Source organism: Eubalaena glacialis, chromosome 5, assembly GCF_028564815.1.
Source record: "Eubalaena glacialis isolate mEubGla1 chromosome 5, mEubGla1.1.hap2.+ XY, whole genome shotgun sequence".
NCBI lineage: Eukaryota > Metazoa > Chordata > Mammalia > Artiodactyla > Balaenidae > Eubalaena > Eubalaena glacialis.
The window spans coordinates 55,455,193-55,527,281 of record NC_083720.1 but is presented as its reverse complement, the minus strand read 5'-3'; positions in this window follow the sequence as shown (position 1 = coordinate 55,527,281).

The following is a 72,089-nucleotide window of genomic DNA, read 5'->3' as shown; positions in this document are numbered from 1 at the left end:
TTTGACAACGTGGGTTATGATGCTTCATTTTGTTAAGTAGTGAAAGAACAATAGGAATCTTTCCTTTTATATCTTGCGCTATCCCTACTTATAAAATCCAAAGACAAAAGTTCAAAACAGTCCAATTGTTTTTTTCTTTCTGTTGTATAATGAGGGAAGAACAAAGAAACTTGTTTTACTCTGTCTCTGAGAAATGAATAATGGTAAAAATAAGGAGAGAAAGCAGAAATAACCCAAACCAACAGAACATTAAAATCTCACACAGAACTGTTTGTGGAGCTCCAATTTCATCCTTCAGCAACAACTAAAGACTGTCTTGGATTTCACTCTGATCCACAGTTTCATTTCCTGTAAGTCAGTAATGCTTATGGAGTGAAATTCTGGACTGACTAGCATGATACTTTTAAGCATATCTTCCTGGCTGGAAGATAAATCAATTTTGCCTTTCAAGACTCAACACTACTTCCTTGTAATATACTTAAGGAAAATCTTGGGTAGAAAACTGAATTTCAGAGAATCATGTATCCAACGTCTAACTCATTCTTTTAAATATTCCCGAAAAGAAGCAACAAAGGGATTGTCTACAGCATGAAGCATGATATAGTGAAAAAATTGTGTTTTATTTTGTTTGTTTTTTTTTCAAATTCTGATTGTGACCCTTGGTTGTGTAGCCTTGCTCAGATTATTTAGCCTTACTGAACTGTAATTTCTTCAGATATAAAGTTTTTTAAAATCAGTACTTCAGATGTAGAAAACAAACTTACGATTACAGGTGGTGGAGGGGAGGGGAAGGGGGAGGGATAAACTGGGAGATTGGGATTGGTGTATACACACTACTATATATAAGATAGATAACTAATAAGGACCTACTGTGTAGCACAGGGAACTCTATTCAATACTCTGTAATGACCTATATGGGAAAAGAATCTAAAATAGGGTGGATATATGTATATGGATAACTAATTCACTTTGCTGTACAGCAGAAACTAACGCAACATTGTAAACGTACTCCAATAAGAGTTTAAAAAAAGAATGCTTTGCAGATTAAAAACCTTCCAAAAAATAAAATAAAATCTGTACTTCAGAAGGATGCTGTAAAGTTTAAATATCCAGGTAAATATAGAACACAACACATTTTAGGGCTTTTCCTTACTACATATTAAAACATCAAATATTTGTGACATATAAAAAGCTCTGAAATGAACCAGAGACAATGGCACACTTACTGCCTTCTTAATTAACAGATTCCAGCAATATAGAGATTGGTCATCTCCAGCCTATAGACCAAATTCAGTCCTCACATGATTTTGTACACAAAATTAATTGGAAGGCAGGCATGCCCATTTATTTCTATACTTTCTGTTGCTGCTTTCATGCTTCAGTGGCAGAGTTGTGTAGTTGCGTGGAAACCATATGGACCCAAGCCTAGAATCTTTACTATTTCCACCTTTACAGAAAAAGCTGAGGACACAACTTGAAAAAGAGGAAGGAGAGGTTAGCAAAAATTCTAGACAATTTCCAAGGTTGTAAAAAAACAAAAAGAAAACTCCCAAATGTATACATATTCCTAGCACTGGTATATTCAACTTGCTCTGAGACTAATTTTATTTAATATATTCACCTTCAAAGATTTTTCCCACTCAGTAATATAGATGGAAATGGAATATATATGTTTTGGTTCACATTGCTGGACTTTTTTCACAATATGAGTAATACCTGTACCCTTAGAAAATATAAAAGCTCAGTAAATTGTAAAAGCATCTTGACTAAGGCCAACCATTTTTATACTCTCTTAACAATCCTCCCTCGATTTCCATTTATAATCACCCCCTTTCTTCATAACTGCTCTCCCAAACGGCAACTAATATCTCGATGAAAAAGTGTCACTTCTACTGCTGAAAGCAACATTAATTATTCATTATCTAGTTCAAAACATTCATTTTAGAAGGAAAAAGCAGAGGGTCAGAGAGATGACATGAACTAGCCCTCAGTGCTGAGCAGCATCAAAGCTGAGAGGAGAATCCAGTGTCTGGGATCCGGCTTCACTGATCCCTTAGAGACAACACGCTCCACTCCAATCTGGCCTACCTCTGTTCTAATCCCAATATTTCTATTAATATATTATCTTTCTTTTTTTGCATTTTCAACTTCTATCTCTATCTCCTCAACCCCAGCTTAAATAAGCCATTTTTCACAGAAAAAAATCATCCACTGTATTTCCCCACCAAGTTTAGAATGTCACCATTATAATTTAGGAAACAGTCGTGCACACAAATGGCTCCTTCTTTATTTTTTCCTTCTACTGCTCATGTGCTTATGCATTTTCCATGGCCACACACCTTCTGACACGATTCTCTGTTTTATCACCAACGCCTAGCAATCAACCTACCCCGTTATCTCCTCGTGGCCCTCTTCTAGCTCTTTTTCCCGATGGCAGCTGGCTCCCTGTTGTCTCCCTTCTTTTTCATGTTTTTACCATACCTTATCCCTCTGAAGACGTTTTCTTGTGACTCTCTTCCTGTTTTTCCAACCTCTCTTCTTCCACTTTCTGATGTTGTCTTCTCTGCCATCTCTTCTTTTTTATTATTATTTCATGTGTCTCAAATTTTACCTGTTTTCAGGATTTAGACTACCCTTTATTTATATTACATCCAAGAGTATGGCTTTTTTTTAAATTATTGAATTTTATTTTATTTTTTTTTATACAGCAGGTTCTTATTAGTCATCAATTTTATACGCATCAGTGTATACATGTCAATCCCAATCTCCCAATTCATCACACCACCACCCCACCCCCCGCTGCTTTACCCCCTTGGTGTCCAAACGTTTGTTCTCTACATCTGTGTCTCAATTTCTGCCCTGCAAACCGGTTCATCTGTACCATTTTTCTAGGCTCCACATATGTGCGCTAATATACGATATTTGTTTTTCTCTTTCTGACTTACTTCACTCTGTATGACAGTCTCTAGATCCATCCATGTCTCAACAAATGACCCAATTTCGTTCCTTTTTATGGCTGAGTAATATTCCATTGTATATATGTACCACAACTTCTTTATCCATTCATTTGTCGATGGGCATTTAGGTTGCTTCCATGACCTGGCTATTGTAAATAGTGCTGCAATGAACATTGTGGTGCATGTGTCTTTTTGAATTATGGTTTTCTCTGGGTATATGCCCAGTAGTGGGATTGCTGGATCATATGGTAATTCTATTTTTAGTTTTTTAAGGAACCTCCATACTGTTCTCTATAGTGACTGTATCAATTTACATTCCCACCAACAGTGCAAGAGGGTTCCTTTTTCTCCACACCCTCTCCAGCATTTGTTGTTTGTAGATGTTCTGATGATGCCCATTCTAACTGGTGCGAGGTGATACCACATTGTAGTTTTGATTGGCATTTCTCTAATAGTTAGTGATGTAGAGCAGCTTTTCATGTGCTTCTTGGCCATCTGTATGTCTTCTACGGAGAAATGTCTATTTAGGTCTTCTGCCCATTTTTGGATTGGGTTGTTTGTTTTTTTAATATTGAACTGCATGAGCTGTTTATATATTTTGGAGATTAATCCTTTGTCCGTTGATTCGTTTGCAAATATTTTCTCCCGTTCTTAGGGTTTTCTTTTCATCTTGTTTATGGTTTCCTTTGCTGTGCAAAAGCTTTGAAGTTACATTAGGTCCCATTTGTTTATTTTTGTTTTTATTTCCATTACTTTAGGAGGTGGATCAAAAAAGATCTTGCTGTGATTTATGTCAAAGAGTGTTCTTCCTACATTTTCCTCTAAGAGTTTTATAGTGTCTGGTCTTACATTTAGGTCTCTAATCCATTTTGAGTTTATTTTTGTGTATGGTGTTAGGGAGTGTTCTAATTTCATTCTTTTACATGTAGCTGTCCAGTTTTCCCAGCACCACTTATTGAAGACACTGTCTTTTCTCCATTGTATATCCTTGCCTCCTTTGTCATAGATTAGTTGACCATAGGTGCATGGGTTTATCTCTGGGCTTTCTATCTTGTTCCATTGATCTATGTTTCCGTTTTTGTGCCAGTACCATATTGTCTTGATGACTGTAGCTTTGTAGTATAGTCTGAAGTCAGGGAGTCTGATTCCTCCAGCTCCGTTTTTTTCCCCTCAAGACTGCTTTGGCTATTCAGGGTCTTTTGTGTCTCCATACAAATTTTAAGATTTTTTGTTCTAGTTCCATAAAAAATGCCATTGGTAATTTGATAAGGATTGCATTGAATCTGTAGATTGCTTTGTGTAGTATAGTCATTTTCACAATATTGATTCTTCCAATCCAAGAACATGGTATATCTCTCCATCTGTTGGTATCATCTTTAATTTCTTTCATCAGTGTCTTATAGTTTTTTGCATACACGTCTTTTGTCTCCCTAGGTAGTTTTATTCCTAGGTATTTTATTCTTTTTGTTGCAATGGTAAATGGGAGTGTTTCCTTAATTTCTCTTTCAGATTTTTCATCATTAGTGTATAGGAATGCAAGAGATTTCTGTGCATTAATTTTGTATCCTGCAACTTTACCAAATTCATTGATTAGCTCTAGTAGATTTCTGGTGGCATCTTTAGGATTCTCTATGTATAGTATCATGTCCTCTGCAAACAGTGATGGTTTTACTTCTTCTTTTCCAATTTGTATTCCTTTTATTTCTTTTTCTTCTCTGAGTGCCACGGCTAGGACTTCCAAAACTATGTTGAATAATAGTGGTGAGAGTGGACATCCTTGTCTTTTTCCTGATCTTAGAGGAAATGCTTTCAGTTTTTCACCATTGAGAATGATGTTTGCTGTGGGTTTGTGTATATGGTCTTTATTATGTTGAGGTAGGTTCCCTCTATGTCCACTTTCTGGAGAGTTTTTATCATAAATGGGTGTTGAATTTTGTCAAAAACTTTTTCTGCATCTATTGAGATGATCATATGGTTTTTATTCTTCAATTTGTTAGTATGGTACATCACATTGATTGATTTGCATATATTGAAGAATCCTTGCATCCCTGGGATAAATCCCACTTGATCATTGTGTATGATCCTTTTAATGTGTTGTTGGATTCTGTTTGCTAGTATTTTGTTGAGGATTTTTGCATCTACATTCATCAGTGATATTGGTCTGTAATTTTCTTTTTTTGTAGTATCTTTGTCTGGTTTTAGTATCAGGGTGATGGTGGCCTCATAGAATGAGTTTGGGAGTGTTCCTTCCTCCTCAATTTTTTGGAAGAGTTTGAGAAGGACGGGTGTTAGCTCTTCTCTAAATGTTTGATAGAATTCACCTGTGAAGCCATCTGGTCCTGGACTTTTGTTTATTGGAAGATTTTTAATCACAGTTTCAATTTCATTACTTGTGATTGGTCTGTTCATATTTTCTATTTCTTCCTGGTTCAGTCTTGGAAGGTTATACCTTTCTAAGAATTTGTCCATTTCTTCCAGGTTGTCCATTTTATTGGCATAAAGTTGCTTGTAGTAGTCTCTTAGGATGCTTTGTATTTCTGTGGTGTCTGTTGTAACTTCTCCTTTTTCATTTCTAATTTTATTGATTTGAGTCCTCTCCCTCTTTTTCTTGATGAGTCTGGCTAATGGTTTATCAATTTTGTTTATCTTCTCAAAGAACCAGCTTTTAGTGTTATTGATCTTTGTTATTGTTTTCTTTGCTTCTATTTCATTTATTTCTGCTCTGATCTTTATGATTTCTTTCCTTCTGCTAACTTTGGGTTTTGTTTGTTCTTCTTTCTCTAGTTCCTTTAGGTGTAAGGTTAGAATGATTATTTGAGATTTTTCTTGTTTCTTGACGCAGGCTTGTATAGCTAAAAACTTCCCTCTTAGAACTGTTTTTGCTGCATCCCATAGGTTTTGGTTCGTCGTGTTTTCACTGTCATTTGTCTCTAGGTATTTTTCGATTTCCTCTTTGATTTCTTCGGTGATCTGTTGGTTATTTAGTAAAGTAGTGTTTAGCCTCCATGTGTTTGTGTTTTTTACGTTTTTTGCCCTGTAATTCATTTCTATTCTCATACATTGTAGTCAGAAAAGATGCTTGATATGTCTTCAATTTTCTTAAATTTACTGAGGCTTGATCTGTGACCCAAGATGTGATCTATCCTGTAGACTGTTCCGTGTGCACTTGAGAAGAAAGTGTAATCTGCTGTTTGTGGATGGAATGTCCTATAAATATCAATTAAATCTATTTGGTCTATTGTGTCATTTAAAGCTTCTGTTTCCGTATTTATTTTCATTTTGGATGATCTGTCCATTGGTGTAAGTGACGTGTTAAAATCCCCCACTATTATTGTGTTACTCTCGATTTCCTCTTTTATAGCTGTTAGCAGTTGCTTTATGTATTGAGGTGCTCCTATATTGGGTGCATATATATTTATAATTTTTATATCTTCTTCTTGGATTGATCTCCTGATCATTATGTAGTGTCCTTCCTTGTCTCTTGTAACAGTCTTTATTTTAAAGTCTATTTTATCTGATATGAGTATTGCTACTCCAGTTTTCTTTTGATTTCCATTTGCATGAAATATCTTTTTCCATCCCCTCATTTTCAGTCTGAATGTGTCCCTAGGTCTGAAGTGGGTCTCTTGTAGACAGCATATATATGGGTCTTGTTTTTGTATCCATTCAGCAAGCCTGTGTCTTTTGGTTGGAGCGTTTAATCCATTCACGTTTAAGGTAATTATTGATATGTATGTTCCTATGACCATTTTCTTAATTATTTGGGGTTCGTTTTTGTAGGTCCTTTTCTTCTCTTGTGTTTCCCACTTAGAGAAGTTCCTTTAGCATTTGTTGTAGAGCTGGTTTGGTGGTGCTGAATTCTCTTAGCTTTTGCTTGTCTGTAAATCTTTTGGTTTCTCCATCGAATCCGAATGATAACCTTGCCAGATAGAGTAATCTTGGTTGTATGTTCTTCCCTTTCATCACTTTAAGTATATCATGTCACTCCCTTCTGGCTTGTAGAGTTTCTGCTGAGAAATCAGCTGTTAACCTTATGGGAGTTCCCTTGTATGTTATTTGTCATTTTTCCCTTGCTGCTTTCAATAATTTTTCTTTGTCTTTAATTTTTGCCACTTTGATTACTATGTGTCTCAGCGTGTTTCTCCTTGGGTTTATCCTGTATGGGACTCGCTGCGCTTCCTGCACTTGGGTGGCTATTTCCTTTCCCATGTTAGGGAAGTTTTTGACTATAATCTCTTCAAATATTTTCTCTGGTCCTTTCTCTCTCTCTTCTCCTTCTGGGACCCCTATAATACGAATGTTGTTGCGTTTAATGTTGTCCCAGAGGTCTCTTAGGCTGTCTTCATTTCTTTTCATTCTTTTTTCTTTATTCTGTTCCACAGCAGTGAATTCCACCATTCTGTCTTCCAGGTCACTTATCCGCTCTTCTGCCTCAGTTATTCTGCTATTGATTCCTTCTAGTGTAGTTTTCATTTCAGTTATTGTATTGTTCATCTCTGTTTGTTTGTTCTTTAATTCTTCTAGGTCTTTGTTAAACATTTCTTGCATCTTCTCGATCTTTGCCTCCATTCTTTTTCCGAGGTCCTGGATCATCTTCACTATCATTATTCTGAATTCTTTTTCTGGATGGTTGCCTAACTCCACTTCATTTAGTTGTTTTTCTGGGGTTTTATCTTGTTCTTTCATCTGGTACATACCCTTCTGCCTTTTCATCTTGTCTATCTTTCTGTGAATGTGGTTTTTGTTCCACAGGCTGTAGGATTGTAGTTCTTCTTGCTTCTGCTGTCTGTCCTCTCAAGAGTATGGTTTTCATCCTAACCATAGATATGTCCAGACAGAATTGTGACAAAGTTTCAGGCAAATCTCCAGATCAAATCCCAATGAAGTATCTTTTTTTCATCTTTCCTATATCAATGAATAAGTGAATAGTATAACTATCACTCTTCGAATCCTTGATTTTTTAAATCACTTTCCCTCCCTCCCTCCTTTCTACTCTCCCTAACTCCCTTCTTCCTTTTCATCTTATCCATATGTAATTAGTTGCTATGTGATGTGGATTCTCACCCACACTACATTCCCTATTTCATTCAAGTCTCTTTTTTCTATTTATACTATTATCACCTCCATAATCCAGACATCAGACACTTCTCTCTTTTAAATTTGTGGATGAAAGAATCAGAATAATCCTGCACCTTCAATATCATCAGCAGTCAGACAGAAACCATTCAGTAAATTCACCATTGATCGTGTCGTTTCTTAGAGAAAACCATTTTCAAATAATGTGAAACTCTAATAGAAGAAAGAACTAGAAGAAGGAGCCTATCATATCTATACGAAGATCATGTGTTCACAAAGACTTAGACAAAAATCATGTGAATAAGTACACTCACATTTGCAATGTGAGTATAAGCAGTGTATTTTTAAGCTACATTTAGTTTGCCCTCACTATGTGTCAAAACACCATTTTGAGTACTTTACACATATTAGTCCATTTGATTTTCCAAACTATCCATGAGATATGTGCCAATATTATACCCATTTGCAGTTAAGAATAATAATGCACAAAGAACTTGATCTAGGAAGTTGTAAGTGGTAGAGGATAGATTGGAATTCAGTGGAGACTAGACTCTTAACTATAAAATTATAATTCCAATCTAGAAATGTGAATTATTTTTGGAAGAAAATTATTACTTATTATGACCAATATATTTTTATTCATTCATCATATATTCATACTTTCCCCTCAGAACCTAGTCTGTGACAGGCAGTGTATAGCCTGGGGATCCATCAGTGATAAATAGATATGTCTTTTTCCTCATGAAGCTGGCTGATGAATTAAATGCAAGATGAAGGGAATACGGAAAAAAGGAAATACAGGGTGATTCTTAGAACTTCTGTTTGAGCAAGTGGGTAGATTGTGACACTTTTTACAGGGAATGGGGGACCAGAGGCTTGTCCAGACCCATTTTCAAAGTATAATTAATTGACAAGACCAGAAATTTTCATTGTTGCTGCTGCTTTTTGGTTTGTTGGTTTGTTTTTATCAGGAGGCACATAATGTCTGGAATTTCTCTTTTGTCTTTACTAGCATCTGCTTGTCATTCAATGCTGAGATCCATCAGAGGCAGGAAAGAGCTTATAGTCAAATTCTATATATTTCATTTTCATTTTTTTGCTGAACACTTTTATAAAAAGAAATCATCAACTATTTGCTTACACAGTTTTTAATTGATACAAGAAAGAGAGAATAAACATTTGATTATTTTCCTTAATTTGCCATATTTCAAGATGATTGTATATATGAGCATGCATGCGTGTGTGTGTATATAGACATATTCATGAATTTAAATACATTTGATGAGTTTCAATCCATAGCAAACCTTATACTTTTCAAAGCTCAAATTTCTCACCTTTGGCCATTGTGAGTTTCTTCAAGTTGATACCTGAATCCTTTGGAAATGTTTTATATAATAAAATTTAAAAAAAGAAATGCTCAGCTGTAGTACTTTTAATTCAAATTCAGGACTATGAAGTTGTACTTAAAGCCTTCTGTCTTAGAGCCTTTGTTCTTCTTTTCCTTTCTTCCACACAGAGAATCCTCGTTTTCCAAGACACAGGGGATGATAAATGTATTTATTTTAAATTATTTATTTTTAATCGGAAATCATAAACACAGTGGTCTCAGAATAATATTATACAAACATCCATAGTACCAATATTCTTAAAATAAGCAATATAATTGATAAAATAGTAACTTTTTCTTCATTTGCTCTCCCTAATCTCCACCTCCACATTTATGCAGTGACACATGTATTGTCATGGGATATAGCCATTATTCATTATACTCTCTTTCTTTTGCTATTATATAGTCTTAGTTTTAGCAGTAACCATATATCTAATTCTCATTCTCAGTCCTTATGTCAATGGGTCTATTCATTTTGTGGTCTGATGCCCTTTCTCTAGTACATTCTTCAGGAATGGTACACTAGAAAAATATTTCCCAAGGGCTTGCATGTTGGTAATAACTTGTCTCCACCCTTTATCATTGAGAGTTACTTTTACCTTTTACTCAGTGTAAACTCCCTGGACACTTTCTACCTTTAAACATCTTAAATATTGTTCTCTGTTTTCTTGAAGCAAATGCATTGTTCTTAATAAACATATGAGGATAAGCCATAAAAAAGAACAAAATAATGCCATTTGCAGTGACATGGGTAGACCTAGAAATTATCATACTGAGTGAAGTAAGTCAAACAGAGAAAGACAAATATTATATCACTTATATGTGGAACCTATTTACAAAACAGAAATAGAGTCACAGATGTAGAAAACAAACTTATCTTTACCAGGAGGGGAAGAGGGAGTGAGGTATACCTTGGGAGATTGGGATTGACATATACATACTACTATATATAAAATAGATAGCTAATAAGAACCTAGTGTATAGCACAGGGAACTCTACTCAATACTCTGTAATGACCTATGTGGGAAAAGAACCTAAAAAAGAGTGAATATATGTATATGTATAACTGATTCACTTTGCTGTACAGCAGAAACCAACATAACATTGTAAATCAACTATACTCCAATAAAAATTAATTTAAAAAAATATGAGGATAATCTAATTTTCTTTTTCTTGCAAATTCTTGCTCATTTTGCCTAAATGCAAGTTTTTATTTTTCTAGATATATCAATAATTGTAAAGAATATATCTTGATTTTAGTTTTTTCTGAGTAAATATTTTTAGACACACAATGTGCCCTTTCTTTTGTGTGTGTGCCCTTTCAATATATTGTTTCAAGCAGCTTTTAAAATTTTCTTGATGGTTACATTGCATTTTAGCTTTGCTCTGTATTGTTATATTATTTTGGTTTTCTTCTTTGAGGCCTCCTATTGTCCATATGTAATTTATTCTTTGCCTTTATTAAGTATTTGCTACTTTCTCTCAAGACTTTTATCTCGTTCTTCACTCTTTTTAAATTTTAAAAGTTTATTCTCCATCACTTTCTATTCCTTTCAAGGCATTATCTCTTATGATTTTTCATTACTGGATTTTTTTATATTACTCTTCATAACAAATTATTTTTCTTTTATTTTTTCATTGTTTACTTCATTTTTGAATATTTCTGATCTATGTGGTTTTTCAGATCTTGTACAACTTTCTAAAAATATATATTTAGTTGCTTTGAACATTTTTTTTTAAATTAATTAATTAATTTATTTATTTTTGGCTGTGTTGGGTCTTCGTTTCTGTGCGAGGGCTTTCTCTAGTTGTGGCAAGTGGGGGCCACTCTTCATCGCGGTGCACGGGCCTCTCACTATCACGGCCTCTCTTGTTACGGAGCACAGGCTCCAGACGTGCAGGCTCAGTAGTTGTGGCTCATGGGCCCAGTTGCTCCGCAGCATGTGGGATCTTCCCAGACCAGGGCTCGAACCCGAGTCCCCTGCATTAGCAGGCAGATTCTCAACCACTGCGCCACCAGGGAAGCCCTATTTAGTTGCTTTGAAATGGTAGATTATTATAAAACTAGACCCTATCTTATCCACTCACAAAAGAATTAAAACTAAATAGACTAGACTTTAATGTAAGACCTGAAACCATGAAACTCCTAGAAGAAAGCATAGGAAAAATGCTTCTTGGTATGAGTCCTAGAAGTAATTTTGGATATGACACCTAAAGCACAGCAACAAATCAAAACTACACAAGTGGGACTACATCAACATAAAAAGCTCTGGACAGCAAAGGAAACAATAAACAAAGTGAAAAGACAACCTATGAAATAGAACAAAAATATTCACAAACCATATATCTGATAATGGGTTAATATACAATCTCTCTTTAGAAATATGGCATCTGAGTAAAGACATTAATGGGACAAGGGAGAGAGGCCTGAGTATACACTCACTCATTCACTTACCTATCAAAGATTTTAAACAGTTCTAATTTTTGTCACATCTCTGCTAAGCACTGAAATATGAGTGCTTAAAATATGAGTGAAAGTGTTACTCTCCCAAAGAGATTCAGAATAACTAATATATTTTCATTGTTTTAGTCATCAATTACATAAATGTTCTACCAGTATTAATTGAATGAAGATCATCTTCCAAAAGGGGTATAAAAAAGCACATAATTTCTACAAAAAATTCGAGAAAGAACTGCATTTATTAAAAATCTCAATATCACCAAGAAGGAATTCACTTCTTATAACGTTTTCTATTTTACCTCATAGTATCTGAGTCATTTTCAAATTCTTATTGTGTGTTTTTTAAAGAGTTGTTATAGAGTTTGAGTACAGAGATTCATTCTTATCTAGATGTAGTGAGATTTTTTTCTTATTGATTTTTAAAATTATTTTCTTCCCCTCTAAGATGGAAGTTGCCTTAACAATCCTTCTGAGGCTTACAAAAGAGAACCAGCACAAGCAGAGAGAGGTTGGTTGTTCTCTTCCTAAGAAACAGGAATTTTGTAATGAGAGCACATCACAGAGTCTCCCTGAGTGCAGAAGAAGAGCTTAGCTTTCCAACTCTGCATGGGAAATGATTCACTAATTAGTAGTCCTAAATGTTAGGGGAAGAGAAATGGAGAAATAAAAGCCATTTATATGGTATTTTGTGTGTGATGAAAGTGTTGTATGAAACTTCGCTTCTTCATGGAAAATACCATTCTGTAAAAACCTGGTCCTATAAACTGTTAAGTGGGTTCCTACAGTTGCAGACTGATTAAAACCCAGCAGGTAAAGCTAAAATAAACAAATGCCACCTGCTGCTGGAACAGGTGTTTGTGTCCTCATTTAGAAACCAAACTAAATGAGAGGATGCAGAGGGGTTAGAAGAGACCATTGCCTGGATTACCAGGATCCTGGCATTCTGTAATTCATTGCTGTTTGTACTTGAACTTAATACTGGGGATTTTGATTTGCCAGGTTAGCTGATGATGCCTTGAGGATTAAACTTCAATATAATTAAGAAAGCCTCTATCTTCTCCTGGTAGGATTCCCACACTCAGTGCTGGCATTTTGTCCCCTTGTTTTTACTGTTGACCTCTCTCTTCACCCTGCACTACTTAGAAATCAATTACAGGGCACAAATTAAGGAGAGTTCCTTTCACCTCCTAACAACAAATGAAAAGACACTACATGCAGGATAAACTAAAAAACAGAATATATTGGATAGCATGCTATGAAATTTAATGAGTACCTTTTAAATATCATTGTGTTATGTGATATTGGGTTATTTTCTCCTCTCACTTTTTTTTCCCTCTATTTCATTCCTCACCACTTTTCTAGCACACTTGCCATTTGCTGAAAGCAGAAAAAAAAATGTTACTCTCATTGTTATAAAGACTTTGGGCCTCTTCTTTTCTCCTTAAATAATATAAATGCATGAAAGTCATTTTAGAGTGGTTTTGAGAAAGTGTGATTGGCAGATTCATGAAATCTTGGGGGCAAATAATTTCCCAAACATATTTCCAATAGTTGCTTCTTTAGGATGAATCTAAGTTATTTTATAAATATTGTTGTAAGATCATATAAATAAGTAAATAGGATATTGTTTTAACTATTTCAAAGTGCTTTATGAATACAAAAGGAAGTTGAAATAGAAGTGCTGTTTGAAGCCCATTGGGAATAGACACCACATTAAGTTGCAAGACATCTGCCAAGGACTTGCAAAAGAAGGTAGAAGGGTGGTTTTGTGACCCTTAAAACCTTCTGGAAGGAAGTAGGGATTAAGAAAAAAGAGCTTTTAGGACACTACTTGATAGCTGATTATTTACACCGTTAAGTTTTGGGATCTCAGTGGCAGTATGTGCAACTCCAACCTAGAAAATAGGAAGAACAAAACGTAGCTGTTGACTGCTTCGACAGCAAAGCAAAGGAGAAGTGGCTGCCTTGAGCAACTTGTGTGCCCAAATTTTCTCAGGGAAGACAGTGTGGAGTGTTTACCTTTGACCAGATTTGGACCATGATCAACAAACATAAGCAATAACAATACTCGAAGCTGTAGATTCATGGAGGGATGTTTTAGTTACAGTAATGCTAGATTGTTGTTGTAAAGACACACACCCTACACTTTCAGAGTCTTAACAAAATAAAATTTTATTTCTGCTCATATTAAGTCCAGGCAAGTAGGAAGAAGGCTTTCTTCCTTGTAATCATTTCGGAATTCAAGGCCCCGCTATTTCATGGCCACTTTAGACTTTTAGACTCTTTCTCCCATTTCAGCTTGGTACTGGAAAGGCACATCTTCTTATCCACTTTGATCCAGAACTGATATATATTGGGTCTTTTCAGATCACAAGGCCCACATAGATGCAAAAGGAATGCCCCAAAATGTAGGCCCTGGCTAAGACACCACTGCAGTTCTACAGTATGAAAGAGGAGTATACCTCTTTGGTGGTTAGCTATCAATTTCCTCAATAAAGAAGCCTAAACTAGTATAAGGAATTTTAGGTGCTTCAGTGCTGATGAAGATGTAAACAGTCATGGAAAAGAGAGAGGTCCTCAGGCTTCTTAGTGGTATGGATGTATGAAGTGACCTCCAAGTGGGCATGTGAGTGAATTTCCAAGGAATTCAATACAGCACCATTAAAAGAAAGTGTCAGCATTAAAGGCTTTCAGTAGCCAAAGTAAACATTTAGTTCAGTGTTGGTCCAATTCCTTCCATGTTCCCTAAACTCTCTTCCTTTTCTACTTCCCTCACCCTCAATCCTAGACCCTACACTGTTGGAGTCAAAAGGGAAAAAGAAAAAAAAGCTGATAACAAAATGTATGATAGAAAGAAATAAAAGTAGAGAGAGAAAAGGGGCTACACCCCCCCTCTCTCATTGTAATCCTAAAGCATTCTCAATGGAGATACTGAGAGTAGCATGCAATACAGCTTAAGATTGTATCTTATTTTAATATATACTGGATTAGATATTAATTACTACCCAGAGAAGTTCTGATTACTTGAAAGTAAGAAAAAAATAAAAATAAAAATAAAACACTAACCTTTAATTTCAATCAGTAACATGGGAAAACCCTGCTCCAGAGAATGAATTTAAAGGAACAGTGGAAAAAAAATAGTCGATTTATGATTACATCCCATGAATTGTGCTTTAATCAGAGAATGGGATAAATAAGAGGTGTTGTGTTGACTATATGAGAGAAAGCCTTTCACAGGTATGAAGTTAAATGTTGTAGTTGATCAGTGTTCTTGTTAGATGTGAACTGATTTCCATACCTATAGTATTTATTAATTATATATAATTATATTTAATACACTTTTCTTCCTTGGTATACAAAATGAGCATTATTTACTCTTTGGTGATTTATGATTTGGAAGGTTTCAGAATCATTTTAAAGTAATATAATTAAAAAAGAAATAGGACATATTAGAAAAATTCACTCTCTTCTTAAGCCTTTCCTAACACTTTTCTTCCTCTTTTCCAAGTAGAATTAATCCATCTTTCTTGCCTTTTACTCTGTAACTTGTGCGTATCTGTCCTTCCTGTTGTACTTGAGCATTTAGAAGGCAGTGACCTCTGGGTGTGGAGAAAAGGGAACCCTCTTGCACTGTTGGTGGTAATGTAAATTGGTACAGCCATTATGGAGAACAGTATGGAGGTTCCTTAAAAACTAAAACTAGAACCACCATATGACCCAGCAATCCTACTCCTGGGCATATATTCATAGAAAACCATAATTACAAAATTTACATGCACCCCAATGTTCATTGTAGCACTATTTACAATAGCCGGGACATGGGAGCAATCTAAATGTCCATCAACAGAGGAATGGATAAAGAAGTGGTACATATATACAATGGAATATTATTCAGCCATAGAAAGAAACGAAATTGAGTTATCTGTAGTGAGGGGGATGGACCTAGAGACTGTCAAACAGAGTGAAGTAAGTCAGAAAGAGAAAAATAAATACCGTATAATTACACATATATATGGAATCTAAAAAAAAAAAAAAAATGTTTCTGAAGGACCTAGGGGCAGGACAGGAATAAAAACGCAGACGTAGAGAATGGACTTGAGGACACAGGGAGGGGGAAGGGTAAGCTGGGATGAAGTGAGAGAGTGGCATGGACTTATATATACTACCAAACGTAAAATAGATAGCTAGTGAGAAGCAGCCGCATAGCACAGGGAGATCAGCTCGGTGCTTTGTGACCACCTAGAAGGGTGGGATAGGGAAGGTGGGAGGGAGACTCAAGAGGGAGGAGATATGGGGATATATGTATATGTATAACTGATTCACTTTGTTGTAAAGCAGAAACTAACATACCATTGTAAAGCAATTATACTCCAGTAAAGATGTTAGGGAAAAAAAAATGAACGAAATTGAATTATTGGTAATGAGGTGGATGGACCTAGAGTCTGTCATACAGTGTGAAGTAAGTCAGAAAGAGAAAAACAAATACCGTATGTTAATGTACGTATATGGAATCAAAAAAACGGTACTCATGAACCTAGTGGCAGGGCAGGAATAAAGAAGCAGATGTAGAGAACGGACTTGAGGACACAGAGAAGGAAGGAGAAGCTAGGACGACGTGAGAAAGTAACACTGACATATGTACACTACCAAATGTAAAATGGGTAGCTAGTGAGAAGCTGCTGCATAGTACAGGAGATCAGCTCGATGTTTTGTGACCACCTAGAGGGGTGGGATAGGGAGGGTGGGGGGGGGGTTCATGAAGGAAGGGATGTGGGGATATATGTATACATACAGGTAATTCACTTTGTTGTATAGCATTAACTAACACAACATTGTAAAGCAATTTTACTCCAATAAAGATATTTTAAAAAGGCAGTGACCTCTGAATTTCCTTTATTGTCAAAAATATCTGATATGTAGGTGGCCTGGTAAATAGAAAGACTCACTGATTTGAAAAAGAGGCTGAAAGTTGAGGTTTTATAATAAATCCCTGAAATTATCTTTTTTTTTTTCTTTTAATGAATTACTATTCTCTCTTAAAAGTGGAACACAGAAAAAAAATCAGTTAATTGAGGCTTTTGGATCTTAAGTTCCTATTAATCAAAGTTTTAATGAATATAGACATAGAAGACAGATAAAGACTTTGACAAGATGCCTCTCTCGATACCATAATGAAGGTTAATATGTAAAAAGTCCCTATAGTAGAGACCCTGTGGGAGATATAGCTCTTAAGTGTTCCCTACATAATCAGAATTCTGTGTTTCTTTCTCTTTTACATGACAATTTCAAAGTGATACTGAGCTGAACAACCTAAGGAAAGGATTAGTCCAAGAAGGAATGATATTTCCAGTAGGGTATGTACCCTTGGAAAAAAGTTATCACACTTCAAGCTTGGTAGTGGTTAAGCTCCATGCTCAGAAGAATTTCCTGGGTATACTTAACCTCTTCCAATTTGTAAAATCTGTGTTGTCATTTACCTTCAAAGTCAAATTATAAAGGCTTTCATATCCAACTTGAGAAAACAGCCTCTTTTAATAAATTATTTTGTTATTAAACCACACGTGTGTTTTTGTTAAATTTTAAATTAAATTTACTTAAGATTTCTGATACTTTACAAAGAAGTCAGCATGAAAGAAACTCTAAACTTAATCTGTTGCCATTGTCAACCTAATTGATTATCTTAGGGAAGCAGGTTGTATAGGAATGACAAAGTATGATTTGAAAGAAGTGTATTATCAAGATGTTAAGTTAACTATGAAATAATCGTAGAGCTTCTAAATGTTCAGAGTCCTGCTAAATGTGAAAAGAAAGTAAATGCAATATGCTCAGTATTTTTTCATATTTTCCTTTGTCTTTGGAGGTCACCAAAATTATTCCTATTTGCCAATTTTCTTCCTATTAGGTAGCACATCAGAGTAACTGCCTTGTTGAATTTCTTTGATGTTAGACATTTATGACATGCTGGACTTTTCGTGCTTGAGGCTGTTTCTAACACATTCTCTAATTATGTTTAAATAGGAGCTGGCTCTTGTATAAAACAGCAAATCTGGTTTTTTAGAGCAGAACTGTTAAAACTGCATTGATGCAAATCCAAGAAGAGTGAGGTTAAACTTGAAGCCAGTTTAGCCAAGTACAACAGTGCAAGAGAGAAGCAATTAATTCTTCCATATTTTCCAGGGGGCATATTTCAGTGCTTCCATATTTTGGCCTCTCTTAAATACTTCTTTCCTTTAATATGTGTGCAACTCATCACTGGCCAGTACCCTTTCAAGTAGACAACCTCAGCAGTTTAAACGCAGACACATTGGGCTTTGCTGTTCTTGTTCAGTGATTGTAAGACACACAATTTGCCATTTGCTGTCATTCTCTCTACAACCAATACCAAAAACCAAGTTTGTCTGTGAATCCCTATACTATTTTTTTTTCTGAATCTAAATATATATTACTAAATGACTGACAGAACACTCCTATCATGAAAATAACATCAAAGAGAGAAAAGAGACAGGGACTTTAATTTAAATTTGTTCCCCAACTCATGGCATGCATTTAAGCAAATCTCTTAAACTTTGAATCTTAGTTTTACTATTCATAAAATAAGAACTTAGGTTGAATTATTTCTTTTTCCCCCAAACTGGCCAACTGTTTGATGATGATGATGATGATGTTTATTTAATTACCATAGCTTTCTGTTTATTTTCTTTCATTGAAATATTAACTTTATACAGTAAGCATGTCCAAATCTTGTGTACAATTCAAGGAATTTTTAAATATGCATGGACCACTTAGATCAAAGTATAGATTTCCAGCCCCCAGTGGGCTCCCTGGTTTCGCCACTGAGTCCATATTCCTCACTACTATCTTCACTTCCGACACCATAGCTTAGTTTTTCCTGCTTTTGATCTTTATGTAAATAGAATCCTTCGGTATGTGCTTTTATTGGTGCTTGGCTTCTATTGTTCAACAATATGTCTTTGAAAGTAATCCGCACTCTGATGAGTAGCAATAGCTTGTTCTTTTTCATTGTGGTGTTGTATCCCATTGTGTGCGTATACCATTTGAGTTGTTTTCAGTTTTTGGCTATCAAGAATAAGGTAGCTGGTAACATTTTTGAGTGTGTCTTTCTTAAAATAAACAATTATTTTGAGGGAGGAGATATATAACCAGAAACAGAATTACTGAATCATAGGTTGATCTTATGTTCAACTTAAGTAATACTTCTTTATACCTATTCTGTTATTTACCTTAGATTTTTCTTTAAATTATTTTTTTCAAATTTTAGCAAACTTATGGTTGTGTAATGGTGTACTACTATTTTTTTTAAAGATTTTAACATTTTTACTTAAAAATATATTTAATACCTCTGAAACAGTAGGTTTGATGTGGTAATTTTTTTTAATTTACATTAAGATAGATCTAAAATTATCACACTGCAAAATATCCATCTATATAGAACTTTAAATACTCTCATGTTAACCACATTTGTTCTAGATGATCTGTTTCTAGGTCACTTCTCTGAGAAATTTTAACGATAAAAGAGAAGATTTCTACTATATAATCAACATTTTTAATAAAATCAAAAGTATAAGTAGTCATGATTTCACAACTAAAGAAAGTTTGAAAAAAAAAACATTTCTAAAATATATATACCCAATACTATTAGGAGTTAACATGAGAAAGCTAGTTTTGAGATATCTATGATTACAACATAACTCTTGTGGCAGGTTTTTGGTCTAGTATTAGCTAACGACTCTTGTCAGTCATGTACGATTCCATGGCTACAGCTGATTGCAGGACAGGTGGTCACAGATCTGGGTTTCTTAATATCTATGGAGAGGGAGGACTCAAACTCCAGAAGCCAGGAGGCCACAGTTAACAACCATCAAGATGGGGGGGCAGCTAAGGGGGTTTGACCCACAGGGGATTGAGGAGATGTCATTCCATTCCTAGGGACAAAATAGACCATTAATAAAGGTGTTGTTTAACACCTATAAAGAGAGACAGAGAATAAAAAGGAAAAGGCAGGAATGCAAGATCAGGAAACAGTCATGCTACCTCCCCAAAAAAGTCACAATCTCTTTCTAAGTTTCCAGATCCGAGTCAATGTTGTGATCCAGAATCCTATCACTGAATAGTAGCCAGGCCTGTAATAGGAAGGATCCTGTCATAGGTCCTTCTACAAAGGGAAATATGGCCATTTACTCTGGTAATTATACACTACGGAAAAGGGAATACCCATACATTTTGAAGGCTATTGGGCTCATACCAAGAGACTCAAAGCATCTCTTCAGTCCTCCATTAGAGTGGAAGCTTAAGGGATCTAAGTAATACATGAGGCTCTAGTTAAAGTCTGGTTCATAGTGTACCCACTGGATCCATGGACTCACCCACTGGCCATTTTCCCAATCCCTGAGTGCATAATTGGAATTGATGTGCTAGGATAATTCCCACACTGAGTCTCTGACTTGTGTCTAAGAGTTATCTTCCCAAAGAAGGTCAAGGAGAGGTTTTAGAACTTGTCCCTTCTCCCACACCATAATAGTATATCCAAAACTATATTTCATCTTAGAAGGTGGGGACAGCAGAGATTAGTGCCACCATTAAAGAACTAAAGTATACAGTGGTGATGGCCCCTTTTGTATCTCCATTTACTTTGCCTGTGTGGCCTCTGAAGACACTGGCTGGGTCACAGAGAGTGATGGTAGATGACTAAAGGCTCAACCAAGTAGTGGTTCCAACCACAACTGCTGTGGTAGATGAGATGTCCGTGCTAGAACACATTAATGAGGTTTCAGGAACATGATAGGTGGCCACTGAGTTGTTAAATATGTTTTGAACTTCAGTTACAATAGGGGATCAGAAACAGGTTGCACTCCTGTGAGACAGACAATATTTATTTACAGTTTTACTTCAGGGCTATTAACTCTCCTCCTCTCTTTTATAATAGAGTCTGAAGAGATCTGGACTTCCAATAAACCCCCAGAGACCACTACACTGATCCCTCATGTCAGTGAATTTATTTGGGTTGAGCAGGACAAGAAAAAGATGGCTAGTGTGCAGGTGGCCTTCATAGGACACATGTGTTTCAGAGAATGAGAGATTAACTATACAAAGATTCATGGATGTGTCTGTTCAATAACCAATGACATTTGTGGGGGTCCTTTGGTCAGGTATTCCCTCCAAAGTAAAAGACAAATTGCTGCATAATGCATGCCCGAACACCAACAAGCAAGCATAGCACCTGTTAGGCCTTTATTGATTCTGGAGGAATCACATTCCACTTCTACTCGTACCATTCAGGTCAAATACCTGGTGACATAGAATCTTGCTGGCCTTGAGTGGATCTGTATCAGGAAAGGGCTCTGCAGTAGGTCCAGGCTGTGGTGCAAACAGCTCTGGGTCATACCAGCCTACAGATCCTTTGAATTGGGAAGTATCTAAAGTATGAATAGATGATGCATGACCAAATGGGAAAATCACAGCAGCAGCCTTATAGAATGCTGAAATGGCCTCCTTAAAGGCATGGCTAAAGTAACAGTCAGAGGTAACACTGAGAAAGAGTGGTATCCCATCCCTCAGAATGGAGTGTATGCACTCAGTCATAGATCTCTGTATGATTCTGTGTCCTCAAAAGAAAGAATACATACAAATGAAGGGGTGGAAGCAGGTGTGATCATATCACTGTCACTCCTAAAGGCACATTGGAGAAGTTTTTACTTCCCTTCCCCACAAATCTGGGCTCTGCAAAGTTGTAGGCTCTGGTCCCCAAGAGTGGTGCATGCTGGGCAGGGGACAGGATAAGGTCTCCTTTGATATACTAGCTGTAGCGACTGCCATGACATTTTGGATTCCTGGTGACTAGGAACCAGGAGGTAAGCAGTGCAGTCACCATCCTAGCAGTGGTCATTAGTAATACTGAGCAGCAAGACAATGCAGGGCTGTATTAATACAGTGAGGCAGTGAGGAATATCTGTGTAATATGGGTGAACCTCTTGGTGCCTCCATACTCCCTTACCGTATTGTAAATGTGAACAAACCCATGTGACAAACCTGGCCTAAGAAGGTGCTATGGACTGAATGTTTGTGCCATTCCACTCCCCACAACTTCATATGTTGAAGCCTTAATCCTCAAGGTGATAGTGTTAGGAGGTGGGGCCTTTGAGAGGTAATTAATCATTAGGGTGACACCCTCATGAATGGGATTAGTGCCTTTATAAGAAGACACAGGAGAAGGATGATCTTTCTCTCTCTCTCCATGTGAGCACATAGGAAGAAGGCTGTCATCTGTAAACCAGGAAGAGAATTCTTACCAGAACCTGGCTACACTGGCACTCTGATCTTGGACTTCCAGTCTCCAGAACTGTGAGAAAATAAATGGTTTATTTTAAGCCACTCATCTTATGATATCTTGTTACAGTGGCCCAAACAAACTAAAACAGAAAGTTATGATTATCAAGCGTTAAGAACACTCAGTAAAGAAGTGTTATAACACCAAGTTGACCACTGAGACTGGGGAGGTGATAGACAAAGGGAAGGAATTTTGAGTGGATATTGTAGGAGGGAGTTGATAAGCACCTGTTGTGATACAAACATCAACTACAGCAATGGGTCAGTATTTGGTCCCACTAATGTCTCAAGTTTCCCCTTAAGAAGAAAAGCCCATGGAAACTTTGGAGGAGTTGGCCATGAAAATGCCCCTCTCAGATCTCTTACAGCAGCAGGGAAGGGGAAGGGTTGCTATGAAATTAATTTCAGCTGCTGACTCTGAAATCCATCACCAAGTTTGCACCAAAACTACAATTTCCCTTAGCTGCTTCAAACTGTGCAACAAAGCACAGTAGGGATATGAATGAAGGCTCTTTCTAAGAGCCACCAGATTTTTCTGACCAACATCTTAGGATCAAGAACACTGACAGCCTTGCCAAAACTTTTTTCGAATTGCACGGCATTCGAAGACCTCCCTTTCTTCCTTTTTCCCTTTCTTCATAAGAGGCAGACCATCATCATGGTCAGAAGGTTCTCCCATCCTTCTCTGGAGCCCTCCTCATCTTTCCCTTCATAAACCTCTTATGTATCTAACCTCATCTTGGAGTCAGCTTCTTGGAGGGTACAGACTAATTTATAGGTGTTTTCAAGCACACCCTCACTCATTATACATAATTTTTTGGAAAACTTCATACCCATCATTATGTACCAGTTTATTGGCATTAATTTTTTGGATGTGTTTTTGTGTTTTAGACGTACAGTAATAAAGATCAAGTAGCAGATCCTAAATCAGCCTAAGTATAAAGGAGAGAAGAGGACAGAGTGGGTATAAAACAAGAGATGAACTAATTTTCTTTCCTTTTTAACTATTACAGGCTAAATTATTGGCAGGATATTGCAATTTTAACAAGAAATAATGTTCTTCTTTTAAAATTTTGTTTAGTAATTCCACTTTCTCTAAGTCAATGATTTTTTTTTTAAATGATAGATAAAAATGAATGTAAAATGATTTATTTTGTGAGATACCTACTGGCCTTTATTTAGTTTGTCAAAAAATAACATCATTCACCTGCCTTTGAATATTTACATTTTTGTCCAGTGCTTGAGATAATTTGTATTTTTTCTTTTGTTATCACTTTGACTCGGAGTCAATATTTTCAAGGCAGTTGGTTTGGTTTTGAGGTTTAGCCTTTTGTCACAGAACAAAATCAAGGCTGCTTATCACAAAGCAAGTGTATATGCATACACACTTAGGGTATATACACATATACTTAGGATCTGGTACTTAAGATAGACAGATAGATAGATAGATAGATAGATAGATAGATAGATAGATAGATAGATAGATGATAGATAGATAGATAGATAGATGATAGATAATGAACTCATATGTGGTTCCTGCTTTGAACATACCGACAATTCAGAGACTGTTATAGAGAGACTTGCAATTTGCCCAAGGTCACAAAACATTTTTTATGTCACTTCAGATTCACTGTTATTTTAATGGTAGACTTCTATTTATTGCCTCAGTTCAGCTACTTCTTGAGTCGTTTCCACATTAAATTTATATTTGTTGATAAAGCGGTTAAAGACTGAAGAAGGCCATCTCCCAAATAAAAGTAGGTATCCAGGCTCCACTTGTTTTTCAACACTCCATAGAAAATTATCTTGGTTTATAATCAATGTGGAGACAGCTTCCATCAGCTTCCTGCTTCTTGTACTCCTTTCCCAAAGAGGAAGAAAGATTGAGGAAAGAAACAGCATGTGTTGCCTAGTCCTTGGAGCATTTGTCCTCAGGACAAAGGTTTTTCTCTGGTCATTCAGATGGTAAATGTACCAGTAAAATCTGTCCTTGAAACGGAGGCTTTCAAAAGTCTAGCTGTGCTGGTCATGGCATGTGTTTGTGTGTCCAACTGAACAAGTGTGTTTTAGAGAATTAATTGGACTTCAGTGTTGAGACATGTCGCCAAGTGAGGACTATCAGAAACAAAGATGACATATTTAACTCTGTCTGATTTCTGTACCTCTGTATCCAGTGGTTTTGGAGTTGAGGAAGAGAGAGGAGAATTACTATTGATAATTTTAAGCCCACTCTAAATGCCTGATAAAACAGCAGCCATGCTGTAATAAAGAGGCAATAAGAATGGGAACAAACAAAATAACAGTAAGGCTAGGAAAGGTGAAAGACAGAGGGAGTCTGGGTAACAGATGGAACATTGAGTGGTTGTAACAAGGACAGTAATTGCCTCACTCTAAAGTTCACCTTTTATGATAAAAGTAAACTTTCTTTAACTACTGTTAGGTTTCCTCTTTAAGTTGGAAGCAATTCTACAACATAGCTAAATATAAAGTATATTCGGATTTGCAAGACAAATTTACATTTATTCATTTACTCACTCACTCATTCATTCTTTCAAGAACTAGGAATATTATTCCACTTCACATATTTTAGTTTGGAATACACTTATTAATTCTGCAACTCTTTTTACCAGAATGAAACTTTATTTTCTGCTGTATCCTAGTGTTTAGGACACTTTCTGCTATAAATAGGTGCTTAATAAATAATCACTGGGTAAATAAGTAATATATTATTAAGTTATCTGCCAGCAACGAGGTATATGAAGAAATATGAAGAAGATATATGAAAACTCACAAATACAATTCAGGGTTATAGGAATGATATATTTTAGTTGTAGGTGAAAAGTATGAATATGGTACAATAAAAGGAACAGTTTCCTCTTCACAATCCACTGATCTGAAAATACTCCAATGTCATCCCTGTGGGTATCAGACTATTATCTATTTTAATGACTTTTTGAAATATAATTGAAATACAGAAGATATTTAAATTGTATAATTTGATCAGTTTTGGAATATGTTTTGGCTTGTAAAATCATCACCATAATCAAAATAGCAAATGTTTTCATCATCCCAAAAAAGTTCTTTGTTCCCTTTTCTAATCCCATTCCTTCCTTCAGCTCTGTCTGCAGTTTATGACTAATCTGCTTTTGGTCATTCTAAACTAGTTTGCATTTTCTCTAATTTTATATCAGTGGTTCATGGCGTATGTACTTGTCTTCAGTTCGCTTTTTTCTCTCAACATAATTTTGAGACTCATCATCTATGTTGTTGTGTATCAACGTTTTTTTTAATTGCTGAAAGTATTCCACTGTAAGAATATACTATAATTTGTGGACAATTGGATAGAATATACATGATAATTTGTGGACAGTTGGATCATTTCTAGTTTTGAGCTATTGCAAATAAAGTTGTTATAAATATTTTTGTATAGTCTTTGTTTTGTATGGATAGATGCTTTTGTTTCTCTTGGCTAAATAGCTAGGAGTCGGTTGTCTCAGTCATACGATTGGGTATGTCCACATTTGGAGAGACTGCCAAATGTTTTGCAGTATGGTTGTACCATTTTACCTTCCCTTCAGCATTGTATAAGAGGTCCCATTGACTGAGAAAATATTTGAAGAGATTATAGTTGAAAACTTCCTTAATATGGGAAAGGAAATAGTTAATCAAGTCCAGGAAGCACAGAGAGTCTCATACAGGATAAATACAAGGAGAAACACACCAAGACACACATTAATAAAACTATCAAAAATTAAACACAAAGAAAAAATATTAAAAGCAGCAAGGGAAAAAAAAAAAAAAAGAGGTCCCATTGCCCCACATCCTTGCCAGCGCTTGATGTTTCCTATGTTTTTTAGCTATTTTTTAAAAAATATGTAGTAGTATCTACTGCGGTTTTAGTTGGCATTTCCTTGGTAACTAATGATTTCGATCATTTTTTTTTTTTCACATTCTCATTGTTTTTTGGATTCTTTAATGAAGAGTCTGGCAAAATTTTTAGAATGATAAACACAGATTTAAGGGTGGTGGTCCCCCTGAAGAGTATAAAGGAAAATGTGATGAGAAAAATACACATTGCGGTTTTTAAGTATCATTAGTGTTTTGTTTAGTAAGTTTGATGGTGGGTAAATTTTCTATTATTATTTGTGATTGTTTATTTAAAAGATGAAAGAAACTTGTTGCTAATGAGCATCTGGGAAATAGTCAAAGGTAACTTCTATATCTGATACCTAAAAGATGTTTTGATAGAATTTATACACAATGAGAGCTGATGAATTCATGGACTTCAATCTAAAAATAAAGTTTCTAATTCTTTATATGATTAATTTCTTAATATAATTAATTTCTATGCAGTAAAGCTTTAATAAAATTCTTTTGAGTGTTTGAAAGGCACCTATGTATATGGATATGCAGTCAAGTGTCAAAAATGTTCATGACTGCAATATATTCTGAGAATATATTGTACTATCTACATAGTTATAATGATGTGATGAGCCAAACCAAAATGACTGAAAATACAAAAGAGTTGTCCTTTTTTCTCTCCAAGTTAAAGGATTGGGTTCTTGAGCCTCTTATGATGTATACTCTTGTGCATAAATCTTTGAATTTGACCAATAGAAAAATACGAAATCATGTTAATCCCTATATTTTATGGAAATTAGATGAGGCAACCTGAATCCTTTAACACAGGGCAATTATAGGATTCTGGGGCACAAAGTTTTTCACATCTTAAAAGATTGGATCTTACGTGTGCTACTCTTGACAGCTATGAGGCTTAAGTTAAAAAATGAATGCTGCAAGCAAATTCCTTGAATCTGAGTTTGAAAAAAATCATGGTTATTTCAGAGCCTCTACATTTAATGGAATGAAATTAACAACTGCCTTAATAGGCTAAACAAACAAAAAAAAATGATCCATGCTTTGATTAAAAGGAACGAGAATAGAAGAGATGGGAAACAAAGATTGAGTTAACTCAGCTGATTACATTGCAAAGTTCTGAGTCCCTGGTCAGAACTCTATCCCTACAGGCTCAGCCCTACCAGGGCCCAATATCTGCTAGGATCCAGTAATGAATTTTCCCTGTTCCTGCCTTCACCAGTTCCTGCTCTATGGTCCCTATACTTGCCTTAGGTATCTCACACATCCACAACTCTACTGTAAAAGTGTCTCTTGTGATGCCTCATATCTAAGCCAATAAATATTACATTAGGAATGAGGAGCTACTTAAGACCTACATTTTCAAAGTCTACGTTTTCAAGAATATGCTCTTCAAGATGACTCAGTAAAATAGTGATTGACAACTTTCAAAAAGAAAGATACAGTGTCTTCCCTGGTGGCGCAGTGGTTGAGAATATGCCTGCCAATGCAGGGGACACGGGTTCGAGCCCTGGTCTGGGAAGATCCCACATGCTGCAGAGCAACTAGTCCCATGAGCCACAACTACTGAGCCTGCGCGTCTGGAGCCTGTGCTCCGCAACAAGAGAGGCCGTGATAGTGAGAGGCCCGCGCAACGCGATGAAGAGTGGCCCCCGCTTGCTGCAACTGGAGAAAGCCCTCGCACAGAAACGAAGACCCAACACAGCCAAAAATAAATAAATAAATAAATTTAAAGAAAGATACAGTGTCTAGGTATAGTGACTTGAATACCAGATATTTGTAAATATTTTGTTGTGTAACTGTTTTCTCCTCTGAGAGATTAATTTACAACCTAATGAATTGGGATGAAAAGCATTGTCTCTGTATGTGTACTTATATTGTTAACTCTCCAAAGTACAAAAATATTTTCTAATCTACTCTATATGGCAGAAATATAAATGCCTTCCCTTTTTTATCATTTAAAATAAGGTTTAAAAATAAAATTGCCTAGGACATTAGAAATAATTGTATGGGTACAAATTTTTTCCCTAAGTTATTATACTAAGGCATATTGGATAGGAAAACTGATTTTTATGTGAATAGAAATGAGAGGCAGTAACAATTTTAGAAACAATGTTTAAGAGGAAAAAAAAGGCAAAAGTTATATTTCCTCAGTGTGCACAAAAATGTATAAATTGTATAATATTCATAGAGAACAGAAATATAGAGTCAGCTAGTACAGCACCCATGCTCACCGCACAAAGGAGAAAACTGACACTGTGTGGGGTTTAGTGATGGACCAAGGATCTCAGAACCCTTGAGAGTAGAGCAAGAATTGGACCTCAGGTCCTCTGACCCATAACTGTTGACATAATCCTCCTATAGAACCCTTTTGATTTACAGTACAAAAAGAAGGAAATTGAGAGAGAAGTAGGTAACAGGAATACAGAAATACCTGGTATCACCTTTTGCCTTTTTTTTTCCATTTAAACATTGTTTCTAAAATTGTTACTCCCTCTCATTTCTAGTCACATAAAAATCAGTTTTCCTATCCAATATGCCTTAGTATAATAACTTAGGGAAAAAATTCGTACCCATACAATTATTTCTAATGTCCTAGGCAATTTTATTTTTAAACCTTATTTTAAATGATAAAAAAGGGAAGGCATTTATATTTCTGCCATATAGAGTAGATTAGAAAATATTTTTGTACTTTGGAGAGTTAACAATATAAGTACACATACAGAGACAATACTTCAAAATTAGGTATTATTTCACTGAAGCTTTGACAGCCCATTTCCTTAGTATTTTCATCTGTAATAAAACCTTTCTGAAGGGACAATTGTTGGGGGAGGGGGTGGAAAGCATCTTAGAAATGTTATTCGACTTTCTACAATTATCTTTTTAAAAAGCAGCACTGTGTCTCAGGCAAGGGATTTTACAAATTACAATTTTTGACTCACTCTACTCTCATAGAACAACTTAAAGTTTTGACAGGTTCTCAAATTGCAATTACTGAAATAATTACAGGTATTCCCTGCTTTTCGAAAGTTCACTTCATGGCACTTCACTTTTGCAAAAGACCTACATTAGAACTAAAATAGCATTCAGTGTTTGTTTTGCAGTGAGCCATTATAAAGGCAGTGTGCACCCCAAGCAGTGAGAATGACACCGCCAGGCTCCTTCCCCAGGAATTACACTCAGCATCTCGGCATCAAGTCACCATAGCTTTGAACTGTGTCTGTGAGCAGCTGTACTTTATCTAGATTTATTTGTACATCCCTTAGCAAGATGTATCCTAGGTAATTGCTTTTTCCCTTTACACCATTTCGGCTTAGGACGGGTTTCAAAGGAACGCTCTACTTTTGAAGAGTGGGGGAAAACTATTTGATCTAACAATAATTGTATTTTTGAGAAAAAACATAAAAATTTGCCCCAGCAATGTTTGGGATAAAAAAATAAATGTTTTAAGCAATTATTGTTTAAATATTTATAAGTATTCTTATCAATATAGAGATTCTCAATTCCTCAGTGTAGAATTTTCAATGTTCCAATTGTGCCCTGGGAAGTCTAGTAAAAAAGCTACACTGTATGTTGAAATCCATATGCTATCTATATGTTTTAGTATTATAATGATATATAATTATTTTTTACATTCATATATTATCAAATATATTTTCCTATGTAAACTATTTAATTTCTCCTTTTCTGCCTCTTTCTCAAATTTACTGAAGAAATTCAATTGCACCTTCTTCCTTACTCTTATGAACCTGAACTTGACATTATTGTTCTATCTATTTACCATATTTACATATTTAATTCCTGCCTTCCCACTGAAGAAGTCAGCTGTCCTACATCTATAAAATGTCTTACTGTCATTTTATATCCTGGGTGAATATTTTCATTGTGATATCTGGTAAGGTTTAAATAAGTACTGAGTTCCAAGTTAGCAGAAGTGATTTGTGCTATTTACACACTGCTTTCTATAGATAAAACATAATCTTGCTGTGATAATTTTTCTCCTGTAAAATATATGTCTTAGACTGGGTTGCCACTGGCAAACAGAGTTTGAGACAAGGGCTTTGTAGCCCTTTGAAACTTTGTGGGAGTTTCAAAGACAGAAGTTGGAGATTGGGGACAGTAAAATAGATATGAGGGAAAGTCGATACTGTGGTATATACTCCAGTTAGTCAAATAGTAGGCAATTGAGACTCAGTCTTGCTGGATCTTTTGAGAAACTGTCTAGAACATGCATAACAATGATCTATAGAGGCAGAGAAGAGGAGAGAGAACAGCCTTTGGTCCCTGTCATCAATTGTTCAACGATTGCTATGTAAGTGTTTCCTAACACTTCCAAGACACACATGATTGAACCCTGCACAGTTTATGGCAGAAGTCCAGGGAATTTAGGGAAAGATGTACGAAGCAGTGAGTCAAGGTGCTGTCAGTGACAACTGTGACAAGCTTCTTGTTACGTAAAGCAAGAGATGATGTAAAAGGTGGGCTGAGATGATGTGAGGTGGGAAGTTGTGGAGGTTTTTATTTTGGGTGGTGTTCAAATTATGATTCATTTTCCTTAATAGTTACAAAGACTATTCAAATGATGTATGTAATATTGCATGAGTGTGGTATCTTGTTCTTTATAAAGAATTGTTTCATCTGTGTTGTCAAATTTGTACATTTGGAATTGTTCCAAATACTCCCTTATTATTCATTTGTGGTCTGCAGAGTCTCTATCAATATCTTTTTTTAATTCCTGATATTCATAATTTTTATCTTATTTTCTTTTTCATTGTCAGTCTTATTCATAATTTTTATCTTATTTTTCTTTTTCATTTTCAGTCTTACTGTAGCCTTACTTTTCCATTTTATTAATCTTTTAATAAACCAGCTTTGGGTTTTCTTAATTTTCTCTATTTTTTTGTTTTCAATTTTAATAATTTCTGTTCTTTATTATTTTCTTTATTCTGCTTGGTTTGGGTTTATTTTTCCCTTTTTCTAAGTTCTTCAGGTAAGAGTTTAGACTATTAATCTGATTATTTTTTTCATTTTTCTAGTACATGCATTAATTCTATCAATTTACCTCTTGGCACTGATTTAGCTATCCCACAATTATTATGTGATGCATTTTCACTTTCTAGAGTTCACTGTATTTTTAAAAATTTCCCTTTGAGGCTTCCTCTTTGACCCATGTATTATTTAGTAGTGTGAGGTTTTGTTTCCAAGTGTTTGGATATTTTCTTTAATTTTTCTGTTATTGTTTTAAAATTAGATACCATTATTGTTTGAGAGCACAGTCTGTATGATACAAATAATTTTTAAATGTTCAGGTTTGTTTTATGGCACAATATAAAGTCTATTTTCCTATGTCTTCCAGGGGCAATTGATAATAGTATATATTCTGCTCTTGTTGGATGGAATGTTCTATAATTCTTGATTGTCCTATTGGTGGATGGTGTTTTTAAGTTCCTCTATATCTTTGCTGACTTTGGCTAGTTATTCTATCAATTGTTTAGAGGAATGTTGAACTTTCTGATTTAACTGTGTATTTGTCTATTTCTCCTTTCAGTTCTATCAATTGTGGCTTCACATATTTTGCAGTTCTGCTATGTCTTCTTGGTGGAATTACCCTATTATATTATAAAATGCCCCTCTCTTTCTCTGATAATTTTCTTTAATCTGAAGTTGACTCTATCTGATATTAATCTAGCCACTCGTTTTCCTTTGATCAATGTTTGTATGATACATATTTTTTCATCTATTTCAAACTTCCTATTTTGTTATATTTGAATAAATATAACATTTCATGTTTGTGTCTGTTACCTGTGTATAGTATTATAAAATAGCCCAAGTCCTTGGAAAGCATCATCCTACCAATTTCTAAGGAAACAATAATTCCTGTTGTGTTATCTGAAGAATTACCTCAATCGGGGTAAAAACTTTGCTAAAATTGGCTTATCTGTTCCTTGGTCCTATTCTTAAGGAGCATGGGGTGTCACGTGCCTCTGATGTGGGTTTTCAGGAAGTTTTGATCACATGCTCAATTTCTTAAATCTTATTTGTACACGTTTTGAAAAGTCAAATTGTTGATGCCTCATTCTTCAGTCAGAGTTATATTGAATAATCTCGACAAGTAGCTATACCTTAGTTTTCACCACAGTATATGGAAGGAGAATCAGCATTTAGTAACCCTTTCCAAGGAGGGTCAGTGTCTCCTCACACTAATATAGAATGAATTATGAGTTTCCCTTTGGAGAAGAAGCTGTGTTTATCTTAACTGGTCCACAGAGGACATGAATTAAAGTCACTGATCAATAAGCAGAGTCACATGATAAATATTTAAAGATTTGTCCATCAGTTTCCTGAAGAAAATAACTCTGGGAGTTAACCTCTGTAATTTATAATTCTGCATATTTCTTATTGTCCACAGATTTTATTGTTATATTTTTAATTTTTAAATTTGCTCTAACAATACATGAATGCATATTCTTGTTACAAATAGCCAAACAACAGGAAAGTATATATAGCCAACTTGATTTTTCCCACTTCCTTCTCTCTCCCAATCCAATATCCCTCCTGAAATGTCTCTTAGAAAACAAACTTATGGTTACCAAAGGGGAAAGCTGGGGGGGAAGTGATAAATTAGGAGTTTGGGATTAAGAGATACAAACTAATATATATAAAATAAACAACAAGGACCAACAAGGACATACTATATGGCACAGGGAATGATAGTCAATATCTTGTAATAGTCTATAATGGAAAAGAATCTGAAATAACTGAATCACTTTGCTGTACACCTGAAACTAACACAACATTGTAAATCAACTATACTTACTGATTGTTTGATTTGTAAAAAATATATAATGTTGATCGTTCAGTGTATTTTTTCCATTAAACAAATGTTCAAGTTGTCAGTTTTGAAAACAAAAGGTATCTCTCATTGCCAGGTGACATGCAGAATTGTTAACAACTGACATAGGATAGACACTAATTAAAAAGAACACAGACCATAAACAACTAAAATAGCTATAATAGGCACATGAGCTGAATATAGGTCCCATATATTATCATTTTTGATCATTTTCAAATACTATGTGTATTAGGTCTTCTTTGTGTATTCTTTCATTGTTCTTTCAGCCCTAAAAATTCCTTCTAAGCTCTTGTGATGAAAACACAGTTTCTAAAAACTTTATGTCTGTCACAACTGATTTGACCAAATTGTGCATTAGTTCATGGTAGTCTCTATCTTTGACCCAACTAACTAGGTTTATATCAAAGGTACCATCTAGATCTAAAGGAGATCCCTGATTTTATTTATCTTTCCCTATTGATGTGTCTTTCTCAACAGATCTCATTTAAATCCAATAATACTTTTCCATTGCTTCTGAAATCCTTGCATTCTTCAATAAATTAGTCTCTCTTAAAATCTTCTGGAAGGAGAAACAAAGAAAGGCTACCTAGGACCAGATTAGACTTTATAGTTCTTAATCTCTCTTCTATATGCTGCCTAAAGTTGACCAGAAGCTTAACATGGTTTACAGTAAAGGGTTTTACCTCTGTGATTAAATTTGCAGTGATCTAAAAAATCAGATATGTTTTGCCAAAGCAATCCTCAGACCCATTAAAATAGCCTTCAGGGCCTGGATTAAACTAGTCCTAGAGCATACTCTATTTAAATAAATAGCTTGCTTAATCAAATAATAGCTCCCCTAAAGAGCTCACTCAGTGAATGAACCTTTTCCTCTTAGGATTCTTTTACTGCACCCAGATGTAATTTCTTTGCAAATTGCCTCTGGCAATATTTTTTTCTTTTGTCTTAATGTACAGATTTTTAAATTTTATATTCATTTACCATAGTCTTCAGTGATTCCTCACTGAAGGGTTTTCTGTTGAGTAATATTTTACTCTATGGGAATCAACTATCCTCTCTACCTGACCTAATATATCTAAGCAATCATTTTAAGTAAGATAGTACTGTGGTATACACAGCAACAATTGATCAAATAGCTCCCATTGCTTAAATTATTTTTGATTATTAACCAGGGCATTTACTTCAGGTTAGTGGAGATTTCACTAAGCATGCTAGCAGAGCCCATTTACCGAATAGGATATTTGCCTCTACAGCACTATTTGTCCACAAAGCTGGTTAAGTCAAACCACTCAGAAGAATCTCTGACAATTCGGATTCAGCCATTAGAAGATTTACTCTGGAGACATTGTTTAGTTTGTTTATTTTTATCATTTTTTGTGTGTTTGTTTTTGACCACAACTGCCTCACAGTTGTGTGAATTTCCCTATTCACAATTAACTTAATCTTCTGCAGTTTCTGTTTCTCAATCAATAAAATAGTAACAAACCTCTATATTTTACAGTGCTGCTAAAATGATTCATTATGCCCAAAATAGTGCATCACGCTTAGTAAATGATTAAGGAATGTGGATCTCTTCCCCCTGACCCTTATTTGTCTATTCATACTCTCCCTACCCCTCCTTCTCTCTGTCTGTCTGTCTGTGTCTCATCTCCCTCTCTCTCTCAGTTCTTTTTTCTCTTCTTCACCTAATAAGTAAAGTATCATTTTGCTTCCTCCTACTTTTGAATCTGTATTTTTAGCCAAATTTGCAAGGTAGAATGACACAAGAAGATTAGCTATTTGTGATGATGTTACATACGTAAACAGTTCAGCAAACTGCCTGTCATATAGTCGTTGCTTAGTAAATCCTGGTTCCGTTCTGTGTCATGACAAAGAAAGAATCAAATTCATCCAAGTTGTGGTTGATTTTAGTTGGTGCTGTGGTAATTGTTATGGTTATGATTGTTGTTGCATATGGGAGATTCTTGATAATTTTGTTTTGCTTGCGTTTTTGCCTAAGGGAGCATCTTTGTGACATTCTCTTCAAAAACATTACTCAAACTTAGTTGACATTTTACAGTGAAATTTGAAAAATTACTCATAAGTGGGGTTTTTTTAACCATTATTGTTATTGTCATTGGAAATGTTACCTAGTCCAAGCTTGCTCTGCTCGCAGCACGACAGGCCAATAAATCAGAGACGAGGTGTTGAGGCAAAGAATACTACGGAAAGCGGGCAGACCGAGAAGGTGGCAGACTAAAGTCTCAAAATAACATCTTATCGGGGTTTGGATGCCAGTTTCTTTTATAGCACAGAGAGGGGGAGGAGATGAGGAAGTAAAGTAAAAAGGCCATAAGTTTTGCAAATATCCCCTGGAATGGCTAGCCTCAGGGAGGAGATATGTTAATTTCTTTGTTCTTGCAGCCATCCACAGGCGGACAGGGTCCAGATGTTTGCCTGAACAAAGGCACTTTCGTTTAACATTCAGACAGAGGGGCAGTGTTACCGGAGGCAGGCCATTATTTATAGACAGTATCTTTTTAGTGAACAAAAGCAGCAGAAAGCAAAGGTTAAAGTAAAAGAAACAGATCCAACATGTAGTCAGATTTGGCTCTTCCCTGTTACAGAAATAAGCATTTAAGTGGGTTTCTTACATTTACTCATTGCTTAATATAATCCAGGCACTATGCCAAGAACATTACATATACTGTTGTACTTAATCCCTCAAAAATTTTAAGAAAGAAGGAGCTGAGACCTAAAGAGGTTAAATATATTGAATATTTATCTAAAACTGTATAGTTAATGAGTGGCACATCCAGAATTGCAACCCAGGACCATCATCTTCAACCAAAACTTTTAAAAGGATCATGTGACATCTACAGTTCAGCATTTGCAACAAAGGGTGTTGTCACTTAACTCCTTTGTCTCCTTTACCTTAACTACCTCACTTCAAATTCCCTTTATCTATTTTTCATAACTATCCAAAGTGATGTATTTAAGATATAAATCTTATTGTGACCTTTATTTTTTCTTCCTAAAGTCCATCTATGGCTCCTCATTTTCTCGGCATAAATTCCAGTCTCCAAATCAGTACTGGATCTCTTTATAAAATGTTCTCTATTTACCATCTACACGTGCCACGTTAAACTATTTGCACTTCTCCCCCCAAATCATGATTCCTCCAGATGGCTGACATTTGTACATGTTGTTCACTCTGCCTGGACTTCTCTCCCATCCCTCATTCCCTAATACCTACTCATCTTTCAAGACTAAGTCTGTCTATTACCTATTCAAGGAAGCTGTCTTTGATTCACCAGGGCTGAGTGAGGTATCCCATAACTGGTTGCTCTCAGAACACCTGGAGCAAACTTCCACTCTAGCAAGAAGTCCACTGTTGGTGAATTTGTCTGTTTTATACAAAAGGATATGATCTGCTTGAAGGCAAGATTGTGTTTTATTCTCTTAACACAATGCCTATCACAGAGCTGGAATTTACAAAGCAATCAGTTGATTAGAATTGAATGAAATTAAATGCCTACTGGAAAAATACTGCCAAATCCGGATTTTCAATTATGTTACTGGTTCCACATAAGACCACTTAGGGACTTGTTCCCTGGGATTTCTCTGTAAGATTGGAGCCATCCTGATGCTATGATGTGGGAAGGAAGGCTCTGCTTCTATCAGAGGCTAAGAGCTTGATGTTCCGGACTCAAGGATGCCAAGGGTAATGAAAAAAATAATATCAATCTGCAAATTTTCAGACACAATCAGCCAGGACCTTCAACATCAAGAAGACCAGAGACATCAAAAGGATCCTTCTAACATGGGAATTAGTCATAGAGAGACCAAGAACTACTGAGTAAAAGGAACAGTATCAGAGAAAATGCAGATTTAACTACTTTGCTGTGTATTCTTCAAATTTGATTGTGTTTCTACTTTGACAAGACTCATTCTCAATGTGTCAAGAATGCAACCCTAAAAACAACCACCAAATATTACGACTGTCACGTGTTTTGCGTATAGTTAAATTAGTTTTCAATCTTACCAAGCAAAAACATCTTGAGGTTGTATTAACTAAAGTTCCCACTTCAATTTCCATCCTTTCAGCTGAAGTAAAATGCAACTGTCAGTAGATATGGGTGTTGGATGTAATTACATACAAGTCTGCTACAGCAGAAGAATGTCAGATTTTCCCCTGCCTAATAATTCTCATTATTCTGTTCTGGATCCTGCTGAAGTCTCTTAGGGTAATTTTGAGAAGGAGAGTCCAAAATGGACATCACATTTCTAGTCATCACATTTTTAATAGGAAGATGATTTCTCTAATGGAAGTTTACTCTCTTTTCTGTCACTATGACTTTATTTGCAAGGAATGGTGAAGGAGATATTTATAACATCCCTCTTTCTGAGTTTCTACATTCAGCTTTTCCATTATAGAATAGAGAGCAAGTATACTGTACTTTATGCAACTGCCAGTGGAGTCCTGTTTAACTCATCCTATCAGTTTGCATTAATTAATGCAAGAGTAAGAAGGATTGGAAAGTTGGCAGCCCAGCATTTCTGAAGCCTGAAATTCTTTAGTCAGTAAATGTATATCTCAAATTGGTATATTAGGTTATCAAAGAAGTTTTATAAACCTGGGGACTGAGAGTAAGCAGGCTCTACACCTTGCTGGATTTATCCTTGCATGCTAATGTATTCGTAGAAGAATTTTATTCATCAGTTGCTATAGATAATGTTCTCTAGACAGGCCATTATTATTATTATTTTCTTGAAACCATGGTAGATGATTTGTTTAGTTTTGACGTAAGTTGGATTATTTGGATTCCACAATCATACCTTTCATATGCAGTACTGCATCTTCTTAAAACAAACTCAGTAAAGATGGATTTAATATGGATTTGCACCTAGCAGTCTGTCAGCATTCTTGAATATTTTATTATCAGAACTAACAATAATAATTTTCCAAGTCCCAAGTTTATGCTGGTAGCTGAGCTGAAATCACATTTAAGAATGATCCATACCTTTTTAGGTCAACATCTAAATGAGAAGAGAAAAGGTGAAGGCAAGGGACTTTAGACCATGAAATTTACCAGCCAGTGATTATATACCCTTACATCTCCTATGACATGATAGACACAAGCCTATTCTAATTGCTTTTAGGAAAATGTTTATAGGACACTGAGGTTTTGAACACAAATAGTTTCAAAATGTTTACAATCAGTGCTCCTAGAGAGAGTATTTACCCACTGAAATTAGGTATTGCAGTTTAAAACAGTGGTTGGGAATAGAGTACACTAAGGTGAATTCGGGAGAACAAATGTAATTATTTGGTTTCAGTTTCAGTTGGACTTCATGCATAAATATGCTGACTGTTGTAACCAAGTTAAAAAATCAAAGACAAAGACTCTTGTTTTACAACCTCTGCAAGGACCTGTTCTCCAGTTTTGGTTACCAATCTCAATCTTCAATAAAACGCATTGGTGCTGAAGGGGGATTCCAACAAGACCAGTATCTTAGCCCTTGAGAAAAATGAAAATACACAAACAAAATAGCAAATACCATGGAAAAGATAAAATATAGAAAAATAACATTATTTTTTAACTAACGGACACCTCTTTTTCCCAGCTCTTTGGCTGAACATTGATCACTTCTTCAAATGATTTTGCAGTATTGTTTTTTACATTTAAAATATAAAGATATAATGTAAAGATAATGTAGATTTTTCTCTTTGGGGTTTGATCAAAATTTGTTTTTGTTAGTGATAACAAAACATGGTAAGTTTCTCTAAGCTTAGCAACTCAACCGTTGATGAGATGTACACTTTAAAAAATGTTATCAAATCAGGAAAACCTCTATCAAAAAAAGAACTGCATCTGTATTAATTTGACATATAATGGAACTGAACTGTTCACTTACTATTTTACATGTCTGATGATAGGAGAAACTTCAAGAGCTTCTCCCTCTGGACATTTCCAACCTTGTTTTTTCTCTACCAGCCATATACTTCTGGCTACTATTGCAATCACACCTCAGGTCATAAACTTTTGAGTACTAACATAGGTGCAATGGCACAGTGCATGGTATAAGTGTTCTTAGGAGCCATTCCTATACCAGGATGGCTAGCTAACAATACATACATGGACCGCATAAATACAGCCCATTAAATTTAAATTAAAAGTATCTCCAACTCAGCATTGTTTACATTAATCAAAGAAAAGGGACTTCCCTGGTGGTGCAGTGGTTAAGAATCCTCCTGCCAATGCAGGGTACACGAGCTCAATCCCTGGTCCGGGAAGATCCCACATGCTGTGGAGCAACTAAGCCCGTGCACCACAACTATTGAGCCTGTGCTCTAGAGCCCACAAGCCACAACTACTGAGCCCACGTGCCACAACTACAGAAGCCCATGCGCCTAGACCCCATGCTCCACAACAAGAGAAGCCACCGCAATGAGAAGCACGCACACCGCAACAAAGGGTAGCCCTCGCTCACCGCAAATAAAGCAAGCCCGTGCGCAGCAACGAAGATACAATGCAGACAAAAATAAATAAATACAATAAATAAATTTATTAGAAAAAATCAAAGAAAAAAAATCCCAAGGCCACTCTGACAACAGAAAATAAAAGGAACTTGGAGTAGAAGGAGACAGTATTCTTAACTGACTTCAGTTAAAATACTGTATTTTGAAGAGCTTGCAAATAAACACAGCCAATTCATTGCTAAGGTCCTTTCAGGGTTTTGGAAAGGGTCCATTTAAGTGGAGCCCTGAAATCTGTGCTTCCTTAATTTCACAGTAAATCAATTTCTCCTGCTGTGTTTTATTCAGGAATTACATGGTAGGATTAAGAGAGAGAGAGAGGGGGAGAGAGAGAAGAATGAGATAGTATAATTGATGAAGAGTGGGAAAACTAAAAGAGATAGAGTAAACATCAAGACTTGATAAAGTACAAAGAGCTCTCAGCTAGGGATAATAATCATAACCATAACAACAATAATAACTAAAAGTTTTGTAGCATTTATTATGTGCCAGTGTGTTTTCTATCTCAGAGAAAAAGCTCTACAATTGTTAGCTATAACTATAATTAGTAAATATTAAGGACTCTTAAGTTAATCTGTCATCTTATAAGCATCAAACCCCTGGTTTGTAACTGTGAGTACTTTTCACTCTACAGAATCTGAATTCTTGGAGTGAATACCACTCCATCCCCATTGGAGCTCATAATGGGGCTTGAGACTTGATTCTTAAAAACCATGCAACTCACACCCAATTCATCCTGTACGTTGCAGGACAGTGATTACAAGTAATAGCAAAGTGCGTAGAAAGCTTTCCAAGGAACCAAATGTAGGTGGATGTAACCAAACAAGATTTAGGTTCAAATGTAGGTAGTGTTTATTTAATACCTACTATGTGCTAGATTTTGCCATAAGTGCTTTCACAAATATTAGCTTTATACTCCTCAAACAACAAATAAATCTCCATTCATATGTACTCACTTTAGGGAGACCTAACATTAAAACCCAATGAAGTAAGCCTTTCAGGCAAGCTAGAATATTTTGGAAATTGTCAGCAACTTCCATTCATCAGTATAAATTTAAAAGCAGAATACAGAATGCTTTGGGAAACTAGAAAGTCATATATAGAATTTTCATTTGATCCTTATAATCTAGTTCAAGGGTTGGCAATCTTTCTGTGAAGGGCCAAATCATAAATATTGTAGGCTTTGCAGCCTGATGGTCTGTGCTGCAACTACTCTAGTCATAGATGAGTGAAGAAATAGCCTGGCCATGTTTCAATAAAACTTTATTTATAAAAACAGACAGAGGACAGATGGGATTTGCCTCATGAGCTATAGTTTGCTGATGTCTGTGTAGTATACTGTACCTGATAATTTAAACATGATTTTTAAGAACAACAGACAGTACCTATATCTTATGGATAATTTAAGTGTTTTTTCAAGGGATATTTTTACTGTTATGATTTGCCTAGGCAGTGGCTCAAGATCTTAATATGAGCATATGTCACAACTCCTATGTCTATGGATTATTTAGATCCTTTGAAGATAGTTAAGTTCTCCAAAAATATTTTGTTGAATCAAATTGACCCTTAGAAAGGTTTAAGTAGTATGATAAACCACTAAGATACATAATGATTATATTCATAAAGCACTAGTCTAAGCAATTTGCTTTTCTCTAAAGATAGTGCAAATCACATGCACTCAGACTTTTTCTTACATGGGAAATTACCATGCTTAAAAAGCTGTATTGTTTGAACTAACAAACATGGCTCAGGATAAAGAGGCTTTAGTATTTTGTTAATACTTTGCATAAATTCAATTGAGTAAAACATATATTTCTGTCTAGTGTTTTGTTTCTCTATTTTCTGTTTGTTTTGTTTTGTTTGTTATTCAGTAATGGGATTAGAGTGAGGATATGGCTGTGCTATCTGATCAACTTAATAAACGGTGAGGTAATGGTAAAGTTTGTGACTTTTTCCACCGCTATGAGTAAAATTTATGCAAAATACACATCCTCCTAAAGTCTATATTTATTAAAAAGAAAAAATACATAATGTCTATAGAACCTGAAATATTCTGGAAAACAAAACAAAATGAAACTTTGAAAAAAAATAGTCTTACTTTAAATACCCCAGAGGGAGGGAAATGTACTCTGTTGTTGATTTCTATGCCCAGAACCGCTGGCACAAGATTAAAACAAAGATAACTATAACTGCAATAATTATAGTGCTATTTACTCTTCTGTTAATATGGCTGTTACAGTGCAGATGCTTACTTGAGAGCTGACTGTCCCTCAAATGCTAAATAGCAGATAAGGACAAAACTCAAATCCCCTTTATCTGTTTAAGTGATATTTTTACAATTAAAGACTGTTTACTGGTAATTGGTTGCACATAAAATTGCTGCATAGCTCGTAGTTTTTAGCATGCGGTTTTAAGAATAAAAGAAACGATTTCCATTCAAGCATATTTTTGATGATTTCTTAGAAAAGTAATGCTGGGGTAATGAATTACTCTTGAGACTATCAGCATTCTCGTAGGTATCAGTCAAGACAGCAGATGCTTAAGTACACTCCTCTCACCTTTGAGGAAAACAGTTTAAAATATCTATGTGGAGCAATTTACATGATTAGTGCGTGCCTTTCACAAATATAATTGAGGGCTAGGTTTGTGGGAAGGGCTAGCAAATTGCTATTTCTTTTGGATTAAATTTTTGGATTAATTCAACATGATAGATACAATTTCTATATTCATATAAACACTTATGGGTAATTTATGGCATAACATCTCGCTTGGCAAGTATATATAGCTGTTTTATGTTGTCTTTATTATAATAAAAATGTAAAGGAAGGCAATGGAATCTAAAGTTAGTTGGAAATGCAAACCTCTGGTATCTTGTTGAAATCTGAAAGATTTGAAAGTGAAAGATATTGGTATCTTGCTTACATATTAAAATTTGTGACTGTATCTCCAGAAATCCCCTTCTCAAACCTCACACTGTACTCCCACTAAGTGGGTTTTTTTTGTTGTGTTTTTCTTGTTGTTGCTGTTGAACTGTTAAAAACATCACCTCCCAAAATGCAGCATTAGGCAAAGAGTGGCTTCCAGAAATGATATTTCAAAAGTGCTGGTATGTTAGCTTTTGGTATGGATTTTGTTTTCTTTTTTAAAACACAGCATCCAAGTTATTCCCCAAAATATAATCATAGGGCAGAAGATACAGTAGAAAGTTAATAGCAAAATCACCTTTTTTCTACCAAAAGGAATTTCTCCTTTCCTAGGTGTTCAGATACCTGTACTCTGAGTCAGGATGTTTACATTCTCAGCACATCAGAAAGGGAGGAGTGGAATATGTAAGATATGTGAGGAAAAATGCCCCTAATATTTACATGTGATGTAATCACTAGAAAACAAACAAAAACCTTAAAACTTCAGTTCACCTCATTATGTTTTATTTTGAAACCTAAAAGTTCTGATCCACATTAGAACATTTTCTACATTATATCCTTATAATGTTACAGAGACTGGTAAATTGCATACAGTTCTTCAGGCTTACCTGGAATTGCTAACAAGCAAGCCCCAAATCCCCCAAAGTTTAACACTTGGAAACAGAATGGCCTCAGGCTATTGAGAATTTGGAGGGGGAAAGGTATATATTATGTCCCCTCCCCTGATAGAACAAGTTAGAGTGCCAATGATCATAAACCCCTAGAACCACTGCAACATCACAAATGAACCATCACAAATAAACTCTAACTTATTTGAGCAGACATAAGACACCTTGTGTACCAGTAACTATTGTGAAATATCAAAATTTCACCCAACTCCTTTCAACCGGGTGTAGAAAGTGAGGCAGTATATTTTCAGTAACCTTTATATTTTAATTTTTCATTAACTAATTTAATTCAAAGTTCTCAGCCAGAGCCGCTAAATTAATCATAGTAAAGGCCTTCAGGCTGGATGTGGTCTGGAAGATCAAAAGGAGTCAACATCCCTAGCAAGTCACAGACACCAACATTAGCCACTTAGCACATAGCAGTGCTAAACATATTAATGACATGGTAAATATTTAAATTTAATATTTAAATTTAGCTTCTTGATGAAACTGCTGAAAACCTAAAGCCACTAAAACTTCTCTTATTGGGAATAGTAAGTAAAATAGGATATAATATGAGAAAGATGCTAAAAGAAGTCTCTTATAACAACACTTAGACTTCAGAATTTTTTAGGTTTTGTAGTACATTAAGGATGAATAAATTTAAAGTGTATGGGGAATAGGGAGCAAGGATAGATCAGCACAATAGAAGAAAATGCAAACGAAGATGCTATAAGGAATATTTATGAAGGTTTTTGCAGGGAATGCATTGCAATGTAATGCCTCATAGATACATTTCCAAATGTAAAAGTCAACCTAACAACAAAAATATATGCTAATGAATAACATTAGTAACGGGTCATACTGAATTCCTATTAACTGCTGAAATTAATGTTTTCTAACCATTTCCAAGTCTGCAGAGCTTTTGATCTTCTTTATTGTATTAATGTCCAAAACACAAAGGAAAACAATAACAACAACAACAAAAAAAGGATGAAGAACAACCTTAAGATGATTTTTTTAGAATAATTGCATTTTTGTGTGAGCTTCCAAATGTGGTGACTTCAATTCAGATTGTACTTATTACCACTATAAACAATTATTATTTCAGTGATCATACCATGCATGGAATGGAGCTATATAAGAAAGTGCTATAATACTAAATTACCATTAAAGTCTTTTCTTATTGTGTCTATTCTCATTATATTATTATGTATTAAAGAAAAATGATTCCTTAATTAATGAAACTTACAAGTAGTAAGAACTCATTTTTGGTTTTGATTTTATTATAAATCTGTAAGTAATAAGCAAGGTTGCCTAGAGTTTTAATTTCTTTCTTCTCACCAACTGAAGAAAGTGCTTAAATGAGCAGAAACTGAGAAGGCAAAGAAATCAATGGAAGCAGAATATCTTGATAATCATGAGTGGTCAAAATGAGCATATGGGTCAATCCATGATTTTCTTTTTTTAGAAAGCTCCCTTTAATCAAGCTAAAGTTATACTTTTGAAATTTCTTTTTTATGAGCCATCTCTTAAAATATTTTAATTCATTTCCAAATTGAGAATTTTACAGCACAGCTACTCGTATTACATGTCTAATTAAAATCCCAATGTTATTTGTATAAATAACCATGACCTAAATTTCAGTGTACTCTTTAAATTTTTAATGAACAACATACTTTTAGCGTCGTCTCAGAATAGTTTCTGATTTCACTTAATATCAACTCAGAATATTTTTGGAAAAAAACCACCATTCACAGAGTTTATTATTTGTAAACCTGAAATTCAAACCCAAATAGTATAGATTCAGAAGGATGTTTGAATGGAACAGTAAAGCGTGTGCTGGCTCTAACTCCTGATTCTGATATATCTGAAATGAGTGAAAATAAACTTATTTTACTTCAGTGGGCTTCAGAAAGAGCTGTGTGTCTACTGGAACCAACATGCTTTCATTTGAGTTTAGGAGGTACGCACTGAGCCGTGGCCAGGGAATATATTGCATAATGATGAAGAATAAAGGGAAGATTGCTGATTGCATTTCAGGATTCCATGGATGCCTTGGTCTGTTCATGCTGTTATAAAAATAGCATAAACTGGGTGGCTCACAAACATCGAATACTTACTTCTCACAGTTTGGGGGACTGAAAAGCTCAAGATCATGGCACTGGCAGATCAGTATCTGGTGAGAGACAGACAGTGCCTTCTCCCTGTGTCCTCACACGGTAGAAGGGCCACAGAGAGCTCCAGGGCCTCTTTGATAAGGGCATTAATCCTATTTATGAGGGCTCTGCCCTCATGAACTAATCACCTCTCAAAGGCCCCACCTCCTAAAATCGTCACCTGGGACATAAGGTTTCAACATATGAAAGGGGACACAAATATGCCTCCATAGCCATGGGTACACTGGAGTACTTTAACTGGGAGACGGGAGGGTGAAGGTTGAGTCTTTAAGGATATATGTAAACAATTATAGAATTATGAGAGCAGAGATACTACTTGAAAAAAGCTTACGTTTATGGCAGTGATTGAGTTAAATAGGAATGTGAGAAATTGTGTGTTTAATCCCAACAGTATCTTGGCAGTATTAAGCATTGGAGCCCACAGCTTGGACCCTGAAAAACCTCCTGCCTCATTTTAGGAGCAATGTGGCAAAAGGCCTGCATCTGGCTTTACATAGTAGTTTGGCTACTTTCAAAGAAAAAGATAAAAAAGATAACTATATATAGTAAATACATTAAAACAATAGCCATAAGAAGTAAATAAGCATGATAATTAAAAGATTCATTACCTGATGGGGCTAAACTTTTATTCTTTTTTCTTCATGGAATAGCATGTATGTCCTATAAATAACATTATTTCTCCATATAATTATTTTTAAATACTTATGGATTTTGGAGTCAACGTATGCTTACTTTTGACCGCGCTGCTCCTAACTCCTTTCTCTGTTGACCCTGGAAGTTTCCAATCTTGAGTGGTGTACACAGCAAGAGAAGATATATAGGCTTGGCCAGTTTCCAAAACCATTAACTCTTTCACTAAGCCCTGCTAAGTTATTAGTTTCCATGAAGCTCAGAGTATCTTCTGCAGTTTGTTACATCATACAGAGCCTATAGCAAGCCTCAGAATTAGAGCAGACATCACTATGGTTTTATTCTCCTTTAAAAAAAAAAATACCTCTTGATTAACTAGTGGACCGTGATAGAAAGGAAACAACTGACTATGAAAGCCAAGCTGCCATCATCAGTTTCCAGGGGCCCATCAATTAACTATAACCAACAAGATTTTGTCTTCAAGTGAGAGTCTATACGAGGAATGGGCCTGAGTAGGTACTGAAGTCATATGTGTATTTCATAATCAGTGAGCTTATACTGTCATCTGGCCTACTCCTGCCATAGTGTTGGTTTTCTTTCAATCCACCTTTATGATCTCATGGAAAGCTCCTTTTAACCATTTGAATAAAGATTAGAAAAATGGTGTAAATATGCTTAATAAATGCACCTGCGGTGCAAACATTAGCCTACCGTGTAGCTAATGCATTTCAATAGCATTCAGAAATATCCTAGAAAGAAAATAGAAATGTTAAAACTTCTTACTTTTCCAGGAAGAAAAGTGGCATGTTAGAATCTATGGCAATTTGTGGAGGGAGGTTAATTTTTACAAAAATGATCAAGGGCTTTGTAGGAACAAGAATAAATTATTAATAAGAAGAAGTTTAGGGAAACATTGTATAGAGGGTCCTTTCAGAGTGGGTCCAGAGTATGAGAATATGCGTAGTTTGCAAATGCTCATCATTATAGCTCTAACCAACAAAGAAACCCATACTTACCAAGTGCAGTAACTCCAACTGCTCTGGGAATGTGAGTCAGCAAACTCAATGTTTTCCCAATAAAATTAATAGCCAAAAGGACCATGATGGGGGGAAAAAGAAGTAGACTGTGAATAAGTTCAACAATAGTCCTCTCTTCAGCAAACTGGACTGACTCTCCTGTTGTTGAAATACAAAATTGATGCTTATTATCATAAGTAGCAAAAAACTTCACTCTCCAGTATGATTCCAAAACCATATAATGGAGATGATCCCCTATGAACAGGGTAACGGATCAGTGCCTGGCACATGGTATAAATATTACCTATTATGATCATCATGACTAGAGGTTCATATGCATTATAATCAGACACAGAAGAGTAGAAATTTACCCCTGATGGATTAGATACCTTAATTCATTTTACCCGACATGTCTCTGCTAGCATCACCATTCATTGGGCTTAGGAAAAAAACCTTGCAGTGTTAAAGTGAAATAGGTTCTATACTATGAATCAGAGATGAAATGTATTAATGAACCCACTTAGTGCTTCCTGATACCTCCTTACTGAGCGAGAGAATCTAATGGATGACCAAAACACATTCAGGTAGGGCTTCCAAAGTCACATATTCCGTGGGAATACAAATTTTGATTACGAAGTGCATTAAAGAGTCTCTCAACCAACTAAAGTGATGGATGGAGGAAAAGAAAATGTGAAAGGGATGGTAGAGGAGGTATGTTTTAATGCAAGCTTTGGTTAATTGATTAGCTGTAGAATGAGGAATGTAGTCTCCAATTGATTTCCATTTTTTTCTTCCTTTTTTCCCCAACATTAACTGTGAAAAGTGTTGGTGGAATTTACCTTTAAGATTTTTGATTATAAGTTGCCATACATAAAGAAAGAGTTCCTGGACATGGATGTAGATACTGATGGAAACCTTCTGTGTCCCACATTGGGGAAAATGTAAGTTCAGGTCCCACTACCCCAGAGTTAGTTAGGCCAGAACATATTTGGGGTAATATAAGAGGAAGAATGATGTATATAAATATTTAGAGTTCAAAATAGTGAAGTGCAGCACTAACTTATGTCTGATTTTGTTTAACTAGAACCTCAGTTACCTTTCTACTTTTAAGAATTCTAAATATGTGAGTTTGAAGAAAGAGAAGCCTATGCCTTTTACTCTCAAAGCTAAAGGGGGCCAGAAGTCACTCTCCTCAGCTGCTATGAATCTCTGCACTGCACTGTGGCATTGTCTCAGTCAACCAGAGGTCCCCAACTGGTTCAGGATCTAGTGTTAGTGACAGAAAGTCTTGTAACATTTCACAGAGATGATGTACAGCAGGGGCGTCAGTGTCCCCTGAATGATGAACCACCTAATAGCACACACCCAATGACAGAATCCCCTTCATACTGTTTCTATGGTGTAAAGATGGGTATATTTTTGGCTGCCTGGTCTCACTTGGTTTCTTTCCATATTCTGACCCTAGTTCTCCAAGGCTTCCTCTGCTGACTCTTTGAATTACTTAATATCATTGCATTAAGTTTACTTTCTACTTAAGTTAACCAAGGTTAATTTTGCTAATTATTAATTCTTATCAATAAATATATGATATGGAATATAATCTATGAAAAATTTGGGGCCTGGCACCTGGCAGCATATCATGTATGCTATAAATGATGGTTCTTACTCCATTCTTTTTATTTTCTATCAGCTCAAAGATAAGAGTAAATAGCTCTGTTGATAACAACACATTCAGTTAAAATAACACTAGCTACTCTAACAAAAACAAAAGCACATAAAGTAGATAATGGGCAATATATGATATTTTATTTTTAACTCATGTATAATCCAAAATAAGTGCTTTTGATCTATAGTTCTTCCCTAATTAGTGATTGAGAGACCCCAAATTCTTCCATCTCATACCTCTGCCAACTTCAACACATAGTTGTAAAGGCACTGAGCTTGTCTACATAAGCTGACGGCATGAGGAAGAATATGGAAAATCTTACATGGGCAGTTTCCATGGATCAAGTCTGGAAGTGATGCATGTCATTTGTTTGTATTCCATTTGCTGGACCTCAGTGACACAATCACACCGTAATGCAAGGGATGCTGGAAAATGCTCTCCATCTATTTGCCTAAAAGGAAGAAAAATGAATTGACAAAGAGCTAACATGTCTTAGTGACAAATAATAATCCTCCTTTTTATGTCTTCCAGGAGCCAGTAGTATACTAAGCACTTTATATCCATAACCTGACTCATTAAGTCATCACAACAACAATGAAAATAGACATTATTTTGCCCACTTTATACATGATGTAATTTAGGTTTAGAGAATTTAATTTTTCAAATACTGTACAGCTTTGCATCAAAAGAACTGGAAAATATACACAGATGGTTCTACCTGAAAAACTGATGCTTGTTATACTATGGTACACTACTTTTTCATTTTCATCAAAGCTGTTACATTTCTCATATCAAACATACTTGGAAACAAAACCATGGTTGAATCAGGATTATTGTTGAACTATATTCTTTTACCAGTAGTCACTTGGCCAAAAACTCAAATAATATGTTTCTTACTAAATTTTATACAAAACAATGATTTGGACCAGAAATACGTAAACTATCAGAATGCTTGCAAGAATGCACATCTCCTATGTTTGTTATATTATTTTGAATCTTTGAGTTATTCCATATTAAAACTCTCTCAATCTGTGCCCCATAGTAGACTTAAATCTAGTTTGGGGGCTAAAGAATAATTATTGAATACTTTACATTTCATGTATGGCAAATTTAGAAAACGGCATTAGAAAAATCCTGATAATTGAAGTTATGATATTTAATAAGGTAAACATATAGGTACAAAGACATGATATATACTTATTTCTAATTTTCCACCAAGACTATTCGAAATTACTATGCCATTTGCTTGTGAAAGTTGCTTTTCTTAAGAAATATTTAATGGTACGTTCAAGTCAATTCCTTACTATATAGAAAATAAGGTTATTTTTGCCCTTTATTGGATGATTGTAACTTTTATTTTCCTACTGTATCAACAAGGAAAAATGAGCACGTCTTTCACATCCACAAGTGAAAAATATGAAATGAACAAGGGACCAAAAATATAATTCTTTTTCATAAAATATATTGCTCACTTTGTGAAAGAAAAGAAAGTCTACAGTTGTATAGCCCAGTGAGGACACTTTAAATGGGTTTTTATTCAGAAACAAAGGTTATTGAAAGAACACATTTTCTGAATGGCAATTGAAACTTATAGGAATAAATGTAAACTCTTTCTCTGAAAGGAATATCTGATAAAGGCATAAGTCTTATTATCCATGAAGCAGAAAGTATAATATAATCCCAAAGTCTTCGATTTTAAATAATAGATTTTCAGAAGACTTCTTCAAACAATAGCTCAGAAAGTAATAGAGTCTTTTTAAATGAAGATATTATAAAAAATCATTTTATGAAAAGAGAACGTTTTTTGAGGAGCAAAGTTTTTCATTGTTTCTTTCTATTCATAGTTTACTTTGCAAACTGAGATCTTGCAAGTTGAAGGGAATTCATATGCAAATATCATAGATTTTTGCAGCCAGACATTAAAAAAAAAATGGATTATAAGGCTTTCTTTTTCATTCAGTCAGGATCATCATGTGCTCTTCCTTTTTCCATGTTATTAATAGAGAAAATTATAGATTTTCATTTTATTTACTATCTTCAAATCACTTTCACACTTCTACAACGATCTTTGTGGTAAGGCTATCCATGGTCTTTAGAGAACTACTCAGAAGAAGAAAAGAGAAACTAAAGTGATATTATCCAAAAACCCACATTTTTTATTTCAATTTTTTCTCTTATGAGATAAGTAAATTATTTTTATTCTGAAGTCAGAATTTCCGTATCAATAAATAGAGTGTCCTGGTTAAGTTGAAGACCTTTACGTGATAAGTCTCCCATTTATTTTTTTCTTTTGTTTTGCAGAAGGAAGATACATCAGAGATTGAGTTTAGATGCCCCTTCCCCAGGATGAGTCTATTATAAACACACACACACACACACACACACACACACACACACAATGCATCCATAGGTTATAATCACAAATATAGGGGGAAATGATATTCCTACAACAATAAAATGTAAAAAGGGCTGGATCCCTTATCTATAAAGCATCTTGTTACCATTTCACTTAGCATTCTGAGTATGGATGAAAATCTAAGTTGTATCTTTATATCTGTAACTATAGATTGAAAAAAAAGTACCTCAGTATTTTGTTGATTACACTGTGGGTTCTGGCTCTCTGTAGTAGCTTCCATTTTAAAGTAACTGTAGAACTTGAAAATGTAACTATACAAATAGATATTGTAAACTCCAGAGGTAGAGAATGAGTTTTCACTACTCTTTGCTTTATTTGAGGGCTAAACTAACTGCTTGAACAACATCAGCTTTGTACAGGCCAATTTAAAAGCAAGACTTCCTTTAAAGCAGAACCTTGCAAAATAAAATAGTCACTCCATGAAGGCTACTTTGCATCAGGCACATTTTCTGTGGCCTTTATCTGACTAGATATTGACAGAATATTTGAATGAGAAATGATATCTAGGACTTCATTAGTCAGTAACAAATCAGCTTTTGCAAAATACCAATACGTCATTAACACCTTAACAAAAATTAATTTATTGGATTTATCAAGTTACGCACGAATTTACACTTTCAAAACTCCCAAGAGTTCAATAATTAGGTAATTCGTGCTTTTTAGAAAATGTCATTTTCAAGATTAAGAGGCTCTTCATAGGTCATTTGATCATTTTTACTCTTATACCTGGCCAGCTCCAAAGCGTACAGCCTGAACCCAGCCCTTCAAGGGTTATCCACTATACACATGGACTATGGCTTGTCCTCAGCCTGCACAGTCCCAGAGAAATGAGTCCCACGAGATTATAAAAAGAGAAATGTCCAGTGTGGCACCCGCAATTTAGGGCTCACCAAAGAGAAACTCAAGAATTATTTTATATAAAATCTTTAAGCTCCTTGTGCAATAATATATTTGTGAAGCTTCAAGCAATAAACTCCTCACTCAGCCTCTTCCAGCAGGGCATGGAAGCTGCAGGGTGTTAGGTGATACTTATACTGATTGTTTTGCCCCTTGTAGTCTATTTTCCTTTGAAACATCAACAACAGAATGGGGAAAGGTAGCTCCATCATTATCAAGGCAGCTTTATGAATTCACACTGAGCAGAGTATGGTCTATATTTTTTACATATTAGTGGGAGGAATTCTTTGATTTTATGCATGCAATTAAAAATACTGCTAGCATCAGATCTGTTCTATGAGCTCATCATTCAGGAGCCGTTTATGTAATGAAAAATATATCACTCCAGAGGACACAGTGGAAATGATATTACAAATAACTACTATGAATATTTGTGTACAAGTTTTTAAATATGTTTTCAATTTTCTTGCTTAAATACCTAGGAGTGGAATGATTGAATCATAGTGTGGGTTTATGATCAAATAAACTATCCAACTTAGGGATTATCTTTGAACTTTTCTATATCATTAAGTAATCTTTTTTTTTTAAATCAAATTATCATTGGGTTTTGGGCATTAAATCTTATGGTTACTCCACAATTTATTAAACTAATTTCCAAGGTTTGAATGTTTAAGTTATTGCCATATTTTAACCCACTAAGTATATATTAGTAAATAATATTTTCATTTATAAGTCTTTATCAACTCTGATTACTTCTTTAAAATATACAACTGTAAGTGGAATTACTGGAATTATTGGATCAATAGAGTTACATTTTCAAAGACTCTTTGTAGAGCAGTTTTAGGTATAGAACAATTTTGAGAGGAAAGTATAGAGATTTCTCATATATCCCTCCCCAACACGTGCAAAGCCTCCCCCATTGTCAACATCAATCCTCAGAATGGTACATTATTTTTTTAACCAAGGATGATCTGATATTGACACATCATAATTACCCAAAGTCCATAGTTTACCTTAAGAGTTATATATTTTTAAGTCTCCTCTTATAGACTGTGAAATTGATTTTCTGAAAGGTTAAAAAATATATATATTTTCAAAGAGTGAACAAAAATCTGAATTAAACTTTTACTAAAAAAAAAAGTTTTTCTACATTTGATAGAATTTCAGAATTAAAAGGAACAACAGACTTTCCCTAACCCAATCTTTTACCTAGTTCTTGTATATCCTCTGTAAAATACATAGAAGTACTTTTCCAGGCCCTGCTTGGGTAAAAGAGTGTATGAGTTTTGTCTGTTGTTGGACTGCATTAATAACTGAAAAGAGTTTCCTTCCAGTGAGCAGTGATCTGCCTCATTTTAGCATTTCCCACATTTTACCAAGTTTCAGATAAACAGAAACCATAGTCCAGCTGAGGTTCTGGGCCAAATCTATACACTTCATGCAGTGTAGAAATGAAGACATGGGAATTTGCTGTGCTCCAAAAAATGTTCAGCTCTATCTGGACTTCACTACTTCTCTGGCTGAGTATCAGTCTTTCTTTGACCAATAAGTATAAGTTCCTAATTAATAGTGAATGTAAAATAACCAGCTCAATGTTTGGCAAATTTCAAATACTGAATGAATACTGGATATAATTTCTATTAATTTTTAATAATTACTATATTACTTGTATGTATAGAATATGTATTTATGATTTCTGTTTTTAAGTTTGAAAAAAATAAATTTGATAAGCTTAGTTGCTAATTCCTCTGTCTCTTTTTTGTTTTTGAATTATTTTAACTGATAATTTGCTCTGAAGCAATGAAAAAAAATACAACTTCTAATGTGATGGTTAATTTCTCGTGTCAACTTGAGTGGGCCATGGGATGCCCAGTTATTTGGTCAAATATTATTCTGAGTGTTTCTATGAGGGTGTTTTTGGATGAGAGTAAGATTTAAATTGGTAGACTGAGTAAAGCAGATTGCCCTCCATAATGTAGATAGGCCTCATCTGGTCAGTTGAAAGCGCAAATAGAATAAAAGGCTGAAACTTCCCTGAGTAAGAGAGAATTCTTTCTGCCTGATTGCCTTTGAACAGAGACATTGGCTTTTTCCTGCCTTCATACTCAAACTGAAACATCAGCTCTCCCAGGTCCTCTAGACTTCCGGCCAGTGAACTGGAAAAAACAAAACAAACAAAAACAAAAAACAAAAATCATTGGCTCTCCTAGATCTCCAGCTTCCTGACTTACCCTGCACATCTCGGGAATTGCCAGACTCCATAATCATGTGAGCCAATTCCTTATAATTAGTCTTCTTACTGTATATCCTTTCTGGAGAACTCTGATAAATACACCTAGCTTATAGAATTCAACAGAATGAACTAAGCACTGCATTTGGAAGTATAGAAAACACAGACTTGTAACACTGTCCAGCTTCCTTAGAATTAAGTCAGGAACCTGGAGGCTAAGTTCTTTCTTTCTTATTCAGTAACTGAAATTGGAGTAAGACTACAAAATAATTTCACACAAAAGCTAAAAGCAATCTATCTGGGAAAATAATGTGGATACATCTAAGAAGAAAGCCCGAAGCTCTTATTCCTAGCCCTACAAGTCATCCAGTTCTCCTTCGTGTCCATCTTGACTGAGAGCCCTAATGCTAGTTGCAAGTCAGAGCAAGTGTAACTAGCAAAAAAGCCCCTAGGACTGATATGAAAGCCACAGTTTGAAGAGTATGAAAAATTACTAGCTATTGAGAAAAGAACTCATTTCTCTGTAAGTACTTGCTTGAAGAAACCAACTGGAAATCTGAATGATAAAATAGAGATTCACTCAATCTTGGTGTCACCCTCCCCCCTCACCCACTCCCTCCAAACAAAAGCTTATTTAACTTTACAGAAAGAAAATTGACAATTTCTCCAGGTTGACCTTTATCTTTTTTAGACAAATTTCTTTTTAGTGGTGGGGTAGTCTTCGAAGGTCTCAAGAGATTGTTTTCAAGGATATATTAGTTTATTTTAGAGAGGTACAGAGCTTTACTTTCTAACATTGTGCTGGCTTAAATGTATTCAAATACATTGTCTACTTTGAAATGTGTTTTTGAAATGTTTTGCAACCATCCTGTATTTATCTCTGAAGTGGAAATTAAGCACACACTTCTCTGTGCGTTCAAAATATCTGTATATATCCTTCTTTTAAGTTTTTTGTATCATTACTATTTCAAAGAATATATCAGAGTGGCCTCACTGAAATATATTTAAATGATTATTCAGTTATGTTATTTAAGTAGATGGTATTTTACTGCAACTTTATATTGGAGTTTTAAATGAATGTCATAGTATTTTAAAATACTTTCCCACAATTGAGATAATCCTTGTTTAAAACAGAAAGCAAAGAATAAAAAAGGACCGTATTTCAATATTCCATTTCTTGCAAATAAACATGGGTTTTGCTTCGTGCATTTCCTAAGAAGTTCTTGGACCTCTTCATTCATCATTAATTCAATAAACATTTATTAAATAGCTTCTATGTACAAAACATTATACTCTGTCATTAGATTTTTAAATCATCATATGCTTCTGCTTTAGAATACAGGGCCTGGTATTATATATTTTATGTCAATTGTGTTGATCAGAAATCATTTAATTTTAGAGATTTACAGCTTTACTTATCTCAACTCCTTTAACTCCTTAATTCTCAGGAACTCTTTCTAAAATCAGTAATTTCTTTATGTCAGTTCAGTGTTGAAAAACTAATAATGGTTTCCATTATGTTCAAGATAAAGTTCAAATTCCTTACTGTGACTAAAATTCATTTCACAATCTTAGCATTTCAGCTTCATCTCATTTTCTTTCCCAAATATGTGTATTTGGGAATATATTATATATATATATATATATATATATATATATATATATATGTGTGTGTGTGTGTGTGTGTGTGTATATATATATATTAAACTATATGTATTTAATATACACAGATATATATATATATATATATATATAACCCTGTTCTTTGGCTTTGTCTTGCTTGTGTCATTCTTCAGATATCAGTTGGATGTTACTTCTTTGAAAAGGTTTTACTTCCTTTCTTGGCCAATAGAATTAGGCACTTACTCCATTGTTCTCCACTAACAAATCCTTATTAGAGGGCTCAGTGCAGTATTTTGTACATTTTTGGGGGCTGTGCCTTGCGGCATGCGGGATCTTAGTTCCCCAACCAGGGATCGAACCCATGCCCCCTGCATCTTTGGGAGCACGGAGTCTTAATCACTGGACCACCAGGGAAGTTCTACATTTTTCTTTATTTTTTAATGCTATATCTTTGTGTGTTGTCCATTAAGTTATTGAATATAGACATTTTGCCTGGAAGATATTCGTAAACTGAGCAGGGCTTAGCATGTAGTAACCATTCAATACATATCTGATTGAATGAATGAATGATCAAATGAGTAGAGAAACTGAGACCTTGAAAAACTAAGTGATTTACTCAATGTCAGAGAGATAGTGGCAAAATGAAAATTGGGATTCAAGTTTTCATATTTGTTGTGCAGTGCTCATATTTTTACTTCCTTCTACCTAGGTAATGACAGGTGACATTTTCTAGATTCATACAGAGTAGAAAAATATGATATTTCTACCTTAAGGCCAGTAGCTTAAAAACAAAGATAAAGAGAAGATGATAATCAAAAAGGAAACAATTTTTACTCACAGCAGTAATTTGACTGAGGGCCACATACCTGCTTTCAAGGCCAGTCATGTACACATTCCTGATTCACCAAGGACAACTGATGGAAATAAAGACCTTTCCTATTGTCTGTTTGAGAATGTAGTGCTCCTTTATTGTAGCCTGTGCTGTGAATCAGAGATGGGCCCCACATCCTTTGAGGGTACGGTAGTTAGTGGCCAGTTACTTAGGAAAAATAACTCACTAGACTTCCTGTGACCTTTCCTTATCACTACATACACAATTGTATACCCATAGCTCTAGTTGAAGATAGATTAAGCAGAGAATCAGACCAAAAACAAACAAACAAAAAAGGCTTTTTTCACTTTACCTTTCTGAGGGCACAATCTTGTACCATCTGGAAAGAAAGGGATGAATTTGACTAGAAATAACCAAAACAGGGTGTCTGTCAGTATTTCATTAACTTGATAAACCTATCCAGGGAAATCACAGGTCTATAGTTAGGATTTGAGAACATACACTTTTGTTGAAGGAAATAATCCTTGTGAGAGAGGGAAATGGTGAGAGGTCAGAAGCTTAGGGACAAAGGAATGAAAGTGTGGTAAAGACTAGATACAGTCTGGTTCTAATAATGTCACTCTATATTTATATAATTAAAAAGGAAGATCTAATTTTACTTTAATTAGCCATAGCCTCAAAGTTGAGAATTAATGAGAAAATTTTGTTTTGGTTTCTATGACATAATCTTTTTCAGTCAACTTAGTAGTTTTATTGAGCCAATCAAGTTACAGAATATTTACCTAATTTGGGGGAAAATAGTGCAACATTAATTCACTTACACACAAGAAATGTATTAAACCTTTATTTGTCTTTAGGGTATTCCAAAAAACTTAGAAAAATATCTTTTGATACTGTTAAAATTACAAATCTTAGACACTATACCTAGCTTGCAACTAGCACAACATTTTCAATCAACAGATTTAAAGGTGGAACCAACCTTACAAAATGGATGCTATTTTTATTTTCAATTTATAGATTTAAAACCTGAGACATGCAAATGTTTTCTCAGGGCCACAGTGAGAGTGTGGCTTCAGTGTTATCCAGGCAGTGGGGTGTCAGAAGCTGGGCTCATTTCAAGCCATTATACCATGGTTTCTTTCATCTACTGTGGTCATTGAGGACATTTTAGATGTGCTGCACATCTAAAGTTTATATCGTTTATCATTGTTGAAACCTTATACCTATATAAATAGCTTTCAGATAATTAAAAATTCTTTGCTTCCAACAGAAAACTTTGAACATAGAAATTCAAAAATATAGAATTATCAAGTACTATACCATTCAATTTCATGCCAGCTATTATGGAGGGAAGAGCATTCCCAGTAATGAAAGTAGCAGGTACATTTTAGGTCAAGATTGTCTAATACTCAACTTTGAATTGTTTGTTTTTTGGTTTTTGTAAAGAACCATCCCCCTCCATTCCCCAAATATTTAGTAGAACGTTTCTGTGCACACAGGCCCATCTTCCTTATACTTTGTATGTGTCCGATAGGGAAAGCATGATGCAGAAGAGATCAACATTCTCAGAAGGTGAGATCAAATGCGTGAGGAAGAATTCCACAAAAGAGGATCCTGGTTCAGAAGTTACAAAATGAAATGGATTTTTTTGCTCCCTTCCTAAAATAATTCTAAGCTAAGTTTCTAGGCCTATGAGGGATTACATAGGGAAAGGAAATGTTAACCACAGGACAGTGGAGGACTTTGGGACATCCAGCCCTCAGCATCTTATTTATAAGGGTTTTCAATGAGTCCCTGTGTAGAATGGGTACCCAAAATATATATTCCATTCTTAATTTTTATCAGGATAGGGGAAGCAAAAATTTAGCTATGCATCTATCTTTGTTGCTGTTGTTCTTGTTGTTCTTGTTGTTGTTGACATTAAATGCTGGCCAAAGCTGGCAAAAAAGAAAGATTTATTTTTCTTGGGGAACACTGGATGTGTAATCCCATGGTCAGGAAAGTGTTTAAGCTGTCACCCTTCTATAGCATAGATTTTCCAAAATCACCCATCATTTCCTATGATTTACTTCAAGTCCTTAGGCAAGCAACAATGCTGCAAAGTAAGTCAGCTACAAATTTCACTGGACAACCCTTCTAGAATCACAACTTCACTCATTGAAGCAGTTTGACTGGGTTATCTGTCAGAGTTTGAACATGGTATCTGGAGGCGGCTGATACAATCTATTTGAAAAATCTTTGTCTTTGCCTATAATAACAAAATTATAAAAATAAGCCCAGGAAACTATTGCCTAAGATTATAATTAATACAGTGTGCTTCTAAGCTTTATATATGTCACAACAACAACAGAACATCAAATGAGAAAAAGTTCTCAAATGTAAGATAGTCCATAGAGAAAAGCCAATAGATACAGAATCATAAAACGCTGACTCTATGCAGCTACAAGTCCAGGGGAAGGAGAACCTTTGACATAACTACTGTTAGTCTGATATAAACTAAGGGAATATTCTGATATATGATTCAGAGGAAGCACTGGATAAATTTTGTGCCTTCTGGCTGCAGATGACATTGAAGGAAGGATGGACAAGGACTGATTTGGCTTTGGTCAGGATGTTTGCCTGCCTGGATGTATTACTATATGTAGGATTTATATCTAACTCTTTAAGAAAAATGGGTGAGGAGGAAATTTTGAAAGAAATCTATTCCAGAAGTTTCATTAGCCCACAAAATAATTTGATATCGTCAATATCAAGAAAAAAAATCTAAGAATTAATTTCCATCTATCTATGGCTATCAGGAGGAAAAAATAACTTTTATAAAGGAGGGGCACATATAACTATCAGAGACAATTGTGTGTGTAAATTTAAGTTAACTTCACTTTTATAATTTCAAATCTATTCATTGTTTTTTTTTTCAGTGAAATAGTAACTATAAATATAGTTTATATATCAAAATATATATTTATCGTGATTATAAATGATTTTAGTAATTTTATTAACAGAAATATCTTCTATGAGTTTTATTTGATAGCCAAATAGACTTATCTATTTTAAAAATGTTCAACCCAAAGATTGGCAAAGTTTATAGCAAAGGCCTAATGGTCTGCACTAGTAGATAGTTGTATATAATTCTGTTAATTGAATGCATACTAGGACAATTCTTTAAATATAGACAAAGTACTTATTGAAACATATACACACAATGTATTTGATTTTATTTATTTATTTTTATTTTATATATATATATATTTTTTTTTTTTTTTTTTTTTTTTTGGACACTCTGCATGGCTTGTGGGATCTTAGTTCCCTGACCAGGGATTGAACCCTTACCCCCTGCAATGGAAGCACAGAGTCTTAACCACTGGACCACCAGGGAATTCCCTGTATTTGATTTTAAATCAGACCATTTTATACAATCTAAAATTGTCCAAATGATTTTTGAGGTAATTTCTGGCGCTTAAAAAATTTAGATTTTTCTGGAGTACCTACACTTATGGCCTAAAATGCAAATATAAGACTTTTGGCCCCATCGAGCTATATGCATTTTCAATAAGACATAATTTAACCCATGATGTATAAGTGTTCATATGAAATTAGTTAATATTAACTCATTCCTGTGTAACTTGACTTTCTTTTCAGTTTGTAGTGTAGACGTGTTCATTATGCATGTAACATTACAAAGTACTTCTGCTAGATGCCAGGGAGTCAAGGTAAACTTTTGAATATAAGAATTTTTGTCAATGTGTTTGAAAGAAATAAGATTTAAAATAACATCAAACAAGTAGACCAAGTGGAGCTCAAGTGTTCTTATAATATGATGCTGTCTCAAAGACACGGTGGAAGCACTCCCAACTCTCACTCTTCACTATGTTTTAGCAGTAGGTTTATTGCCCTGACTACACTTACAGTCAAATAAATGAATGTTCTGGAAAATGCACTTCTTGATTTGTCACTAGTTTACAGAAATATCATAACCTTTACTTTTTATTCAAAGCTGGTTATAACCTGCTCTGTATATCATGGCATGAGCTCAGTGTAGCATTCTGTTTAATAGACAAAAATCATAGTAAGTTAAGTCTTAGATGAAGGAAAATAAATTATACATTTATGAGTAAATAATTGGCTTTCATGCTTTAGATGTATCTTTCCATTCTTTTATTAAAAAAATATCTATTGAAGGCCAAGTAGAAGCTATAAACTTTGCTAGATGCTGGTATCTTAAAGATGAATAAGACATGCTTTCAGCTCTCCAGTTGCCTAAATTCCAGCCAGGGATATTACAGTAAACCCACACTCTAATAGTTGTGTATTTAGGAATTTCACAGTCATTTGTTGTTTGTATCTCAGAAAAGCACAGCCAAAATTCATTCTCTAATGTCCCAATTAACACATATGTACTCCACATAGTTGCCTTTGGGTATATTTAATTTCTGATAATGAAATAGTATAAACTCTTCCAAAACTGTGAAACCTGTTTAAATTTATTATTTTTAAATGCATATGCCTTCGAAGAAACTAATTAAATCAATTAAACATTAAAATTGGAGCATTAAAGCATGACAAAAACTGTTTTCTTAGAACTCTAATAATTTGTGTCTCTCACAATCTCTGGGGAAATAATAATTAGCATTTCCCTTAGGACTCATGAAAGAGTTCCTTCGAAGAAAAAAATACATTTTAAAATACTAGAATTTTTTATTACCTTAAATTTATTTAGCATGAATGTCATTCCATACTTCTCATTCACTCTTACATTTAACACTTTGATAATATTTAGGTTAAAAATGTTACTTAGTCTGTCCTACTTCCATCATTCAGAGAGAGTCCTCTTTGTGTTTTATTTCGCTAATTCGAATCTGTTTTAATTTGTTAATCCCTGTGATCTACAATTTCTTCCTAGAAGTAGGTTTTACAAACTAAGTAGTATCTTCCAGGTTATTGGAGCACCATTCTATAAACATAGGAAGCCAGAATGTTCTGAATGATACGCTTGTGGTTTAAATAAATTAAGAGTTTCTAAAACTAGCTACTTCATTCCAAGAGAATTATAAAGGTTGTAAATTGATATATCTTAGTTCTTTAAAGAAGAATCTTATGGATAGCACCATTGTGTTTCTGAGAGCATAAAATACTAGTTTTATTTGGAACTGGGCAATTTATATAATTTTAAATGCAATAATAAGAATGATAAAATGAGATATTAGTAGTAATATTAACATCATTTTGGGCTAGAGAAGCCAGTAATCTTCTAATTATGCTTTAACCCAATGATACCTCTTTCCGGAAAAGTCCTTCAGGGAGATATCTGTGCAAAACGGCACAAGAAATAAAGGAAATGGTGCTGTATTAATAATTTCACAACTCTGGTTACTAGATTGGACCAAACTGAGAGTGTTCTGCCTAGACTAAAGGTTCTAACTCTAAAGAGTAATTAAAAGCCACTTGTTGCAGTACAAGAATAATATTAACCAAAAAAATAGGAAGAAAATGCATACATGCCTACTGAAATGTACCAACATGGCCAGAAAATATCTTCACTTCCTCTCCATCAGGTCTACTTAGGCTGGGTCTAAGGAAGGTGGAGATTCAGAAGAAGAAGACAAAGATGGTTGGCTTGACTCCATAGAATCAGGATTACTTCATCTTATCTCTCTTGCTTCATGTAAGTTGATATATAAAGCCTCATGAACTGGCAAACTGTTAGGAAGGATCTAGACAACAACAAAAAGAGTCATAGAAATTACTTAATACAAAGAGGCCCCCATATTAAGCAAGTAATACATAGACAAGAATAACAAAAGATGTAATTAAATCTGTGTCCTCTGTCAAATCCAGCCCAGCTTGACTCTCATACTGTTCACCACATACCTTTAAACTTGAAATAAAGAAAACTCAAATAAAGAGAATTCACTGTGGAATCATTTGTCTATAACTTCTTATGAGAGTTTAACAGTGACTAAACTTTAAACCATCAATTATATTGCATATGTCCCAAGTAAATTTTACTGATTCCCCTATTTTGCTCTAGAGATTCTCATATTCAGGGGTAGAGAATATTTGATGGTCTAGTTATATAAAATTTATTCAATTAAATTAACATTTACTGTGCCTGATGCAATGAAGAAAGCAACAGTGCTAATATTGCTCTCATGGAGCTTATATTATGTGGTAGGACATAACACATGAATAGATATGTAGAATGCTTAAGTATACAATTAAAATCAAGGTAAAAATGAAAGAGTTGTCAAATTTGATCTCTCTCTCTCTCTCTCTCTTTCTTTTGTTTTCATTTCTTTCTTTTATTTGACCTGCCTTCCCAGGGGAGGACCTGAAACTTTGGAGACAGCAAGGCAGTAATCAGGAACCTAGGTGTAGAGCAGTGGAAATGGGAGCCTGAGTCCTGAGCAGGTGTTATGCAGTCAGCAAGGGACACAGGCTGGTCCTGTGCTCCCATTGGGACCGAAGAGAAAGTAAAATATCACTTTTCCTATTTTTCCTATTACTCTTTCCTTGGTTTGCATGTCCTTGGGTAGCTTCAGGAATCTTTCCATCTTTCACCTGATCTTTTGATCTTTTGTGCATTATGTTGTCAATATAAATATCCTAAATTTGACCTACTTCGTGCTTGGAGCCACCATATATGACTGCCCTCTTCTCAGGAATTGGGTCCTTTTTGTAAAACATTAACCACTGTCTTTGGGACTTTAACCACTGGTCATACTGAGGATAAACCTTCTGTAAAACCTGAATGCAGAGCCTACCTGCCTTGTTCTATTGGCTCCTAAGTCCTCCTGGGACTCAGAGCTTTGCTCTAGCTTTATATCTGAACTGATCAATATGCAAATGGTGCTCCTCATATAAGTGGACCGGATTCAAACTTAAGATCATCAGGAGAGACCAACTCCTGCCCAAATTTTCTGTCATCTTTTTTATTTATATCTAATCAGAGTCAGGTTCTTAAACCTTGAATATTTCAATTTTTTTAAACAGCCTCAGTGATTTGTTTCCATAAAAACTCAAAAAATGACTCTCTTTTTTGCTTTTCAATATGTTTCTTTCAAAGTTTGTAGACATTTCAATTTTTCTTTGTATATTTTTTTCTAACTTTCTCAACACTCCCTCCCTGAGCAGTATGTATCCACCGTATACATTACCCTATTTTGAATAAAGCATGAACACATGCTAGACAGTTATACTTTAACATTCTTATTCTAATCACTCTTCCTAACACTTGCACCCTTGAGCCCTATGTTTGAGTTGGGTATTTGTCTACTAACATTCATTAATTTCTTGCATAGTACAGATTTATTACTCAAAGACAGCTTTTTAACCAGACAATATATTTCTTAGCTACTGTTTCATCTTGTTTGGCCATATGACTAGCTTTTGTCCAAGAAATGAGCAAAAGTATCCCAATTCTGGTTTAAGGCTTCGAAACACAAATGCATGCTGTCTTATTACTTCCAATAGCTGTGTGCAAATAATGGTAAGGAAATAGGGGATTGTGGAACTAGAGCCCCCAAATGGAAGAATCCTGGGTCACTGTATCACTAAAGGGAAGAAAGACATGCTACAACCAAGAATAACAGAACAGAATTTTTTCATAAATAATAAATAAGACTATTTTTCAGATATATATTTTGGGTCATTTTATTATCACCACACACTTGCGTTAACTAGCTGAAACAACCCAAACCCTTTTAATCCAAATAACTTTGATGTTTTTCCATTGGGAAGTCTTTTGTGGATGTTCCTAGACTAGTTTGCGTGTTCCTCCTATGTGCTCGCTAAGTCCATGTTATATCACATATAATGTCTATCATTAAGCCATATTACATAGTTTTAATTTAACTTCCCAGGTAGACTGTATTTGTTTTGGCTTGCAGAATAGGACTAGTTTCTGCCTTATTCTGGATAACATCCCCAGGACCTAGCCTTGTGACTTGGAACATATGAAGTCCTAAATAAATATGCACTCAAGTAAGACATGATAGAACATATAGAAATGATTGGAAAGCCACATTGATTTAAGATCTAAAGGCTCTAGTGACCCCTCAGAAAGTCAATAAATACCTTAATTTGAAAACAGTGTTTTCCCTTATTTATTCATTGAATGTCTTTTAAAATAAGGCCTTCCAACTTCCCCAAAAATATTTCCAAATGAACAGTTGCATAAGATTATTTTATTAAATGCTAGATTTGTAGAATTTGAAAATAGTGTTCATAATACCATGTGAGAGTTAAAAAAAAATCTAATGAATGTGCTAATTTTTCTTATTTGCTGCAAAAATGGTAGTCAATATTTGTGTCATGCCCATCAGTATGCCTCATATACTTATTTAACATTGATATGTTAAATATAAATAAATATTAAAAGTGTTAGCGGCTACGCATATCTGCATTTTGTATGATTAATTTTCAAAAGAAAAAATTATCAACAACCAAAACACTTCAGAAATGTAGTTCAGAAATGCAAAGAAGCTTTTACTAGATTAACCAACCATGTGAAAATAGCGTCTTTGAACTATAGATATTTTTGCTTAATATGACAGCTAACTAAGCTTCTCTTAAGTACAATTTTTCTACAGAAACTGAAAAGCTTTTCCAACTCATTTATAGATTGGACATTTTTATATATTCAAAGGGAGATGATGTTTGCTTCCTTACCTCTTCAATTTTTGGTGCTTGCACTCCTAAATAAAATAGATTTTTTTCAGGTTAATCGCCTTTAGCCAGAATCTGAACTGTTTCTTGTTAAATTCAATTGCTCTTAGGCTTAAGCTACTTTTTAGATGTCCCCTTTCATAATTAAGATAAAATCCTCAATTAAAATCCTTTCTGAAAGAGTTCTGGTTTACTGTCCGCGTACCAAGGCTATGGAATGTAACCTAATTCACTGTTAGATCTCTAGTGTGCCTGAAAATGTACAATAATTCATATTCATCTGAGTATACTTACCAATTATAAGTTGAACATTTCTTTGAGGCTTAATGACTGTGTTCTTTCTTTTAATACTCATTTTGGAGTTGCAATTCACTTTCCAGTTTTCCTATCCTATCAATTCTAAACTAATCAGCCAATTCACTGTTAATTCCGTTAGGTTTTTATTTTTGAGTTATTCTTAAGAAGGAAGGGAGGTTTGATATGTTATACTTTGTATCTAAGCCTTATCTAAAATATCTGATTAGTGCTTGGAACAAATTATACCACAAGATTCTTACTGTTCCATACCACCACTAAATACAAACAAGGAACTCTAAATATTACTTTTATAACCAAATATTTTTGGTTTCATTCATGTCTGTGCATATGTATCTGAATTTATCTTATTACCAATGAAAATGTTCTTCATTTATGGCAAGTTGTTTGTTGAGCTTTGAAAGCAGGGCATAGGGACCCAAATCATTAGTCATGATTCAGAGAGACCCAAATAAGTGAATCCTTTTGAAAATTGAATCACAGCATGGCCTTTATGATTTTGTTTGTGTGTTAGTACTTTGGGACATCTAAAAGTTTTGGAAAAGTACACAAAGTTTCAGTATTGCAAGCACAATTCACAATGGTGAATCCAGCCGATATATAATCCCAAGAGTGAAAATAAATTAAAATAAAATAAAAGATGATTTCTAACCTAACTTCATACTTCTGTTTATCAGCAAAAAGTACAAGCTTTGTTAAAGCTCAGGGTGTCAATTATCTTACTTTTCTTTGTGTATTTCCTACATAATTAAAAAAAATGTTTAATATTTTAATTTTATCTTTTTAGAGCATTTTGTTGCATCTGCATGAAGTGATTAAAATATTTTTGAACAAAAGGAAAAAGTATTCATGTCTGTATATGGTGTTCAAGTGTTATTCATTCTCTGTAATCATGTTTAGATGGTTTTTCTCCATCTTATCTCTTCTCTTTCTTCCTTGCTTAACTATTTTTGGTCTTTGCCAATATCTTGAAAACTAACTTGGAATTTTTCATAATTTCACTCTTTCAATACAGTGAAACTGTTCTTTCTTTAAGGATCTATGTAGTTCTGTGCATGAAGATAAAATAGATTCCATATAGTTTGGTCTAATAAGTAAACTGCTTATCCAGAAGTAATCCAGGGAATATCATATAATAAAATATGGTAAAAAGAAGGCCATTGTCTTAGATCGGTTTTCCTGGGAAGCAGACTTGGCAAAGGAGGTTAGATGATGGAGTTTTGTTAGGGTGTGCCCTCAAGTTCTATGTGTCACGTCATGGAGATAAGTTGGCCTAGGATGCAGTCACAATGAGAACTTTAGCGGATCTTATGGGACACACTGAAGCTGAGATGATCCTTCAGAGGTTTCCCAGGTTGAGGCAATGAGGTCATGTCTTTATATCCCGGCAGTTACCTATCACTGGATGTGGCCTTCCCAGGGACCAGAGTTTGTCAGTTGAGACCATTCCCAAAGTGAGCTCACAGCTCAGAACTACCAGCCAACAACCTTCCCAAGAGCTGAAGGAATAAATCCTCTAGAACTGAAGGCAGTATCCGGCAGCACAGCATCCACAATAGGCAATATGCCTAATATTATTACCTTGATATAAAATTAAAAGTATCAATAAGTTCTTTCAATTTGATGTATAATTGAAATCACAGGAAAACTAAAAGTTTAGAGTTATTCATATTTGAAAAGAGGGAGAGTATTGTCACCTGAACAGAATTTACGTTTAGTACTTTCTTTCTTTTATTTCTGTGCTTACTCTCCTTTCTTAGTAATCTTTCTCTCTTTTTTTTTCTGATAAATACCCATTATCCTCATATGTTTTCTCTGAATTCATAATCTCTCCTCCTTTACACCCCCAATTATCCTATTTTCTCCAATATCTTAATTTCAAATAGCAGCTTTGGAATAAATAATTCTATTTAACTAAGGTATAAAATATAATGTATATCATTAGCAACTGAATATTTGCCACACAATGAGTTGTTAAATAATTCTTCATGAGGCATTCTCCTGTAAAATGAATGTCTTCCAACCCCATTCATGTCACCTGAACCCTATTCTTGACAACCTGTAATGGGAAAGGCACCCCACTAGTGATTACTTTCCTAATCTCATATGTACCTAATAACCTCTGATTTTACAGATATAAAGGATGAAAGAGTTTAAGTCACTCTTCCAGTAACAGGCTGTTCCAAAACTGCAAGAACCTGTTACTGATCTTTCCATTATGTCTCGATGTTTAATTAGTGTCCCCACGGCTATCACAGTGTCTAGAGAATAAAAAGTCTTTGAAAAATATTTGTTGTTAGAAGTAGACAGAGAGACAGGAATAAACTAAGAAAATGATCTTCAGTAATGGAACACCAGGCAACAAAGCTATCAGAAAAGACAGCTATTTTGTGGTCAAGAATTTAGAACACATTTACTATTATAAAATTTACAATGCATAAAAGTTACATTAAAGGTTATGTAAAGATTATATATTCTGGATTTTAAGTACCCTTAGCAGCAATTAAGAACTTGCAAAGACGTCAGAAGGACTCCTGGTTGTCACTATATTAAGCTTCTGTTGATTCTACGACAAATAAAATAAGTAAATTAGGAAGTAAATGGGAAACAATTACTGATCTTATCTTTCCCTTTAGAAGTAATCTTCTAGAAAGTGAGAAATAGAGCATATCTCTGGTCATGTAAACAGGACTGGATAATTTTAATGAGTCTAGTAATTTTACAACATTGGCTCGCCTTAGGACAATATCATCTGAGTCTTGTACTAACTCTGAGCTTGTTTCCTCCGCTGAAAAGTGAGGTGCTTGCTCTACAGTCTCAGAAGTCTCTCCAAGCACTAACATTCTCTAAATCTATGAATACCCCTTGCTCATTTCCATCTGCATCGTTTCTCACATTTTTATTTCTTTATGTTTGTTTCCCAGTTTATCATGCAGTACTTTTTGCAAACTTACACATTCCTCTGGGTACGTTTTCTCATATATAAGGCACATTTGTGGCTAAAACATCAGAATTATACTTTTGAGAATACCCATATCTTTAGCTTCTAAAATGTTAACATACGTAATCTTGAAATGCTGAGTCAAACCTTGTGAACGATGTCCTGTAAGGTGTATACATTGTATTAACTTCTTGGAATCAAAAAACAAAAATAAGATATTCTGAGTTCCAAAACACTTCTGGCTCTACTGAATTCATGTAAGTTTTATGGACCTGAATATATATTTTACAAAATTGATAAAGAGATTGTTGTTCTTAAGACTGAGATATGGGCTTTTAATTAGAATGGCTTTTACTGCTTTTCACAGGTTTAAAACTTTCAATGAACAAGTACTTTTATTGCTTCATTGACATAAATCATTACTTTTATCATCTCTCATTACTTATTGTTTTAATGCTTTGCTAGTTAATCAGAGGCCCCAGCTTACTATTCTTCCAGTATACAGTGCTAAAACAAACACTTCCACTTGCCCGATATACTACACATTTAATTCTTGATTTAAAAATAAACACTAGGCTAAATAGTGTTTGCAATGACTTTCTAATAGCTTAAGTTAGTTCCGGGTTTTAGACTTTGAATATTTTTTCCTCGTTGCTCTGATCATTCACAATTTTTTCTAGTACTCAGTCCAGTGAGATTTCCAGTTTGAGTGCTAGCGTTAATTTCTGGAACCAGATCCCACTGAGTGCAGAAGGGCCATTTATTGTTACAGAGCAACAAAACCTTGTACCAGAAAAAAATGTTCCCCAGTCCTACATGCTTGCTACAAACTTTCATCTTCCAAAGTGTGCCTTTTGACATAAATAGTTGTGCAAAAATTATGAAGTGCTCCTGAATAAATCTACAATATATTTTTAAAGAATAGTTCTCCCAAAGTAGCCCATGAGGAGAAATATAACAAACAAGCAAGACACTCACTGAAAAGGATGGTCTGAAATGTAATTGAAAATTGTTGTTTCACTGCAGAGAATTTCATAATTAACTCTCCCGGTTATTGCAGTGATTATTCAAGTTTTAATATATTCTAGCAAAAGTCCTTCCAGTACAAGGGTAAGATATTTAAAAATAAGTGGCTGTTGTAGTTTTAAAAACTTTAATATCGTGTTATATTTTGTCATATGAAATCTTGCAAGTGATGTTACCATTACTGCTTTGGCTCCTATTATTTTCCAAAAACTTAAATACTTTTAGATCTTCCAACACAGTACAAGTCTCTCATTTGTAGAAGTGAAGGAAAGAATACGGAGCCTTCCATAGAATTGAATATTGTCTTACTACAGATTGATTCTTCCTCTGAGTTCTAATTTTAGTGATTTCCTTCCTTATGAGTTTGTAGACTATATTAGAAAAAATACCTGCATTTTGGCGTCAGAGTGACTTGGTTTCAAATCTCAATTCCTAGCTGTATAACTTCAGAAAAAATGTCATTTTCTTCATGTGTACAAAGAAAAATAATTGTACCACCTTCATAATACTATGGCTCTGACCGATAAACCAACTGATGCCCAAGAAACACACAGTCTGCTGTCACACCTCAGTAAGTACTGGCTTCTTTTCCACTAAGTGGAAGGAGACACCCTATCTGAGCTATGTAACCTAAGCTCTGAAATTTGTGAAAAAAAGTTTTAACTCTTTTACCAAACAGATATAAGTTTTAAAATTCTTTAATTAATAATAGTAATTTTTAAAAGTATATATTGAATGCTTACTATTTTCCAGACATCACAGAATCAGGGAAGTATCTCCATTAGGGATGAGATATATATATATATATAGATATAGATAGATAGATAGATAGATAGATAGATATACACACACACAAATATGTGTTATATTAGAGGTAAAAGCCAACAAAAGTAAATTTTATTTATTTTCTAGGCTCATACTAGATTTATTAGTACTGATAAGTATCTAGAAACTTCTATCTGAAAAAGAAATGGTACCTCTTTTTGGTGACTAATGATTTTCCATCTTTGCTCATAGTTATCACAAATGACCTGAGATTCATGATATGCAGTCCATGTACGTGTCACAGGTAGGGCAGAAAAATTCCATTGAGAACACTGATATCCTTGTTATTGCAATCTTCTTTTCTTTGCAAGTTCAATTCTACTTTTTCCAAAGAAAAATATATAAATGTTTGAAATATTTTCTACCTAATATCTTCCAGCTCAACCTAGTTTCCCTCTCTGGGCAACAATATTCATTTCTTTGGGTTGTTACTTTTCCTCTTATTAGTTATTTTCAAATAAGATATTTATACTTCCATTTCTTGATTCATCAATTTTAGACATATTTATTTACTTCATCACTTGTTTCCTACTGAAGTGTGGTTTACATGTATTATCACTCCCTTCTTTGCCATATCAGCATTGATAAATCACAGTTTGAATTAAAATGCATTCATTCTTACCATGTTGTGACTATATAATTTGGGTCGCTGCAAATTCAAGGACTCTTTGGTGATTATTTTTCTGCTATATATGTTTTATGTTTATGGAGTTAAAATGTGCCTTTTTAAAATTACTTGCTTGGAATTAGTATTAAAAAGATAGGTATGTGTAGTCTAGAACCTCAGCATCTTGGCCAGTTCCCAAATTCAAACTATTCCTGTGAAAAGCCTCCTTGCTTAGAATGTGGCACTATGGAAGGCCAGTGCTGTTTCCTAATGTGGCTGTGGGCATGAGTACACATGCACATGTGGAATGTGTGGGAGAATGTGTTTTTTTAGAAGTCTCTAACCCCAGTGTTACAGATAGTCTTGGCACCAGCATGACCTATCCTGTATCAGAACCAAGGTATCCAAATCCAGTATTATGACTAGACATAACCATCTGTGATGTGCAAATGAGAAGATGTCACTGCCTACTAGACATCTCCTGAGTTTAGTGTAGTCCCTAAGGAGGCTTGCACTTGAACTGAGTCATCTTACTATTTCCTTGGGAGAGAAGGTAACGTATAGAGAGAGATTGCCCCCTAGAGACAAGGGTTCTAAGGGTCAGACGCAGATGAGGGAGGAGGGTGGGACTCCCTGGGTACACTGGGGCGCCACGCACAGTGACGCTAGGCTTTTGGATAATTGGAACATATTACAAAACATCTAGTCCATATTTTCTCTGTTTGGAAGGAAGCTTAGCAGAGTAGAGACAGAAAGACCCAGTTTTAGACTCTAACCTCATCATTTACTAATTTGTATGACCTTAAGCAAGTCATTTAACTCTATGCCTCAGTTTTCTCATACGTAAAATAAAGGTAATCAGTAATTACCATGTAATTGTAGGTCATTGTAAGAATTCAAAAGTTTGCATATATTTGATTTTGGAATTAGTCAATAAATGAGAATTATATTAATATTGGAAACAAATTTTTAAAAATAAAATTCCTTGCTTGGGTTCAAAGGAACTATCCTTTATGAATTTCAATAAACCAATTTATATATAAGTTGACTATCAATATTTAGTTTCCAGTTCTTAAAGATATCAGATTATCTATCTATCTATCTATCTATCTATCTATCTATCTATCTATCTATTTATCTACCTGTTTTGTTTTCCTGGTGGATTCTCTCTCACCA